Source organism: Aplidium turbinatum, chromosome 14 (genome assembly GCF_918807975.1).
Source record: "Aplidium turbinatum chromosome 14, kaAplTurb1.1, whole genome shotgun sequence".
In the NCBI taxonomy this organism is placed as follows: Eukaryota; Metazoa; Chordata; class Ascidiacea; order Aplousobranchia; family Polyclinidae; genus Aplidium; species Aplidium turbinatum.
This window is the reverse complement of record NC_137485.1, coordinates 18,579,874-18,651,363: the sequence shown is the minus strand read 5'-3', so window position 1 is coordinate 18,651,363 and position 71,490 is coordinate 18,579,874. Positions and strand designations below refer to the sequence as shown.

At 38.6% G+C, this 71,490-nt stretch overlaps 4 protein-coding genes across 6 annotated transcripts; all 4 read right to left on the bottom strand.

Moving 5' to 3' along the window:
• Positions 1–281: 281 nt before the first annotated feature.
• Positions 282–13,258, bottom strand: LOC145783100 (uncharacterized). Its single transcript, XM_082594874.1, has 11 exons — positions 13,028–13,258; positions 9,746–9,887; positions 8,648–8,746; positions 7,318–7,483; positions 6,602–6,735; positions 5,758–5,900; positions 4,988–5,140; positions 4,283–4,376; positions 3,540–3,712; positions 2,878–3,043; positions 282–1,196 (listed from the first exon to the last, which is right to left on the bottom strand). The coding sequence occupies exons 1-11, from the start codon at positions 13,219–13,221 to the stop codon at positions 993–995; spliced, it is 1,668 nt and encodes a 555-aa protein (XP_082451000.1). The 5' UTR covers positions 13,222–13,258; the 3' UTR covers positions 282–992.
• Positions 13,259–21,672: 8,414 nt separating this feature from the next.
• LOC145782957 (uncharacterized) lies at positions 21,673–24,285 on the bottom strand. The gene is made up of 3 exons (XM_082594717.1): positions 24,190–24,285; positions 22,198–22,440; positions 21,673–21,843 (listed from the first exon to the last, which is right to left on the bottom strand). The coding sequence occupies exons 1-3, from the start codon at positions 24,283–24,285 to the stop codon at positions 21,673–21,675; spliced, it is 510 nt and encodes a 169-aa protein (XP_082450843.1).
• A 1,588-nt stretch (positions 24,286–25,873) lies between these two features.
• Positions 25,874–40,245, bottom strand: LOC145783417 (uncharacterized). 2 transcript variants are annotated; one of them, XM_082595290.1, is made up of 9 exons: positions 40,144–40,245; positions 39,500–39,917; positions 37,344–37,513; positions 34,956–35,121; positions 31,793–31,916; positions 31,395–31,466; positions 28,304–28,925; positions 27,732–27,877; positions 25,874–26,496 (listed from the first exon to the last, which is right to left on the bottom strand). In XM_082595290.1, the coding sequence occupies exons 2-9, from the start codon at positions 39,907–39,909 to the stop codon at positions 26,038–26,040; spliced, it is 2,169 nt and encodes a 722-aa protein (XP_082451416.1). In that variant the 5' UTR covers positions 39,910–39,917; positions 40,144–40,245; the 3' UTR covers positions 25,874–26,037. The 2 variants fall into 2 exon arrangements, with proteins under 2 accessions (XP_082451416.1, XP_082451417.1); XM_082595291.1 differs by lacking the exon at positions 40,144–40,245 and having other exon boundaries at positions 37,392–37,513; positions 39,500–40,038.
• A 6,271-nt stretch (positions 40,246–46,516) lies between these two features.
• Positions 46,517–64,986, bottom strand: LOC145783268 (exocyst complex component 3-like). Of its 2 annotated transcripts, XM_082595091.1 has the most exons (20): positions 64,852–64,986; positions 61,149–61,318; positions 59,474–59,603; positions 58,615–58,746; positions 58,165–58,274; positions 57,577–57,690; positions 56,084–56,273; positions 55,483–55,558; positions 54,987–55,080; positions 54,376–54,541; positions 53,708–53,795; positions 52,305–52,429; positions 51,835–51,965; positions 51,472–51,547; positions 50,733–50,917; positions 50,098–50,203; positions 49,515–49,598; positions 49,198–49,290; positions 47,915–48,024; positions 47,381–47,518 (listed from the first exon to the last, which is right to left on the bottom strand). In XM_082595091.1, exons 1-19 carry the CDS (start codon positions 64,984–64,986, stop codon positions 47,923–47,925), a joined length of 2,307 nt encoding a protein of 768 aa, XP_082451217.1. In that variant the 3' UTR covers positions 47,381–47,518; positions 47,915–47,922. The 2 variants fall into 2 exon arrangements, with proteins under 2 accessions (XP_082451216.1, XP_082451217.1); XM_082595090.1 differs by lacking the exon at positions 47,915–48,024 and having other exon boundaries at positions 46,517–47,518.
• Positions 64,987–71,490: the final 6,504 nt, after the last annotated feature.

The following is a 71,490-nucleotide window of genomic DNA, read 5'->3' as shown; positions in this document are numbered from 1 at the left end:
ACAATGCCCTAACTAAGCATTGTTGCGGCATAAGTACACAGGCTACGTGATTACAAGTGAGCGTTACGGATAAATATGGAAAAGTAAAAATTGCGAAAGTTTTACATAACATTTAGTAATCTTAATTCGGTTATGTAAAACCAAATGGCAGCATAAAATAATGGGATGTTCGTTTTGGCCCGCCAACTACAAGTTGCAAAAATGCTGCGGGCCGGATAATTTTGCTTGGCGGGCCGGATCCGGCCCGCGGGCCGTAGGTTGCCGACCCCTGCACTAAGGGTTAGTTGCACCAACGAAAGATTATTTACCGATTGAAGCAACCTGCTAATGACCAACTCTTTGTGGACTAATTTTTATTTTTGCTGGCCCAAACCATAATCTGTAGAGTTAAATCACTGATAACTGAGGAACTTAATACAAATAGATTTTCGATAATGTTAGCTTAGTGGGTGGCTTAAACAAACCGCTATTGGTGCAACCAACCCTGAGGGTGTCCGATCCGCGAGGGTCTCAAAAGAAATTAAAGCATCAAACTTCAGCGGGGTGTTGATCGCTGGTCTTAACATAATAGCTGAGAGGATAAATTGACATTTCGAAAGTCGGCTAGGGGATAAAAGGATGGTTCAGAACCCTTGACATTCACAAAAGTGTTAATAGGAAACAAAACAATACCTTTACATATGAATCCCTGGATTTCCAGTTTACACTCTACTTATTGCTTCCCAATCAAAAAGCTTGTTGCTGTGCTAGTGAAACGTATTTTCTAAATCAACGGTGCAAATTGGTAACATTTTACTTACGATAAGTGACGGTAATTCTTAAGCATTAACAGGATAGTCAGCCCTGCAAAGCAAACTTTGAAAATTTGTACAGTGTAGCCTACTTTCGAAAAACACATTACCCTGTGTTTTTGCAACAAAAAACATGTACAACAGTACAGTACTGCGTAGGTTACAAAGAGATAGAGTGCGTGTTGTGGAATATAGTAACAGCTAGACAACATTAACAGTGGGTCTACTATCCTCATGGTCAGGGATCGCCATCAGAGGTTCCTTCAAATGAAAAAACTCCTTTAAATTAGTTTTCCAACCTTGATCGAAAGGATTGAAAAACTGTCCATTACCGTCTTGAAGATATTCATAACGATGAGAATTTAGTCTTTCGTTTGTAGTTACGTTGTTGACGGCTTGGTAGACCTGCGCACCAGTTTGAAGTATGTGAGTATAATTAAACAGAATTGATTTCTTCAAAAAGCAGTTTTTTGCGCTACACCCTTATTTGCTCCCGGTCGGCTGTTCAAAAGATCAGAGCATACTCTGAGGGATGTGTATTCACCCCACTGCCTGTGATTAACCGTATTGATAGTAGATTTAACCCTAGCTGAGAAAAGTATTCATCTTCGGTAGAAAATTCTTGCTTTGGAGTTGGAACGAATGTATTTTAAGTAAAATCAAATCACAAAGCAACGACTATAGCACGGCTGGCCAACCAGTTAGCGGCCAAAAGTCTCATTTTTCTACTTTGTAAACTGCAAAGAGCCACACTCGCATCATGCACATGGGCACACTTTAATATCACCCTGTCTCTTCTGCATTCAAACATTACCTTTGCTCAGCTGGATTTATTGTAAATATTACACATAAACATGAAAATGACAGAAATTTACACGTCATTTATTGCTTTGCATGTTACAGTAGTTAGTGAGGCTTTAGGCAATCCCTGTCTTGAACAATCTTCTTCAAATTTGGTTTGTGTTTCGTTGCTGCCAATTGAAGCAACTCGTTGACATGGGTGTCTTGATGCTTTGGTGTTATGCGTTTTAAGGTAGAAAGCATAGACGTCACAAACGTAGGCTATATTGACACAAACACTAACTTAAGCGCAACCCGGTTGACGTAGAGGTATTTTTCTATTGGCACATTTGTTCATAACTCCATGGTCTCTTCCCTTAACAAGTTTCCGGTGATCTTCCTTACAAAGATCAATCATGTCCAACTCAGTCGTAGCCTCATCTGAGACCCGCAAGGGTTTCAAACAGTCCGTAACAAAACCAAGCGGGTCGACGAGAAACAAAACTTGTGACCTTTTCTGTTGTAGATCATAGAACAGGAGCACAAACCGTTCTTGAGAGGTTTCAAGGGATGTTGTATATCCAACGCATTGCTTATTTAGAGCGATGTTAGTGACTTTCTCGCTGGCTTTTAGCAAAGTGATAAACTGTGATAGCTTAAATCTTCATTTTGTATATGCGCCTTGATCAACTTTTGTTTACTGACAAACGCAAACATGCTTTGCGCTAAGTTAGGTAGCATTTTAGTTTATCCTGAAAATTCAAATCGACCTAGTCTTAGTTCGACCAAAATGGCTAGAGATCCATAATCCACTAAACCCGAGTGCTCGGAATAGTTCTTGTTCTTTTCTATGATGAACAGTTTCACGACATCTCTGAGCTCAAAGAAGCGAGAAAGTAACCTAACCGAGGTCATCCTTAAAGCACCCGGCAGCTCTTGTTCCAACTCAATGATGAGATTCTTAAATTTCTGCTGATTGATCGCATGAGTCCAGCACAGGCTTCATGACCAAATTCGATACTTCAGATCAAAGTTAGACCATAGACCTACTTCTTGTGGATTTTTAGAAAGTCAACTCATACGGTACATAAGAGCAAGTTATATTGTACACACAAGAGTAGCATACAACAAGCGGCAGGTTGGCCAAACCTGGACTAAACAATTATTCAGACAGCAAATTTCGTCATTTTACATTAATTTAACGTCTGCAGACGTTGAATCAATGTAAAAATGACGGATTTAGCTATCAGTGTTCTATTTAGCGATTAGCAATTAGCCATCACCCACGGTTAGTATGAAGACTTACCGTGAAGCCTGTTAATCCGAGAGCTACAATGGTAAAGATTCCCATCAAGAGAAGACCGATCGACAAAACTAGATCAAATCCATGCTTCTTGTACATGTGCCATACAAAGAAGTCGCCGAATAATAAAGTGAAAGTCATCCCAAATAGAAAAATCAAAAAGTAATGTCTGCAAACAGAGAAGAGTGGACGTGTACGCTTTTTTACGCAAACTTCTGTACCTTAGAAAACCCACCGGATATCAACACATTCATCAGGACATATGAACCAAGTTATTTTACAAAATCTGTACTCCAGTTTCAGTCACACTTTGCTACACTTTACAGTTGTACGATATTAGTTGCTGTTTAGTTTTCAATTTACCTCACTGAAGTTTTCTCCAAATAATAATTTTCATAACTTTTGATTTGTTAAATAACTATGATAGAGCAAGATGACACGCGGTCCAAGATGACAGATTTTGTAGCCGTACCAGATAAAGATCTGAAATTTGCTTTTAACAAAACAGTTATCTTTTGCAGTTAAAACGAAATAGCTGAACCTCTTCCTAGCTGTTACAAGACAGAAACAATTATCCATGCAAAATATAATAGGAATATTTGGTGTAATTATTTATTTAAGGCCGTCGATGCCTGGTTCAGGCAAGGCAATTGAAGAAGATGTACCTGTTCCTATACCCAACAACGTTGTATATGTAGGGGCAATAATGGTCGAAATGTTTGACACAACGATTGGTAACTCTGCAATGTTTGGCCCGCAACGGTCTGACGAGTCGGCAAGTGTGGCATAGACGTGACAACGGATTCGATCCTTGCTTCCATTCATCGAAGAACGCGACCTGGAGATAATCAGTGTTGCCATGTTTTTTTCGATTATTTTAAACACTTTTGCACCGACACGACTCAACTCATAGTGGCAATTAGTGAAGTCGACATGAATTCTGAAGGCGCTTTACTGAACACATTTGCGACATAAAAACAGGTAAAGTGACATAAAGGTAGTCACAGCGACAACGGAAAATAAATTCAGTCGAGCCAGCCATAACAAAGATTAAATTTGTAGGGGAGAGTGGAACTCCTGGCCACTAGTCAGCAAAAATTATAAAAATTAATATTTTGCTGACGGGATGCTTAGAGCTGAAAATCAAAGAATCGACTTTATATGTCTGTTGGCAGTTTCTGTATATGTAGACCGTTTCTGTATATGTCGTGCCATCAAGTCTGTCGGCACGACATATACAGAAACACAGGTCGAAAATAGTCTAAGTACAAGAGCTAGTCTTCCATTGTACAGTTGTACACTGCTGATGACGCTGGCATATCAGCATCCAGCATTATACGTTGTTTTGTAATACGTATTGTACTTTTAGATTTTCAACACTAAATGATGTATGTGTCTACCACTCTACCTGCTTCAAAGCTTGATCGTAGCCATCGACGTTCTTAGGTAAAAATCCTGGATCTAAATTGTGCGCTTTCGAGAGACAATACCACATGATGACGCTGAAGATGTGACGCACAAAGTTAGAAGTTGAGTGTGCAACATAAGGACTCAACATTTTTGTAAAAAAATAATAATAACCAAGACGAGTGAGTATTGTGGCCCAGACATTCATAGATGTGGGTTGTTTTAAATTTTGTTGGAATAAATATACTTGGAATGCAAAAGTTACTAAACACACGTGTTATTATTGACATCACAGCCATGTTTTATAGAGCTAACAAAGCAAGACGTCTTGCCAAGAGTTGTTGCCATTTCTTAACATTCAATAATCTGGGAAACATCCAACGCAAAATCAAATCTACTTAATTAGTCGATTCTAAGTAATCCGCCTTTTTGAAATTAATCGTATGCAAATCTAGTTACCAAATGTCAATACATTTAGTTTAAACAAGCAGTTTAAATTTTTATGACTTCAATTAATGAAAGCTTAAGAGAACATCCAGGGCTACGTGGATTAGTTACATCATTCACAATGATTGGCTACCAGTGATGACATACAATCTTGCGATGTAGGCCACACGTAAACTCACGCTTAAACACTCTAATAAAATCTAAGCTCACAACGATTTGTAACCAAAACATTTTTCATGTTCATTATCATGGCACTTACGTGTTCAGTAGAAATAAGACGTGTGAAAAAAAGTATTCTGTTGTGTAAGGAAGAACTTTAAAGAGGTATGCAGGGTAACCATAGCAACACGTGGTTAAAACAAGAAAAAGAAACGCTCCCTTAGTTTTTCCGGGGGGTCCAAACACTAAGGACCTGTAAAAGAAACGCGTCAGCTATAATGTTAGCAAAAGTCCTATTTCTTGTGGATCAACTGCTTTACAAACAATCATAGATTGTTTTGAAACTGTTGTTTTATTTTCAAACCATTCATTTTCCAACTGCAGGGTGTTGGTGAAAGTAATACTCATGTGTAATTTGAGCTATCGTTAGGCTTTGCAGTGAATTCGCGACTTGAGTTATTTGCAAGCCATTATGCCAAAAAAAACATATATACTAACTTAACAATTATTAATAATTTCGAATTAAGATATTTAAAACGTGTGGAAGAAAAAAAAACTTTTATCCACAACACTTTTTACAGTCTTGTACTTTCCGATATATTTTCACTGTACCGGTAAGTGCATTGCAGCAAAAACGATGAAAAAAATCAACCACGTTAGTCTTAATACTGATCCTTCTCCAATTACATTTTAAAGTACCAAGTAATAGGAGCTAGCTTGGGTTGAAAACCTGTCTCACACCAGATGAAAAATACTTGACATTTATAATTAAATCCACAGAAACAGTAAAAGCTAACTCACACTATCTCTAACGCATTAATATAAATAAATATATCAAATACACAGTGTGCCACACAGCACTTCCCTTACTGTATGTTGAAGGCTGGAAGGTAGCTGTTTTTTTGGGACTTCAAACTTTCGAAGTATCTAACAATGTCAGCATACTTCCTTCCCTTGGCAAGTTTCATCGGCGTGTTCCCATTATGGTCTTCCAAGTCTACATCTGCACCGTCCTGCGATTGAAGTATTAGTGAAGATAATTTAAAAATCCAAATCGAACAAATTTCTTAACTATTTCAGGTCTCGAGAATAAGTTACGTAAGATATCTCATGCAACTACAAATTCTGAGCATTTTTTGATCAAACAAAATGAGCAATGCTATGTCAGTTTTTTACAATTTTTGTCACTGCACAAGCATCGGAAAGACAACATAATTCTGGTACAAAATTGCTTGTACAATGTACATACCACCATAAACAGAGCATGTTCGTTTTTGGTTGGAACCACGTAACAAATCTATGCATTATGGGTATTCATTTAATCTCCCGACTCCGCAGCTGCCTAAATAGAGCCCGCTGCGGAGTCGGGAGAAATAAAAGCAATCTTTTCCGATGGAAGATGACTCCTGACCCAATGTGTGATTGCGGCCTAGACAATCAGACGATGAAGCACATCCTCACCAACTGCCCCCTTAGCCCTTCATGTGATGACAACGACCTCAAAAACATCACAAACAATGCTCTTATCTGGCTCCGACACTGGCGTGACAAGCTATGAATGAATGAATTTAATAAGAAAAAAACCTGTAAAGATTTCGGCAACGTTTAACTTCTAAACCACATCGGCTGGACAATTTAGCCTGCGAAAGAAAACATGTGATCGCAATCTATGTGGCATTAATATGCACTAAATTGTAAAGGAATACAAACTTACCTGTTCACATAATAGCTTCACCGTCATCAAGTCTCCACTTAACGAAGCAAGATGAAGAGGACATTGGCCAAAATTATCTTTCTGTTTCGGGTTGAATCCGGAATAAACCAGTAATCTTGTCAATTCACAGTGTCCTGGAATCATGATTGACATGAGAAACGCACAATCACTATACCAAATACACGTCATTCCTTTATCACCAAATTGGAAGTCGGCTGCGCAACGATGGTAATGGGAGGCATGGAGGTGGTTTTCTTCGTGAGTAGACCACCCAATTCCAATTGAGCAGGTGAAAAGCTCCCAATCGATGATAGAAATGGAGTCTATTTTAGTATTGAATATGTGCCTTCTTTAATTCTGTTCATGGAGTTCACGAAAATTGCTTTTGTTCTTATTTGCTTGCTCAGCTTTTCAGCAGACAGCTTTTTGAATTTTCTGATTATTGCCTTATGAAGCAAGTACTTGTTGCTTGAATCTTTAATCTCACATAGTAAAAAGCAAACTGCTCCCACTCACAAAATTACAGTACTTAGGTTAGTAGTAATTAGTGATGAGCCGAAATACAATGCCGTCTCATATTGTGGCAGAGATCTCAAGAGTTTCAACAAACTTCAAGTTACATCTACGGGTACTTCAACGCAGTACATGAACAATTGAACATGACAAATACACTGTCACAACGCAAAGTAAAAATACAGTACTGATAATTTTATAACCTTTGAATGCTCCCCAATGCAATGCATTGTCTCCTTCCTTGTCTGTGATTTGTAGCCGAGCACCTTTCCCCATCAAAAACCCTGCCAGCATGGTGCGACCATACTGAGCAGCAATTATAAGTGGCGTGCACTCTTTGTTGTCCACACTGTCGATTGACACCCCGGCCTGAAATTGCAACAGCCATCATTACTACCACAGACTAGATATAATATTAACTCCTAAGAAATTTGCCTGTTTGTATCATATATCTATATATACATCTATATATATCTATTTTAATCGCTGCGTATCTCTTGCTGCGTATCTCTTGATGCTTATACAGTAGTTAGTTAGCTAGTTAATTTCAAAGTGGAAATTTACTGCATTTTTTATAACTATTTTCAGATTCCTGATGAGAGCTTAAGTTAAGCCGAAAACGTTTGACTGTTAAAATATTTGTAAATATGTAAAATATATATACTGTTATAATGCTCAAACCTGTTGTATTGTTGTGTCTTACCTGTCTTTGGTACAAGAAAGGAAACTCTCTCCCGAAACTATGTATATCTTTAAGGATTATAGTATAAATATATACCTCATTTTCACTTACATGATCAACTTGATCTTGGCTTGAGATGGGTTTATGACGTAGCAATTTTGTTACATGATTGATGAAGAGATATCTCCCAGGCCGAAACAAACTTTTTGGAAGCTTAACATGTGCGGCTTTGCTTATGTTCATAGGGTGGTGTCATGCTTGCGTCAATGCAACAAAACTTTGTAATGATGTCATTTTTTTTTTCATAGTACAGTATAATTTCTGTCATGACTTGAACAATGATTCAAGTGAGTTGTGATGCCATATGTGTGATAATATTACAGGTCTCAAAAAAACTTCGAACTCGGCAAGCGGAAAACGTGAGATCAATTTTGCAATAGAAAAAACGGTATAAACTTTTTATAAAAACACATTTGTAAACAGGTATTAAGTCTACTTTTTTGGCTTTATTTTTATAGCACTTCATATTTTCATAGCATTTCATATTTTTTACATCTATATAATATTTAACAGAAGAGATATTTTAGAATGACCAGGGATGTTTACAATTTACATTCCAGGTAAAAGTGCACATGGTATGCAGATTGCCATGCACAAACAAGAATACTTCAATATTTTTAACAATTTTTAAGCCGTATACCGGTAGCTAACCTTAGCTTAACTGCACGCTCATTTCACCATGAAGTAGTAACTTATATTCTACAACAGCCTGACAAGTGACTTTTTGTTTTAGAAATTCCTTTTGTACATCCTTGCCATTGATTGATGCTCATGACATTCTTCACTCTTACCTGTAACAATATATCTACTGTAGATATGTGTCCATTCACACAGGCCCAGTGAATTGGTTGTGCACCCAACTGATTTTTTGCAGGCATGTCAAGAGGAGCCTTTGAAAAAAGAAAAAGATGACTAAAACACTGCATTTTATACATAGGGTGTCTGTAAAGTTTCTTGTAATTAGTTTTCTTATAACTACTTAAATTGCAGGCCTCTAAGCTTGCTAGGAAAAAAATTGCAAAATGGCTGAGCATTGTCTGATAAAAAGTCAAAGACTAGCTCTACACAACTACACTACGTGAGAAGCATTGCATTAAATACAACTGCAAATTTTTTTCACGGCTTTGTTGGCTTTGTTCTTACTTGAGTAAATGCAAAACCATGATATTGAGCAGTCTTAAAGCTTTTTGGAATACTATATAATACAATAGTTGATGTATTTTTATTTTTGGCTGCCAAGAAGCTCTGGAGGACCATGCTCGGTTGCCGGAAAAATAAAGGAAGTTAAAGGCCTGAATTGTAGAGACTTTATGAATACTTAGGGACACCCAGTATATGCTATGTCCTGATTTTAGTAAGTGCTAATTCAAAACTACCAATTTGGCAAAAGCAATACAAAACATCTTCTATTATATGTGTGCTTTTATATAACAATTTCTCTTGCTGGAAGAATAACAACAGTAAAAAGAAGATACTACAATACACCAGTAACTGTGACACACTGTTTCATGGCAACCTGGCCAGAAAATCAGAAATCTGTGACCTACTTCTCCGATTAAAAGTAAGCCTTGATTAAACTAGCTTTAATGAGAACAAAATAATAGATTGTGTATGTTTCAAAAGGACACTATTAGGTTTTTATCATTAACAAGGGGATTCTTGATAAAACTTATTTCAGACTTTGGAATCACCAATTGAAATTTTTTTTTGTCTGCATGCAATTATTATAAGCATGATCACACATTAAATAACGATTTAATAAGATGCTAACATGGCGTAACATGCTTACAAAAAACATCAAGGCCAACATATTTCTCAATTGCAAAATTCAGCAAAAAGTTTTGAAAATGCATCTGATTCTGAATACATAATAGAATAAAGTTATAAACCTTAATTTGTGAGAAATATCTGATAGCATGTGTATGTCCACCAAGTGCAGCCCAATGGATTGGAGTGTGTCCATCAGCATCATATGAGCTTAGTATTCCGATGCCTTCTGTTTCAACAAGCTCTTGAACAGGGATAAGTAACCTTTCAAAGAATTATGCATTTAAGGCTACAGTTTTACAGTACTAAATTACGTTTGAGAACTAAAGCACTTTGTAAAAGAAGTAGCCTACCTGGCATCAGCACAAGGGTGAGTACGGTACAGTAGTCACTATAAAGCAGCAAGCATTGTTTTTCTCTAACCACACTGGTGTAGACTCCACACTCACCACAAAGGCTTTTTCAAGTAACAACTATTTCCTTACAATGATTGAACAGCAGAAACTCCAATCCGTGTGCTATTTTGGCTTTTTTTAATATTTTTCTCGATTTTTTTAGGGTATGAAATGAGGGTACAAATTGTTCAGGGCATAGGTGCCGGGTTTTGAAAATTGCCGGGGGGGGGGGCAAACTTTCTAGCCGACTGATTGCTTACATTCAAAATGCTGATGTTTGTTTGTCAGCATTGATGTTTGTTTGCGTCTATCTGCCATTGTATATCGCCAAGCTTTATAATGTAGGCTCAGGCCTCGAAATTCACGGTGACATGTCCGCCTTCACAGCATGTGATGTCCGCGGGAAGTACCATCTAGATCGGTCATATTTGTCCGCTGAGAAACAACACAGGAAACAACACCGCTGAGAAACAACAACTAGCGATACAAATCGTCATTGCATAGCACGAACAATTATTGCAATAATATATTTTCCAGCGCATTTTAGCGCGCATCTAGAAAATGTGAATACTGTATCCCTTAGCTTCCATTCAAGGAGGAAAACTTTCGATTTTTACGTTGCTTCAAGGATTGATGACATTGAATCAGCGTAATAAAGGTGAATTCTTCGCTAAGAATCGATACGAGTACAGGTACTTTTACACTAATCACGCGCAATTTAGTTCAAGTTTTACGTCACAATGTCTGGCTTTGATCTCCAAGTAATAATGATACGGCAAGGCAGGCTTGCCAGATTGGCCCTTTTGGGGCCAAATTTGTGAAATTTGGCCCTTTTTAGAGGTAGTTGGCCCCCCAAAAAATTGTTTGGCCCCTTGGCCCTTTGTTTTCAATATTTGGCTCTTTTTGGAAGCAGTTGGCACATACTATCAAACTAGCTAATTAAATAAATGTCTTTCGAAAATTGAGACTGAAAAGTGTTATTACGATTTTTTAGACAATGTTTATGCCAATGCCAAAGATTCGAGTGGAAACACTGTAGAAGATGAAGATTTGGAATTGTTCTTGTAGATTGTGTTGTTGTAATGTTGTAACGTTACTGAAGTTGTTAACGTTATTATGTTTTATTAGCAACGTTATTAACATTATTGAACAATTTGGCTCTTTTTTACCCAGTTTGGTCCTTTTTTCGACATTGTTTGGCTCTTTTTCTCAAAAGCTGTCTGACAACCCTGCGGCAAGGTTGGTTACTAAATTAGATTATGCGAGTAGGCTATTGAACTTTCTTTCTTAGGCTATTGAAGTGTCTTTTCTTTCTTACTGTAATACCAAAACTTAACAAATTTTGTTGCGTCTTGCTTTAAGTTTTAGTATTACAGAAAAAAAGAAAAGACCCAAGGAAAATTCTCTTTCGCTCACATGACACGCAAAAATAAACTTAAAGAAAAAAGCCTGCAAAACTTTGCACAGCAAAAAATAGTAGCGTTGATGTAGAAATTTTCCGACTCCTTCCCAGAGTATTGTGACGCAATAAGCCACATGACCTCGTTCGGGAGAAGTTAATCAGTTATGTGACGTATTGACTAGCTGCACGGCGCTTTGACTCTTCAAGCGCAAGTCGTTGGTCTGATGAAAGCCTTTCAGAGTGACTTTACTGATTTTTTAAGAAGCCTACTTAGGCTACTAAAACCGTAGTTATAGTTCTGAAATAGCGAAGAATTATTATCAAGATAAAGTGATTAAGCATGACGATCGACGGCTAAAACTGGTGTGTCCGCCGTGAGACTTGATTTGTCCGCCGAGATAGCTGCTCAGACCGGACACGTTTGTCCGCCGTCAACAAAAACGAATTTCGAGGCCTGTAGGCTACTTCAAATTATATGCTAGTCACTTTGAACTTTAGCTCTTAATACGCGTAGATACTAAACTGAGCAAACTGCACCTCGTTATTGACACTCCCAAGAAAAAACAAAGCGGAAAAAATCAAGAAAAACGTTTTTCAATCATTGTTACAATACTTCAACGGCACCATGCTGGCGTTTATCAGCTATCGTACTTCTGTTTCTTTTGTTATCTTAGGAGCAGCGCTCTTGTTGCAACAAGTAGATCTTTTAATTGAGATCGATCCGCAATAAAGGTCAAACTAACGCAAATTTGAACTTAGAAACATTTGCTTTAGGATTTTTTTAAAAATAATTTGCGGGGGGCAGCCACCCCGAGCTAAATTCACAGGGGGGGCGCTGCCCCTCCGGAGTCGGCGCCTATGGTTCAGGGTACGAATTAGGTTGCATCCCATTAATCCCCTGTACTCGGCCTTGTGCTGAAACCAGATAAGATCGCTTCTACACAATATACAATAGGGTGGCTCGTTTTTGAACTTATTTTTTTAATTCTCTCGGGGTAGTGGGGAAATGGTGCCAATGAGTGAGAAAACGCTCATGACAAAATTTGAGATACGTGAAAAATTGTCTTCAGCCTCCTCATGGGGCCCAAAAATCGAAAAATGGGGTCAAAAACGCATTTTTTTTTTAAAAGTATTTTTAGTTTGGGTAGATACAATATTGTTTAGATATATCTAATTAGCCTAAGAAAAAAAATTGGTGTCATTTGAACTATTCCTTCAGCTTCCTCACAGCTTCTGAAAATTTCCATTTTGCTGAAAATTTCGCTTTTTTGTGGGTGGTTACATGATACTTAATTGCGTTAGACATTTTGCCAGCTATAAAACGTCATTGTATTTCTCTTTATAGACCTGCCCTGAGCTGTTGCGTCATTTTTTAATGAAATTGGGTTAATTTGGTAGGAAAAAGTGACGTCTTTTATTTGAATTTACGTCACTGACGAAGTTTGTAGTTATGTACATCTTTAGCAACAGGTCTATTGCAGTTACATTTTGCTACACTTAATTACCAAGACAACTAATATAATGCATGCACAATAAATAGCTTCAATTTTCTTAAAATAGCCCCTGCCTTACAAGAAACTAAAAGCACAATAGTTGACATCGCCTACCCCAGTTTTGTAACATGAAAAATGTCTTTCATCCGTTCCATTTGCTTTTTCAAATCTTCTTCTTGTTTCTGAGTCAAATCTTTCATTTTTCCTTCAGCTCCTTGGATGTTTTGATATGGTAAATTGTGTTCTGAAGCCAACTTTTTCTCCATTGAAGAAGCATCAAAAGTATTGTCATCTAAAGAGTTTTCCATAACCAACAGCTACCACCAAATAAGGCCTGCTTAATTGATAAACCTTTCTTTGGCATTTAATGAAATGATCTGGTGAAAACATAGAAAACATGTTATATACAATAGATAGTCTCTATGAGGTTCCCTTACATATTGGTAGAGGTGGGCATCTGCTACTTTAAAAGCAGTGTGCTACTCGCTGCTCAGGCTAAAAGAGTATGAGCTACCACTACTTATTTAAATGGACTTTATATGCATGTATTTTGCTATTTCTAGTTTATAGATTTCATGTACTGGTATATATACCGTAATATATTTAACAGCTGCAGTTCTTCTTCTTCTTCGTTTGAACCTTCTTCGCCACTCCAAGGGTCGAGGGGCTCTGCCTTTTGCCACCCTTGGGCAGTGGCGGCGACGTGGTCTAGATGTTTGGGCAGGTGTCGAGCAGCCATTCAATTGATTTGTCATCCAGTTCACGCAGACCACGCACACCATTTGGCGCATGGTAGATGGCGCAATTACAAATGGTGTGGTCTACGGTTTGTTCCTCCTTGCCACACCCACAAATCGCGGATGGAGCCATCCCCCATTTGTGCATGTTGGAGCGGAATAGTCTGACGCCAGTACGCAGGCAGTTGAGCCGCACCCAGGCCTTCCTTGGCAAATGCATTCCGGTTGGGTGGTTGCTGGTGTCGGAGATGAAACTTTGGAGTCTTGAGGAGTTCTTCTTCCACTCCGAGCTCTATTGGTGGTCCGCCCAGGTAGCCGCACTGATGGATTGGTCTTCAGCGATTTTCATCAGGAGTTGTGCGGCATGTACAAATGGGTGTCTCGATTTCAGTCGCTGAGGTTTCTCGTTCACAGACTCATAGAGACTTGAGTAGAGCAAGTGGTTGGGGTTCGTAGCGCGACGAGAAAGAGACAGGATGGCTTCTTCGTGACAAAGCTCAGCTGGTTGGATGCCTGCAAGGACAGGGAGATTTTCCGATGGTGTAGGTCGCAGGCATCCTGTCACGATACGCAAGGCGTCGTTTATGGCAGTGTCGATTTGATGGCAGTGGGCACTGCGGCTCCAGACAGATACACAGTATTCTGCTGGAGCGTGAACTAGCGCGATGGTGGCAATGCGCAGGGTATCGACTCAGGCTCCCCAGCCTGAGCCGGCCAGGCGCCTTAGCAAAGCTGTGCGTGTTGAGATCTTTTTGCGTAGTGACTCCACATGTTGACGATAAGTGAGCGACCTGTCCAGGACTACCCCTAGATATTTAGGGTTTGGGCAGAAGGGCAGAGTTTTTCCATCGGTGTTGATCTTGAGCTCACGCTTCGCTTCCCGGTTGTTTAAGTGGAAGGCTGTCGTCACTGTTTTGGTTTCGCTGAGCTTCAGTCTCCATCTCTGGAGGTATGCCGAAAGTGTCGACATGTCCTGGTTTAGAGTCTCTTCTAATGTATCCCATTGATTCGACAAGTGTAAAATGGCCAAATCATCGGCGTAGGCGTACTTTGCGGATACCGTGATTGGCAAGTCGTGGATGTAGATGTTAAACAGAAGGGGGGCCAGGACAGATCCCTGAGGGACACCATTCTTAAGGCGTCGTAACCTGCTTGGTTTACCATTTCCGGTGGTGAGGGTAAAGCTTCTGTTGTAAACGAGCTCCATGATCATGCGGACCATGTGCCTGTCCGGGAGCAGACGGAAGAGTTTGCAGGTGAGGCCTTGGTGTCATACGGTGTCGTATGCGGCTGTGAGGTCCAAGAAACACAGCACCAGCCTTCTTCTTTGCCTCAAAGCAGTTTTCGATGTCTTGAGTCATGAGAGTGACTTGGTCAACAGTAGATCTTCCACGTCGAAACCAGCTTGTTCCCGGGGCAAGAGTGGGTCTATAATTGGTTCGACTCTAGTGTAGATAAGACGTTCGAAGATATTAAAAGGGATACAGAGAAGAGATATAGGTTGATAGCTCTTCGGATCCTCTTGTGGCTTACGAGGCTTAGGGATCGCGACTACTTTGGCTCGTCTCCAAATTTTGGGGATTTTGAGTTGGCATAAGCAGGAAGACAGGAATTTGCGCAGCCAAGACTTCATGGCGATGCCAGCATGGAGTACAAGTTCAGGGCAGATGTTATCAGGACCAGGGGCCTTACGGGTCTTAGTTGATTGTAGGGCAGCGGTGAACTCATCGGACGTAAATTCACCAGAAATGCTTTCCTCGTCTGGTGTTGGGATTTTCCAGAGATCAGACGTTTCCCTCTTTACAAGTTTGGAGAACTTGCGGTCGCCTATTTTGTACGTCCCGTTTTTCACTAGTTCTGATCGAAAAAGTTGCAAGTTGCAGTTGAAAAAGTTGCAATATGTGAGTTGCGTAGTTAGGCTACTGGATGTCATAACTTTAACAACTCTTTTATGTAATTTATTTAAATGATCTAGTGTATTGTCACAACTTTCACCCCAGTCAGATATGCACTATTGAATATGAGAATAAATAAAACTGTATCATAATATACAATTTTCAGTGCGTTAGTGTCCACATAATTTCTCAGCTTCAGAATGGAGTCCTGACTAGTGTTGGTGTCGCTCTTGTCATACCAATTTCAAACTTGATGTTTCTGCAATTATCGATTTCTTGGCGCAATACTTGATTTCTGCCTTGATTTTTTCACCTATTGTTGCTATAGAACTCTTTAAAAAAGAGTTATGATATTTTTTTCAAACTTTAACTTGAAAAGTAGCGAATAGCGGGAGTGCAACTAAAAAAATGTAGCGCCTCTCCGCTGCATTACAAAAAAGTAGTGCTGCTGACACCAGACCACAACTACGGTACTCAGCTAGCTAACCGAATCCACACACTTACTCCAAGGCACTATAGGCAGACCAAAAAAACGTATGTCTGGATTCGGAATTCTAGCAACCAGAGTTGCCAGATATTTTCAAATATTCTTGTCTGTGAAGTGAAAGTAAGTCCCTAGCTAGTAGTCCTCACACTTGTTGCCTTTTTTTTTTTCAATGATGTTGGGTTGAGTTTCTCAGCGAAGGCAAGTCGACCCTTGTGTTTTGTCAGAATCAACTTAGGTTTGTTTTACCGAAATAGAGCAAAATCCCAAAAATGGCTTTAGCTGTTTCGTGCCACAAACATATTGCTATTAATCGTGTGTTTATTATTGGTTTAGTTGGAATGAAGTAATGTGAAAAATAGTTTTTTTTTACGGTTAACCAGTGCGGATTTTCTTTTTAAGTTAAAATGGTTAGTTGGTTTTTGAATCTTTATCCTTGGACTGACAAAGCCTTTTATAGGTTATTTCCGGCAGCTTCGTATACTTATAACAGAGATTTTGACCCACTTACTCAGGGCCGGTCACCGAGATTGACAAAGTGAAGTTTCCTAGACCAGAGGTCCGCAAATAGTGGGTGGCGAGACCATCCAATGTGGGTCGCAAAACAGTTTAAACTTACTATAAATAGAACTTGTTTGGCAAAACTAAATACAATCATATACTCTTTGATGTGCTGAGTTTCATACAATTTTGTACAAGGAAATTTATACTTTTGCAGGGGTTCTAGTTTTTTATTTATTTAAATGTTTAATAACCCCTGATGACAGCAGAACCGCAGCTGGCGTAACTATGCTGGCTTCGATGACACAGAAGTAACGAAATAAGTCTCAAGGAATTTCTTTATTTGTGAGCCCGAATTGTAGAATTTAGAACACCAATTTTTGAAATGGTGTTTGTAATATATTGGAAATGTGCCTTAAAACTTTTAATCTTTTGAGAACTTGCCTTTTAAGTTTGTACCTCGTGTTTCACATTTTGCCTTGCGCGTTTTCCATGACCTCTTGATTGGCCGCTGTTAAATACGCTTTCCTGGCAGCGTTGCGGCAGATTCTCCAATTCGAGTTCAACTAGTTGTCAAAGTCAATCGTTAGTGCCGCAGCTATGTGGGCGTGTACATTGCCAATTTATGTTTGAGATTCAAATAAAGATATCTGTTTGTACATGAGAGTTCGTCCGAAGCAAGTTAGACGTCAGAAGCCCGAGAAACATTACATGGTGTCAGAAGTGGATTCGAAGTTGTCGAAGTCCACGAAACATTACATGGTGTCAGATGGATTCGACGCACGCAACAAAGACAGCAATGAACTTCCAACAAGGAAATGTTGCGAAGAATTTTAAAAAGTGGAGGAGGATGGTCGAGTTAAAGTTCGAATTTGCGAATTTTTGTGATAGTTGGAAAACTAATCACCGAACGTTTAGCAGTCCATTACACCCGAAGTTAAATGTCGAGAAATGCAGCAACTTGCAGCTGATGAAAATGCTGCCGCTGATGAAAAAGTTGCTGCTGATGAAAAAGTTGTTGCTGATGGAAACGATGCGCTGCTGATGAAAAGTTAAAGGAAAGTTGATTTACTTTTGTGCTGTTTGTTTTGAAAGCTTTTAATTTGCTATTTTTGTTTTGCAATATGTTATAATGTATTGTTTTGATTGCAGAAAACAATGTAATCCCCTTATCTTGGTGAAATCATTGTTTCAAAGGCAACTTCATTCTTAGTTAAATTCCACTGTAAAAGCAGAAACAACTGCAGAAGTGCTTTGTTTGAGTTAAATGAAATGCTAACAACGAGAGTATACGTGCTATAAGTTAACACTTGCTGTTCACCTAAGCTTCTGAAAAATAATTTGTGTAGTAAATGTGATACCGTTATTTCATGTGTATTTGGCAGTGTACCACTCTTCATAAGTTTAATCTGTTTGTGTATTGTTAAATAGTTTTCTTTTTCTTCAGACAAAGGGAGATGTAATATATTGGAAATGTGCCTTAAAACTTTTAATCTTTTGAGAACTTGCCTTTTAAGTTTGTACCTCGTGTTTCACATTTTGCCTTGCGCGTTTTCCATGACCTCTTGATTGGCCGCTGTTAAATACGCTTTCCTGGCAGCGTTGCGGCAGATTCTCCAACTCGAGTTCAACTAGTTGTCAAAAGTCAATCGTTAGTGCCGCAGCTATGTGGGCGTGTAGCCTACATTGCCAATTTATGTTTGAGATTCAAATAAAGATATCTGTTTGTACATGAGAGTTCGTCCGAAGCAAGTTAGACGTCAGAAGCCCGAGAAACATTACAGTGTTTTTTAAAATGAATAGATTTTGAATTTGGAATAAAATAATGTGTGTACAAAACTTGTTTGTGTGAAAGTATTTAAAGGAATTTCAGATTAAAAGAAAAAGGCAAGTAATTCTGTAGCCTACAATAATTTAAAATTTGCAAATTTTAACAATATGTTTACGATTGTAGAATAAAAAAGGTGAACTCATGGTAAGATTTGGTCACAGAGGTGAATTGCGGAGATATTGAATAGTTGTTACTTCACAGCAATTTGAAACTGACGCTATTTCTTTAAAAGTAATTGTTGATAAAATCACCGATTTCATGTCATAATGTAGCCTAAAGTTTTGCTAAAATGGAGAAAACTGAAAGCCGTCAATCGCTATTCAACAGAATCACTGGTGAAAGCTGTGATAGGCTATGTTATTGGGTAGAAAACAATTTAGGCCAGTGCTCTTCAACCGGGTATACTGTATACCCAAGTGTATACCAGATCAAAACTAGGGTATACAGCTGGAGAAGGGTATACGGAGGGTATACAGCTTAGATCTGTGATAGTGTAAGTCATAACAGAGACAGCAAGTGGCATATTTGTAAACTTTTAACCGGACCTACTGGTGTGCGGTTATTACTCGCCAACCTGCTTTGTGCTTTTGAAACAGATACGCTCATTTTGGATGCGTGTACCGGAGACCCAAGGGCTTCCAAGTTTCGTGACATATTCTAGATTGCAAAATTGGCATACTTGGCGTCGATTTTTGATCGTTTGAACCAAGTGAACATCAGTCTTCAAAGGAGAGGGGTGATATACTTTGGTCAACTAGCAAGATCAATGCGCTGAAGATGAAAATTCCACTCTGGAAAGAGAATGCTTTGTCGAGGAACTTCAATGACTTTCCTGTATTAAGTCAATAGATGAAAGAGTCTAGCTGGGAGTTTGAGGACGTTTCTACTGAAAATAACTTGTCTGCCCTTATTGTTGGTCACCTGAAATTACTTGCCGACAATTTGACTACGTATTTTCCTGAAAATAACGACCAATGTCTGGAAGCAAACTCGTGGGTTATCCAACCATTTAATGAAGAACCAACTGAGGATGAGGAATTATTGGAACTACGGGCTGATTTAAATCAAAAATAGGCCTACTCATTCCGAGAAGTGGATTACACACAATGTTGGGTCACTCTTCTTGAATTCCCCGAATACAAAAATCTCGCGCAAAAAGCCATTGATGTCTTGGTGCAGATGCCTACCACTTATTTGTGTGAAGAAGGATTTTCCAGTCTTGTTGAGATCAAGCCAAACAAACGAAACTCGATACTTGACATTGATTCTTTAATGCGGGGAGGAATAGAGAAAGAGCTAACATCACATTATGTCCAACTTGCCAAAACAATGCAACAACAAGCTAGCCATTAAATCAACTTCAAATTTGACGTTTTTTGCACTTTTGCATGCCTAGTTTCTTGTGCCCAGTCCAAGACTACTATAATCACTGTAACAAACAATTAATTAATTATTAGTTTTTTTTTACTTGCTGTGCATGTAACATGTACCATGTTTTTAACTAACAAATTTATATTTTAACATTTAACCGAAACTTATCAGAATTGCAACATGCATTTCAACGCTGCAATTTTGATAAGTTTCGGTTATATGTTAAAATAAAAATTTGTTAGTTAAAAACATGGTACATGTTACACACTTCCCTCCTTACGGCAAAATAACAGATGAATCATATCACAATAAGCGGTTATACAAGATGCAAATTAAACAGGTGTGTGGTTATAAGACACTTTACAACAAAAATAACAATTGTAGGCTAACAATTAGTAGGGGAAGACGCATGACCCCCTTCCTTTCGTGGGATGAGGAGATTAAACGCACACATAAGCAAGTAGATGACACATACTGAACTTATTGAATTATACTGTAACAGGGGTAACACTCGTTTATCATGAGAGATAAGGCGATGTCGTATGTTCCCTGGAAGCCCTTTAGCTTAGGACGATATGGGGGACATAGGATAGTTAAAAACCCTACATGCACAATTAAACATTGCTATTTGTGAGGTATACGAAGTTATTAAAAATTGAAAAAAGGTGTACCACGGACAAAAAGGTTGAACAGCACTGATTTAGGCTATCAATTATTTTTGTTCACAACAAACTGAGTTTTTAAGGAACGTAAATATTGTAGGAAAAAAAACATTTTGCACAAGGTTGAAAACAATGGATATCCATCACGGGTCCCTGCACTTTCAATGATAGCTCAGTTGATAGCCCGTATGATTGTCCACTCGGATAGCTCATAGTTATAGCTAGCGCGTGACTTCTGGAACGAAGAACCTTGAAGATCACTTTCGACTCTCGAGGTGTGCGCTAGAGAAACGCACAATAAGGACTGTTCTCCACTCAGCGGCATCTAATGGATGGAACAATTTCCCAGCAACAAGACTTCAACAATCAGAAACTTTACTCTGTCGATCTCGATGACCGGGCCTGCGTCAGTGATTCAAAGCATCTAGCCTACCAGTATACGAAACTGCCGGGAATAAGCTCAAAAGAAGCTTTCCTAGTCCGATGAAAAAGATTCAATCAATCAATGGTATAGACTACAGCATTTCCCGCTTAGTATGCCCACGGGCCATGGTTAATAAGTCTACCCGCTTATTAAGCCCAATTTAGTCCATTCTGAAATTACTGAAGGTATAGGAGCAGGCCCGGATTTAGGGGGGGCAGAGGGGGCAGTTGCCCTGGGCCCCCCGACTTTTGAAGGGCCCCCTATGTGGTTAAAATGTGATTTTGTGTTATTTTTTTTTCCTTTTGGCCTTTAAAGTTTCTGCAAAATGCTGTGCAGTACTGGACTGATGCTACTGTAGACGTAGAAATGGTTTTTCTCGCCGTAGGCTTGAAAAAAATTTTTGCATGGGGGCCCCCCGATCTAAAAGTGCCCCGGGCCCCCATCAGCTAAATCCGGCCCTGTATAGGAGTGGCGGAGCTAAATAAGCTCAAAATTGTCTGGTCCGGATGTGGGCGTAATAAGCGAGGATGATCGTGTTAAGATTGAACTAGGCCTACATAATATTTTGCCAAAATTACATGTGTCTGAAACGAAGTTACTGAACCAAACAAGTCCATTAGCCTATATTCTTCCTCTTCTTATGGCTCAATTCCGACTTCACGTGGGGTCGCCGGTGCAGTCCTCCACATCTCTCTGTCAGCAGAATCTTCCTCCTTCACTCTCACTATTTCCATATCTTTTGCCACACAATCTCTTCATTTTCTTTTCGGCCTCCCTCTCTTTATTTTATTAACTTTCAATTGTCTTATTCTTCTTCCGACACAATCTTCGTTTCTCCCTACAACGTGACCCAATCATTTAAGAGGTGTCTCTCTCAGCTTGTCTTCTAGCTTTCCAACCGGCATTTGTTCTCTGATGATTTCATTCCTTAATCTGTCCTTCTTTGTCAACCCAAGAGACCATGACAACGTTTTCATTTGTGCCACTTGCATTTTCCCTTCCTGTGTTTTCGTCAGGGCTACCACCTGCATCCCATACAACATTGCTGGTCTTACCATCGTTTTATAAAGTTTTCCCTTCAGCTTTTCTGGTAGTCTAAGCTACCTTTCTATCACACACATGCCCGGATTTAGGGGGGGGCAAAGGGTGCAGGTGCCCGGGCCCCCGATTTTTAAAGGGCTCCCCTACGTGGAAAAAATGTGATTTTATGTTTTTTTTGTTTTCTTTAAGCCTTTGAAGTTTTCTGCAAAACGCTGTGCAGTGCTGGATTAATGGTAGCCTACTGTAGACGTAGAGGTGGTAAATTTTTCTGCGCGGAGGGCCCCCCGATCTAAAAGTGCCCCGGGCTCCCCATCAGCTAAATCCGGCCCTGGTCACACATGACTCTTCCACGCTCTCCATCCTGCCTGGCATCGTTTCGCCATCTCTCTGTCACTCGTTCCGTTCTCATGAACTGTCGAACTAAGATATTTGAATTCTGCGCCTTGTTTCATCGTTTTTCCTTGCAGTTGTGTTTCTGTCTTTTTCTTCTGTTTAAGATATTCTGTCTTTTGCCTGCTTATTTTCATTTCATATCTTTCATCGCTGCTCTCCAAGTCTCCAGTCTCTGTTCCGCTTCCTCTCTAGTCTTTGCACACAACACGTCGTCGTTTGCAAACAACATATAGCCTACCATGGTGCTTCTCTGGATGTTTCCTGTTCCATAATAACAGAAAAGAGCAACGGGTCAAGTGCAGATCCTTGATGCAACTCGACCGTTCCCTCAAATTTCTGCATGACTCCTGCCCCACACTTCCCTCGTATCCTACTTCCTTGATACGTTCTTGGATCAGACAAACATACTTCTCCCTTCTTTCATTCGAAGACAATTCCAAATCTACTGTCTTCGCACCCGATTATATGCCTTATAGCAGGGGTGGCCAATTTCTCATCGCTTGCGATCGACTGGAAAATTTCTTAATTACTAACGATCGACCGGTCGGTGATGAAGTCACTAAGCAACATTTTTGTTGTAACACTTTTACTGTAAATGGATTTACATTTATCACACATTTACCATTGTCAGCACTGATCAGTATATTCAAGTTTTCAGTTAATTTACCCCATCATCTGAAATCAAGATACCCCATCCTGCCAGGCGCTCAACGTCTGCTGAAAGAAGCTGACAAACAAAGCATCTCAGTGGCTAATTGGGCAGACCTTAAATAAAAATCTCAATGGAAGCCAAGTACCACCAGATTCCATTCGTTCATCTCCGAAGCCGACACCCGTTCCATCGGCCTGACGCTACCGAGTTTGGCGTGGTTAGGCCTCAAAAATCTTCGCATGGGCGTCGGGCTTTTTCGCTCAACCATGCACCAATGGGAAATGGCCTCTTATTGTGAATATGGTGCTGAGGAACAGACCACATCATCAACGATTGTACCATCTTCAAGCCACCTAATGGAGGGAAAGGTGTGCGTGTCTTGGATGATAAAATCAAAGACTGGCTGCTTTTAGTAGCCTTCCAGTGTAGTCCGAAAACACAGTGAAACGTTGAAGATAAAAGGATAAATTCTCGGTGCCAGAAGTTCATACGAAAAAGAAGAATAAGTCAGTTTAGTAGTATAGCCTACTGTAGATTAGACTGCAATAACCGGACATAACAACCGAGGTAAGCTAAATAACTAGCCTCTTCTAACGCAAACAACAATCAAACTGGAAAGTTACTGCTATTTTTTCGCCAAGACACCTATTTTTCAGACTACTTCGATTTTTAACCTTGGATGTTCCTACTTGTTACACAACAATAAAATTATGGTTCCATAGGCGTGAAAGATAGGTACGGTAGGCTATTCTGTTTATATATATACCGGTAGTGTAACCAAGTGTATTGTCTGAGTTGATCTACAAATTTTCTCTCAGGATTTTGATTGAAAAATGCGCTTTTTAGGAATTTTGTCAAAACAAAATTGGTTGGCCACCCCTGCCTTATAGCCAGGGTTGCCATCGACATGGACCCAAAAATAAGAACAACCGAAAAAGTAGATTAGCATTTAAAAAACGTTTTGGACATACTTTGTATTTATACGAGCCGTGTCATATCGCATTCCACATTTTTTACCAGAAACAATCTGCTCCAGCAACTCTTTGATATTAGAAATTGCTTCATGGATCTCACGGCAGCTCAGGTGTAGGTTTATCTTTACTTGTAGCTGGGATTTGACTGTCATTTCACTAAGTCTGTTCCTTTCCTTGGTTCACTGCGCCGAAACAAGAGAGAATACACTTTCCACAAACGTATTGCTGACCGAAAGGGAGAAAATGGTGCTAACCAGTTTGTAGAGCAGCGGAAAAGAGTTGTTTCCGGTAAAGATGTTCATTCACTTGACCTCAGGTTCATCCTTGCTGAACACTTCATCTGGAATCTTCTTAAGCAGAGCGTTAACAGCCGAGACCTTATCGAACAGCTCATCTTTCATTGCCATTAGTGCATCAACCCCTTGACTTCCTCGTACTCGATTGCTTGATCTTTCAGCAGGGTCCACTTGATGTGTGTTGGATGCTCAAATCGATGCCATTTATTGATATATTCCAAGGTAATGGTGTAGAACTCCTGGAAGTTCGCTTTGAGAACCTTAGCATGCTCTTCATCGACTGTTCTTAGTAGTTCATCTGTTGTTGCTCCGAAAAACCCTGAACACTGGCGTTGCAATATTTTGATATTGAAAGATTCAATTATCTCTGCCAGTTCTGGAAACAATGCAGTTGACTTTTGCAGGAGTAACAGTGGTTTATTGAAGAGCAAGAGAGCGCTGTGGAGGAATGATACGATGATCAAAGACTCTTCTGATTTAAAGAAATCCTCTAATATTCTTGGTGGATGATTTAGTGAATGAAAATGCGCTTTGAGTGGTTCCCAGAGATCGATCATTCGCTCAAGTACAGCATCAAGTGTGGTCTATCGAGTCGGCGTGTGTGTTGGTAGAGTCGAGTAGTTGCTATCAAGCTCCTCACAGAAATGCTTGAGCCTCATCGTTCTACCAGTTTGGCTTTTGAAGTATCTACCAATCTTCAGTACGATTGTTTCTATGTCAAGTGTCAGGCGCTCTGGTCTCGTCTCTGCTGCAGTATGCAAAATATGAGCAGCGCAGCCGACTGGGATCAGATGCAATGTTTGCTCTTTGAGACGCGAGAAGATGTTGCTTTTTCCACTATATGTTGTGATCCTCCGAAATTCACTGGTGCATTATAGGCACAAAAGGATGACAGCTGTTTCATGTCTTGGCCATTCTCTTGAATAGAGGAGAGAATAAAGTTCGTGATCTGTGCCGAGGTCTCGCCTGGCATCGCTCGCAGGTCAAGAAGACACACTCGCACTCCAACTTTGGCATTGAAGAATCTGATGACTAGAGGAATCTAATTAAACTAATTTTAGAATATTATGCAACACCGGATACCAGAGGAAAACGATCGAAGTTCTGTAATTGTTGAAAATAAGACAAAATAAGGACGAAAGTCGAAAATAAGGACATTTAAGTTTTCTAAGACCTGGCCCTTCAAAATAAGAACAAATCTTAGAAATAAGGACGGTATGGCAACCCTGCTTATAGCATTTCCAGTAGCCTTTCTGTCATGAGTGTGCGCCACCAACGTTTACAGTTAAGTTAAAGATTTTAGCACCCTTGATTTATTTTGTGTAGTGGTGTCACGTTAACTCACGATTTTATTTTGGAGTGGATTCAGAGTCTAAACTGAAGAAATACTGGATTAAAGTCTGGCTTCAGAGTAGACTAGGAGTGGAGTGTTAAATCACACTATGCTCGACACTGCTGTGTAACCTACAGGTCGCTATATCCACAGACTAGTGAAAGTAGGCTATTATGTAAGCCTATGTGCTTCAAGCCAACTGAAAAAATTGAATAGGCTACCTAGTCAAGAGTAGCCTACTCAACTAAAGCCTAGAGGCCAACATCGAGAAGCTATACAATAAATAGTTATATGAAATAATACAAAGTAGTGCACTGTTACGTGAATTAATTTAGTCCAAAATCCGAAAACCTTTTTATTGGTGGATGTCTGGCACTAGGTAGGCTACTTCAGAAACGAAAGGTTTATTCATTTAAACTTAAAACGTTTCAAAAAAAGCAGTCTATTTGTGCAACAAATAGTTCACACACTAGTTTTATAAGGAAAAGTGTAAAACACACTTCATCGATAACGAATCTGCACAGCTTTGGTCACATCCAGTGAAAAACATTGCTTTTTTTCTTTTTTTCCTTTTGGCTCATAAGGCACTCGCCACAAAATGGCGACCTGTAAACTCGATGCCCATAATGCTCAAAACATGGCAAATTGTTTGCAGGGGGGCACACTGATTCAACGACGGGTAAGGGATAGACATAGCAATAAGCAGGAACAACTGTAGTCATAACGCTTTTTTTCACATCTCTTGTCCATGTAGGTTCCGAGTAACTCTCTAAGCTGGCACTGGCCTTGTCATTATACTGTATCAATGAGTTCGGAATCCAATAGGGAGGGACAAATTCTCGTAGATCCAAAGGAAAGGCGATGTTCTCTGGTTGGTAGAACATGCCTTCATGACAGAAACCATACGATGGACGCAAATCTGAGCGAGCGTTATTTGGCACAAGAAATGCTCGATTTTCCACTAATCTTTGTCTGGAAGTTGGCTTTGTCTGCAAAGATAAGAATTCGGATATTTTTAGGCAGTTAGGCTAGACCGGTTTTGTTTCTATGGAACAGCTATAAAACATAAAGTGGATGAAGTGTCAGATTGGCTAAAGTGGACTGAAAAACAAAGCCGATGGCGCAAAATTTGAATCCTGATAATTTATACCCAACTACATGAACCTTTTAATTTAAGAAAGTGAGAAAATATGGTGACACTCATATCTAAACGTCTTGTGAGTGACTGGAATCTTTCACCACAAAAACAGAAACATAAGCAACTAAGCTACACACGAAAGTAAATGATATTCTATAACAAGAACTTAGTATACACTATACAGCCTATATCAGCGTGAAACTTTTTCACAAAATAGCGTAGCCTACTCAATGCATGTTCCTTCATATTTGCAGTATTTGTTATTTCTGAGTGCCTGCCAAACTTCTGAAAACAAGATAGGCCTATCTTTTTTTCGAGTGAGGCTTCTCAGTAAAAAAATAAAATAAGAAAAATGAAGAATTGTGTTTTATTTTCAATCGTCTTCCTTCAATTTTTTTGCCATGTTTCACCGAAAGATATTTCACTCCGAACACCAATGCCAATAATCGAATTCCAATAGTTGAGCATAAGTTGACGCATAACCAAGAAGTTAATCTCTACCGTCAAGCTATCTTTCCCACCACAAACGTGTCCTATCAATGAACTGAAGTCCTGTCTAGCATCATCACTGGGTGACTCTCCCACTACAAAAAAATGAGGCGCTCCGTTGAAGTGGCGGCTTCCATTACCAGAGAGAACTCTTTCCCGGTTGTTATACAAAGCACGGGATTATCCTGGATCAGATTAAAACATCCCAGATAGGAAGACTCGCCTTCATGAAACTGAACATCCATAAGCTCTATCAAGAAAATGAAATATCTTCCGACAGGTGTCAAACCCACAACAATGCTAGATATGAACGACTCGGTTACATGTCTTGTAATGCAAAGGAATTTATTCTCACACGAATTAGTTCAATCAAATAGGTACTATTTGAATAAGCTTAACTGAAGATGATCTAGCTACTAGCTGATCGAAATCGACTTTTAGCTATTTATGATTGAACTGACTAGTGTGAGAATAAATTCCTTTGCATCCATTTCCATAAGCTCTATATTGATAAATCCTCAACCGTTTGGCATGACTTTAAAAATAGCTTGGCATTTCACTTTCAAGTGTAGAATCACAGTAGATCATATATTTTACCTTCGATAATGGACATGCAGTTTTCAAGCTAAATACCGATTGAACTTTCGGTAGATGTGGCGAAACATGTGAGGCGACTGGAACGTTGGGGTGCGCACCTTCATTTATCCTTCCAGAATTTGCAGCAGTGTGATGAGATTTAACGTCTACATAAAAAATACTTTGTTATAAATCTATATTTTTTGCGTTTCTTTAGTGACTACAAGCTAGGTTTGCCACAAGAGGGTGAAAACGATAAATAGTCGGAAATAAAGCTGCAGGCAACACAAGCACGCAAGAAATTTCATAATAAAGCTATATTGCTAATAAGCCTAAAAGATAGGCTACCAAACAAGGCATATCCAGCAGTTTTGACTGCAATATGATTGCTTGCTCTTTGATATACAAGTGAAGACCTGATCGAGTTTGAGAAATACGAAAGCCGCAATTTGAGTTTATCGCTTTAAACAATTTTTGAAAGTTATCTAAAGAAGTTTAATTTACATTACGACAAGCACTCAGCATTTTCATAAAAATAAGGTCACTTCAACTGAGCATAAAAATGACTGATTTATGAAAACATAATATCTTACCCATTTTAGCCGGAAAACGTTTCTTTTTACGTTTAACCATAGAAGAGAAAGCTATGTTGGTGTCCACCACCTCCTGCTTGATAGTGATAGGTTCTTTAGTCAAACTGGTCCAATTTGACACTTCTTTGACCAGCGGTCTTTGAATATCTGCCGAAGAATGCTTGGAAGATTCTATTTTAACTTTGGGAGAAAATACTGCACCACTGGAACACGAGTTATGCGCGCCAGATATCGATCTTGAGATTTCCATCGCTGATGAGCAAGATAAAGCTGTCTGAAATCCTTTTTGAGCAGTCTCAACAAAACGGCGTTCCTTGGTGACATCTTCGTCACTTGTGTCCAGTCCTAAGCTCACAGTTGCATCCAACTGCGGGGGTCCGTATCTTTCTGAAGTAGAATTATCTTTTCCTTTAGGAGTATTGATAAGAGTTTGGTCTTCGTTGTCGTCGTATGTTAATGGTCGACGACTACGACACTCGTGTCGCTGGAGATAAACCGCCATCTTTGTGTCCTTTGTTCCATCTCCTGCAGCTATTTTTGCTGAGACAAGACCAAGGTATGCAAACATGCAATGCTTGGTGAACTCAGGACAAGAAACATCAGTTGCATCTGGAGTAGCATCCTAAAAAAAATGTGTTAAAATCAGTGCTAAAAGTATTTTTATGCCATTGCAATCACAACATTTTGATAAACCACTTACAGTATCGAAATCAAACATGACCTTTTGTTGTTGAAATTGATGAAACGTAATGCGCATAAACAAAAAGATAGTGCGATTGTTAAGACTTAAACTAGGCTTTCGTCGTTCAGTTACGTCGTTTTCGTTTACACCAGGGGCGTGCAACTGTTTATCGCAATGGGCCACATCGTACAATTATAATGATGCTGAGGGCCAGTCTATCAAATAACACATGAATTTATATGAACAATTTATTTAATGGAAAAGTACGCACAATCAAGCTACACATTGAGTTTCAGATATCTTGAAGCTCAGTTTTGTAACAAGCTCAATGTCTTTCTTGTAACCGTGAAATATCTCTTGCTGTTTGCTCAAAGACTTTTTCAACTGCTGCATTTTGTCAACCCGTAATTGACCCACAATGCTATCATAATTAGCAGAGTGTTTTGCACAGTAGTGTCGCTTGATATTGTACTCTTTCATTACTGTGTTTTGACAAATCAGGCAAACAACATCTTGATTAATAATAATAATGTTAGTTTTTATATAGCGCTGTATTCATCGCAGAATGCGTTGCTCTACAGCGCTTTACAAAGCAGACAGTGTCAATGCAGCCGTCTAGAGGCGCAACTGAGTACATTATTAGGTAGGCACTTTTACATCACCCACTCGTCGAAGAGTGCCTGCTTTTCAATGTGAAATTGCTTTGTGTTTTAGTCACAATTTCGACTTGTTAAAGTGGCTACCATTAAGATCCTTCTTGCACTCAGTTCAGTTGCAGAAGAAAAAATAGTATTAGCAGAGGGTGGAAATCGAACCCACGAAATCGAAATTACTACTCCTCTGCCCTAACCATTAGGCAACGCTGGTTTCAGTTAAATTTCTTTGTATCAAAATTTTTCGATCAGAATATCACGTGTCGAGTCACATGACTGAAATCAGCTGAATCGCGAATGAACATGTTACGCATGATTGCGTACCTTTTCGACGAGTGGGTAATGTTAAAGTGCCTACCACATTATTACCCGAATCCACTCTATTGCTCAGTGCCAAGCAGAAATTAGATTCAGTACCATTTTTAAAAAGTCTTTGGTATGACCCGACAAGGTATCGAACCCATGCCTACCGCTTCAGAGGCGGGCGCACTAACAACTGAGCCACCGAGCCTGATTGTGTTAAACAACGAAGTAATTTATACACCACTCATTGTTGAACTTCCGCCTTTCATAATCAACCTTTCTTTTCTTACTTGTAGACATTTTTACTATGCTAAGCTTTTTGTAGAATAAATATTAATATATTCACCACACTGCACCCATAAAGTAAGATTTATGTTACTGAATTATTGCCAGAAGAACAAGGCGGTTTTCTACAACGCTTACTAATGACGCAACAATAATGCTAATGATGTAATAATGTTAAAAGTCAATAATGCTAATGATGACGTTACAAATAACAACATCCTCCGATCTAACAGTGAAAAGTATTTAAAAATAATGGGCTACTTGATGAAGAATGTGCGGGCCACGTAAATGGGTACCGCGGGCCGTGCTCTGGCCCGCGGGCCGTATGTTGCACGCCTCTGGTTTACACAGAGTGAGTTAAACAAGAAACTATTTAAACATAAGTAGGCTACGACGAAAACACACTTAGCCTAAGTAAGCTACAGTATACATACTGTTTGTTCTACTTAGATTTAACTGATAACAATTCGGGTCTCTAAACTTCCGGCGACCATGATGGCCGCCGAGAAATTGTTAAATGGCCTCCGAAACTACCGCGCCGTAGGCCATGTTCGGTCACCGACTACTTCCACAAACCAACATTTCTCCACTCCGTTGGTATTTGAAACTTTTTTCTCCATTCGCATTTGTTCGTGAAACGTTTTTCTCTTCACTCACATTCACAACCTTTTCATAAACAAGGCAAAGTCTTTCACAAGCCGACGAGAAATAATGCTGATAAAACTTTCGCAAAAAGGCTAAGCGTCGAACTAAAAAAACTCGAAGGTTATAGCTCTAGGCTACAGTCTACATCTAGGCTTACTCGTGAAACAAACAAGTACCTACTTGGGAAGCAATAGGCTACACTTAAATGTAAATGTGTTTCAGGGCCTTGTTTGCGTTGTTACCTGAGTCGACGTCCACGTCCGAATGAACGCAAAAGCACGATTTATTTAACCGATTTTAAAAACACGGATTTTTCTTTGGGCTGCCGAGCGCGAGAATTTGAATGCCAGAAAAGAGCTCTGGTAGAAAAATGTTTTGTTAATAACTTAGCTTTTTTAATCTCTCTTTGGAGCATGAATTGAACAATAGAAAGCTGAAATTCACAAAACCATGGCTATGTGTGAATAATAATTTTTGACTGATCGTGAAAGTAATATTTATTTCAAAGTGTGCATGTCCTCACCTCTGTCACATTTAAGTCGCAACCGACCAAGTACTTCAGAAGCTTTTGCGTACTCTTTCTAGAGAACGGAGCCTATAAAAAAAACAGATAAAATTGTGTCGTTGCAAACAAAAAGATTTCACAGCCGCTACACGTCCAAACGATAGTTTTGTATGGTAACCGACTCGGCTCAAATCCAAAAAGATACATTTTTTGGGAATGTAGGTTACAATTATTATTTAACTGCAACAAACTGCACATTAAAATGCGATTGTCGGTGGTGTCTTTTCTTTCTACCACCCCATGGACATATTCGCTGGTTCTGTTAACAAACTGTGCAGCGAAATCCATTGAAGATTAACTCAACAAGTGACAGAGTTTCCAAAGATATTTCCAACTTCCACAAAAAGTGTGATTACTTTTTTTGCACCACTGTGAACCGCGTCCGGGGTCAAAGGCTTGACGACAGAATGAACATTATCCAAGTACTCAAGATGAGCTTTCCATTCCTGCTTCTCTTCGCTTGTTGCGGGAAAATCGCTTCTGTATAAAAAAAATATAGGCTACTTCGTTAACCAACAATAACCACTAGCCTACCTAGCAGGGCCGTAACTACCACTGGTTCAATCGGTGCAAGCCACCGGGGCCCCAGAGCAAGGGACCCCGCATTGCCACATTTTATGTTAAAAACTAACGTAAACTTATTATTAGGCTATTTTGTCATAAATCTCCACGCAGCCTGTAGGCCTAATCTTTCTTAAGGAGGACTTTTGTTGAGGTTTTTGTCGTAGGCTCGTAGACCACTTAAAGCTCTACTGTGGTCATTTAAGGGAAGGCGGGGCAAAACGAACATGCTAACTTGAAAGTGCTCTATTTCAGCAAACAAATCAGATATCATTCATGAGCCTATTGCGCTTTTGGAATTGACATGTCACGTAAGTCGTAACAACACCTGCCTAGAGTCAGGGCCTCCGAGAGAAATAAGGACAGGTCGGGAAACAATACGAAAAATGGGCCCTAACAAAATATTTTTTAGCAAAAAAAAAATTATTATGCGTTGCATGTTCGTATCAATAAACTTGGCCTTCTTTTATTGGCGTGAAATTGATTTCCTTTCAACATTCGATCTCAACAACGTATCGATGTGGATAAAAACAAACTTCTCTCGATATTAAAAATCTTCACAATTTCTCGAATATAACCTATTTGCAGCAGAAATACCATTGTTGCTAACTATTTTGTCTAGGAAAAATTGTAAAAAACACAATAGCCTAGGCCAGTGTTTCTTAACCTTTGACACTGCCGGACAATAAAAATTTAAAAATCTTTTTGCCAACCGGTAATCACAGTATCGAAGGCACGTTTATTTTAGAAGAGGAGCGGTAAGAAATAAAAAAAAAACTTATTCAAAACTATACTCAAATATTCAGTGTGGCCTAGGCAAATATTTTAGTGTGTGCTAGGACAAAATTTATTTTAAAGTTGCCTGTAAAAAATATAGGTCGTATAAATATCTACTGCTCAGATTGAAATGAATGATACAAAAGTTCTGGTTTGTACGCAATAGCGGATCCAGAAAAAAAACATGAAGGGCACCACAATTTAAATGACACAAAAATTCTTAACGAAATAAACAATGTAGATTTTCGAAATCCAAATTTTACGCTTGTTTAGGTCGCTTTTTGTGTAGGCTATATGTACTGCAGGCTACACCAATATTCTGTCTTTTCGCATAAGATTCGCACTTCGTAGCCTATTTGACTTAATGCATCCAATTAAAATCTAGATTTCTGTAAAAGCTATGTCACAAAGTCTGGTTTACACTTGAAATTAAATTTCAAATCAATTTTTTATGGGACATGGTTTTAGTAGTACACCATTGACGAAAGTTGTGACTAGTCTTATATAATTATTCTGGGAAGTTTTGTTATCCCTCCGCGGTGTCACCACCTTACCACGTGGGTCTAGTTACTAGTAGGTTGGCCTGCACATGGCGCATTTTACTTCATACTTCTGTAAACACTGGAATAGGTTAATTAAATTGTTGACTACTGCACTTCGGTGAGCATTGTGTTCTACTTTGAATTTTGTATTACTTTTTCAGTTTTTGAGAGGCACAAAAGTTCACACCATTTATATCTAGCTACAACACCAGGCGATTCCTACGCCGCTGGTTAGGTAAATAAAATGATTGAGCAAGCAAAGCAAGCGAAATTTCTTTTTTGAAATAGAAAAAATTACATTGTTTTGTCTCAGTTTTGGATGGGGCTCGTGATCAAGTGCCCTCCCTAGATCCGTTACTGTTTGTACGATCAGTTGAACAACACGACTGCAAGAAATAAGTCTAGCTTTACAGGCGAACATTACAGTAAAAATGGCATAAAATTGTGCATAAAACAACGAAGCGAAAAGCGGATGGCAGACCGGCGGTTGAGAACCACTGGCCTAGGCTATAGGCAACGAAAATAGCTCAACAAAGCATGTATATGCAATTCAATCTTTTTTAGACCTTTTGCAAGGCAAAGTTACGGATCATAGTATCAAATAATCAAGGGTTTGCAACGCCTGAGTTGATGCACAAAATGCATAAGCTGTTCGATCGGTTTTGAGTCATGGTGAAGGGCAAATAATTTTTTACGAGTTTTAATGTGCTAAAACCACGTTCTTCACTAAATGTTTGCAACAACTAGGTTATTTAGCCTACAATAAGGTAAGTTAAAATGTATCATATTAATGTATGTACAGTCTACTGTAGGCTATATTAGGAGAAAATGAAAGAGAACTTGCTTCATTTATTTATATTGTTATAAAGTTGGTACATTTTTATTTTAGCAGTTGTAAAATTGGGCCTCCTCAAAAGTAAAAACACAAAAAACTACTCGTTTTTCCTTTACAATGTTTTGCTAGGGGGGAAACTGGCCCGACTTCCCCCCCCCTCTCGGAGCCACTGCCTAGAGTATGAACCTGTGATCTATTGCTCACCAATGTTCAAAACTAAGAGAAGCAAAAATTTTCAAAAAATTCTTAAATATTTAAGTAGACACGTTTTTATAACAGAGCTGAAAAAACTGTTTTCAACACTTTTGCCGCCGAGTGTGGAAAGAAAATTCCCAAATTTTTTCTGTGGAATATTCATTCAAATAGTTTCAAAAAATAGAGAAAAAATGTGCGCGCAATGTGTGTGCGAAAAAAAAAATGCAGCGCAATTACCTCAGCAAACGTAGGGATTTACGAAGGGTTGTTTCGGTTGTTCAAGGCTAGTTTGAATAAAGTTGAAATACATGTTGAAATAACAAAATAAATATTTTGTATATTCAGTAATTTTAGATGTTATAATTATCGATACGAGTAGCCTGTTAGATATGGCTTTAAGAATTCCATTTTTAAATAACGAAGTATGTAGGCCTGAATACTAACTTCTCGTACAAATTGCGGTTTCGATACCGACACCGCACCGTAGGCTACATATCAACTATTGTATACAAGAAAACTTTCAAACAATAAAAAAAGCGTAGGATTACAATTGAACGGCCCTGAGGGAATGCAGCAATCTTATTATAAAAATGTAAGCTGGGCACTCACTTCTTGGGCCTTGGCTTGAGGTAGCGGTGCTTGCAGTCTGGTACGGCTTTACGCTTCCTGCTATCCCACTTGACACAGAAGAAGTCAGGTTTCTTGCGAATTCTCGGCAGACGTGGAGAAGCACATTGATCGAGGTTAGCTGGCTTTGTGGAATCCGCCCGATTTACTGAAATAATTTTAAATCTAGTTTCTAAAAAGGATCAGTTTGCAGTAATTTTAAAGTGGAGAGTCGCACTTCACTCAAAACCTGCAAAATGTGACAAATCAGGGAACATTTCCAAGTAGCCAAAATCAAGGTATGTACCTTGATTTTTTTCTGTAAACAAGAATGCCAAAAAAGAGGATATTTGAGCATTTTTGGGTGTCCTTGGAGAACGATTGTTTTTTCTTAAAAAAAAAAAGAGGACAAATCTTCTTCAAAGAGGTCATATTTTAGTCCTACCGGAGATAAATAGGGCTACCTTCAAAAGTACCAGGTGTTGCATACAAGTACGGTACCGTGGCCGATAGCAAATGCACAACTAAAACCACCCTTTTAAAGTATTGCTCATCAAACAGTTGTAACTACATATACCTATGCTCAGTGATGTATGCGTATACAATAAATATTGACGCCGTCAGCGTAAACGCAAACGTTCGAAAAACCATACGCCGTATGCGTCAACGTAACTTGTAGCCTAAAAAAGTTGGCGGCGTCAGCGTCTGCGCATAGGCTACATTAGCGTAAACTAATTTTGTTTGCTCGGTGCCAAACATTCACACGATATAAACCACTCGAAACAAACAAGTTTTATTTTGAATTTCCACGAAGAAACACAAGCATCTGAAAATGTTCATCTGACATTTTGCTGCGTTTTGATTTCAATATGTCTTTGCCCATTAAAAACATTCTTTCAACTGCAGCGCTGGAAGGTATTGGCGTGTTGTAGCGAAAAAAAGACATTAAAAAGTATACGTTGACGCTATACGCTAAAAATCCGCGAAAACTTTACGGCGTAGCCTCAAGCGACAACTATCCAGAAAAATGTGGCCGTAAGCGTTAGCGTAAACAAAAAGTCTACGCCGCAAGTCTACCAGAGGTGGGCAAAGTTACTTTTAAAAGTAACTGAGTTACAGTTACTTGGCCAAAATAGTAACTGAGTTACCGTTACAGATACCGATTTCAAAAATGTAACTAGTTACAGTTACTAGTTACTTTCAGTTACTCATAAATCTCAACATAAACGCTGTAATCCAAGTTTAAACAAACAATTATTTGCGGGAGGCGCATCCATTCTCCTCAACATTTATTAGATGTAGGCCTATCACGCACCCTGTAGTGCAAATTCTTTTCTAGTTACGCAGTTGCCTTTTCCTAATGTAATTTTGTTTTCCGTCTGTCTGTTTTCCACACTATTGCTTATAATCGTTGCGTGTTTCTTGATGCTTATATAGTCAGTTAGTTAGTTACTTTCAAAAAGTTTAAATTTATTGCAATTTATAGCCTACATATTTTCAGATTCCTGATGAGGGCTTAAGTTAAGCCGAAAACGTTTGACTGATTTGTAAATATGTAAAATATATTGTTATAATGCTCAACCCTGTGGTATTGTTGTGTTTTGCCTGTCTTTGGTACAAAAAAGCAAACTCTCTCCCGAAACTATATTCTCTTTAAATGCTCGAAACAAAGGGAATAATTTGTTTTCCCTGCTATGACTCGAAGTTACTTAGACATCGACTTCCGATTTTGAATCGAGAAAACAATGATGTAATAAGGTTGCGAACAGTGAACGTAACACCGAGACTCCGGGTCCTAAATACTCCAAAACTACAGCTCCTGTACACCTCTGGCAGCTATACGTCAAGCATGAACTGAGCTATCAAGCGTTGCCAAACACTTTTTCTAAACATTGCATAGAAAGTCACATATTGATCAATCACCAAAAGCAATTAATTTAGCCAAATCAGTTCTCAAAAAGCGCCAAAAAAGAGCCATATCGCCAAACCATAAATATGAAGCCAAACGTCTTAAAAAATCGCTAGATTTCTGGATTTTGGCGATGAATTCGCCAATATGGCAATCCTGCTCCGTAAGATCACAAAACAAGAGCGCCGCGCATGGGCAGTGCTGCTCCGATACAGCTGCGAGAAGAATGCATTATTGCGCAACGCGCAGCAAACACGCATAAAGCATGACACAAACATGTGCAGAGAAATGGACGGCAATTAGAAACAGACATTTCAATACAAAAGTAACTTGTAACAGTAACTGTTGAAAAAGTGCTAAAATAGGAACTAGTTACCGCGTTTCGTTACTTTTGGAAAATAGTAACGAAGTTACCGTTACAGTTACTCAAAAAGTAACTAGTTACTGCCCACCTCTGATCTCTGCCTATGCTATACACCTACCGTACACATTAACTTCACGACTTCTTTTTAAGTGCTTCGTGGCTTTACCTCGAACACAGCGGGACCAAACAGCTCTGCCTTCTACATGAAACCTCTGGAATAAGCTGCTTGAGACCAGGCGATACGTGATGCATTGTGGTAGATATTTGATGGTGCAAAAGTATGGAAATCTGAGAAACAATTGCTTATTAGCGTTTCAAAGAAGACGTCCTTTAAACAAGACAGAAAGTTGCAGCTTGAAAGTGAAAGTTTGAAATTAATGTAATTTTTACATCGTTATAATGGTGTTCAACATTAAAGCAAGAGCTATTCTGCACAAAAATTATCTACATTTGTTAAGTAATCAAAATTTTTGTCTGCAATACATTTTTTCAAAATATGCTTTCTTGTTCTGTTAATTTTGTGAAAGTCACCGTTTCAAGTATAATTACAACATAAGTAAAATTATTATTTTTTTTTAATTAAAAAGAACAAAGTTCAGAAAAATCTGGCAATACCGAAGTCGGACGATTGTAAACCGAGGAGCAGGAGTTGTATATTGTTCTCCCGACTCATCAGCCGTATTAGAAATAAACAGAGGTGGGCAGTAACTAGTTACAAAAGTAACTAGTTACTGTAACTAGTTACTTTTTGAGTAACTGTAACGGTAACTTCGTTACTATTTTCCAAAAGTAACGAAACGCGGTAACTAGTTCCTATTTTAGCACTTTTTCAACAGTTACAGTTACAAGTTACTTTTGTATTGAAATTTATGTTTCTAATTGCCGTCCATTACTCTGCACATGTTTGTGTCATGCTTTATGCGTGTTTGCTGCGCGTTGCTCAATAATGCATTCTTCTCGCAGCTGTATCGGAGCAGCACTGTTCATGCGCGGCGCTCTTGTTTTGTGATCTTATGGAGCAGAATTGCCATATTGGCAAATTCATCGCCAAAATCCAGAAATCTGGCGATTTTTTAAGACGTTTGGCTTCATATTTATGGTTTGGCGATTTGGCTTTTTTTAGCGCTTTTTGAGAACTGATTTGGTTAAATTAATTGCTTTTGGTGATTGATCAGTATGTGACTTTCTATGCAATGTTTAGCAAAAGTGTTTGGCGACACTTGATAGCTCAGTTCATGCTTGTCGTATAGCTGCCAGAGGTGTACAGGAGTCGTATTTTTGGAGTAGCCTATTTAGGACCCGGAGTCTCGGTGTTACGTTCACTGTTCGCAACCTTATCACATCATTGTTTTCTCGATTCAAAATTGGAAGTCGATGTCTAAGTAACTTCGAGTCATAGCAGAGAAAACAAATTATTTCCTTTGTTTCGAGCATTTAAAGAGAATATAGTTTCGGGAGAGAGTTTTCTTTTTTGTACCAATATATTTAAACTTTTTGAAAGCAACTATAACTAACTGACTATAAGCATCAAGAAACACGCAACGATTATAAGCAATAGTGTGGAAAACAGACAGACGGAAAACAAACTACATTAGGAAAAGGCAACTGCGTAACTAGAAAAGAATTTGCACCACAGGGTGCGTGATACATCTAATAAATGTTGAGGAGAATGGATGCGCCTCCTGCAAATAATTGTTTGTTTAAATTTGGATTACAGCGTTTATGTTGAGATTTATGAGTAACTAAAAGTAACTAGTAACTGTAACTAGTAACTGTAACTAGTTACATTTTTGAAATCGGTAACTGTAACGGTAACTCAGTTACTATTTTGGCCAAGTAACTGTAACTGTAACTCAGTTACTTTTGAAAGTAACTTTGCCCACCTCTGGAAATAAACCACAAACTGGACCACACATTTATCTAGCCTAGTAGATACTCCGGCAGGCGTGTCATAAACTTCTAAAATTATCACATTACCAACTAGCAAACTTCGTCTCTAGCGAATGTTATCCACACCTACTCTTAGACTAGTGAAGGCTTTTGTCTGTAGTCCCCTCCCTTAACATGCAGATTGCACACCTTAAGTTATTGCAAAGTAGGGTATAGGCATTTTGATTTATTTTTTATCAAATACAGTTGTGTTAAATGCAGTCTGCATACCACAGCCAAACAATAAAATCCTGGTTAACAAATTGCATGGAATCATGCTGATATACATTGTCAACAAAGGTTTGTTACGTGTAAAACAACAATCAGTTAAAAATTATGACTTACTTTTCTCTCAGCCAATCCGCAATTTCACAAACTCTCAAAAACTTCACGTTGTGTTTTTCATACATGTCGGCAAACGCCATTTGAATCAATGCTTCATAACTTATTTCCGGCCTGGTGTGTGACCTACAACTGTCATCATATCTTCCCAATGGGAACACGGTCTTACGGACGACACGAACCTTCGTATTAAATCGAAGATCCTTTCTAGATCTTTTAGTGACTGCCTTTGTATAACTGGCATCCGCTGGACGAGTCTGTTTACACTTTAAGCCGTCTTCAGACATTCCAACAAGAATGCGATCTTTGGAAGATGATACAACGTCCTGATTTGGCTTCTTCTTCATGATTAACGTTAAACTTCCAGATGTGCCACTTTTGGTAAAAACTTCAAATTCATCACGACTTTGCATGTTTTCACCTAGTTTTTCCAAAGATTTACGTATTACAACAAAGTTATCAAAGTATTTGAATATGCATTGCAATTTTATACCTTCTCGGTAGAAAATATAACCTAAAAGCTGAAGACCATAATTTTAAGGCTGCCAGTAAGTCGGACTTTTGTAGTCCACATAAATGGAAAATGCGACACCTAATTTTAGCAACATAACCAACAGACATTCGTTTTTAGCCGATGCATTGCTCACCTTTCAAGTCACCTGGGCAAATAGAAAAGACATAGAAATTGCTATAACTTCAAACTTTGCTAAACAACAGGCTACAAACTTTACAAGACTGGTACTTTGAAATAAATTTTTGAATAAAATTCTGTAAAATTTAACAATGCATAACTGTGCTATTATTCTGGAATACATTATGTCGTAAGAAACACAATATTAATAAAAAAAAATTGGTGTATTGTATTTCATTATGACGTTTTGCATACATTTTTTTATCTACCACTCTTCAGTTCACGCAAGTACTAAAACACCGCAATGCGATGGTGATCAACATTTCTCACTTTTCACTCTGCTTTTAATCAAAGATTTGTGCTAGCTAAATTCCAAACAAATCAATGTTTTAACATAGTTTCAACATCTATCAAACAACAGTTTGTTGTTGCCCTTCAGGTAGATCTACTTTGTGCGACAGCCTACCGGCTTTTGCTTTCCATTTATAAAATCCTAATACTGTGTAAAGTGTTAGGACATACTTTTTTTCTTTTTTTTTTACCAGCTCAGTGGCCGAGTGGTTTCGCCTTCGGCTCTGGTGCTGGTAGATCTGAGATCGATTCCAGGTCGGGTCAAACCGAAGACTTTAAAAACGGTACCGATTGTGTTCTATCCTGCATAGCGCAGTGAGAATGAGTTGGGTAATAATGTGATAACATCGTAAACCTGATACAACTACTTGTCGGTTTGTTGTCATCAGTCGAATCCAGGGCTCACCACGTGGAGGTTGACAACTTGAGCCCCAATACAAGACCCCAACGCCTGTCATCAAGGCGCCCATTCCATCGATATGCTAACAGCTTGTGGATAAGAACTTCAGCTGCATGGAGACATGGGCCCAGGAATGGATAGAGCTGCCACATATCCTTCCCCAGTTTTTAGTTATACCAGCACTCTCCATCCCTCCTGGAGCAGACCTCTCAAAAAAGGCATGGGTCACATTGAACAGGATCAGATGTGACGTTGGCTGCACTGGAGCTAATCTATTTAGGTGGGGGTTGCATAATACGCCGATATGTGTCTGCGGAGCGGTAGAACAAACAATGCAACACATACTCCACGAATGTCCCATCTTACGGCCCCCAAGTGGAATCATTGGTATTCGAAAACTGGACCCAACTACCGTATCATGGCTGCACGATGAGGCATTGCCAATCTAAGCTACTACAAGTCAAACGAGAGAAGAAGAAGAAGACCTGATACAAATTAAAAATGAGCCCTGTCGCTAAAAGACCTTAGCTGTTGTAGAGCGACAATAAATAAAACCATAACATTATTATTACATGCTTTTTTAACCAGCTCAGTAGCCGAGTGGCTTCGCCTGCGGCTCTGGTGCTGGTAGATCGGAGATCGATTCCAGGTCGGGTCAAACCGAAGACTATAAATACGATACCGATTGTGTTCTTTCTTGCATAACGCAGTGAGAATGAGTCGGGTATTAATGTGATGACATCGTAAACCTGATATTAAATTGAAAATGAGCCCTGTCCCTAAAAGACCTTAGCTGTTGTAGAGCGACAATAAATAAAACCATAACATTATTATTATTGACATACTTTTTACTCTGAATGAAACGAAAATTTGGAGATGGTAACGATTTTGTTTTGTTTATTTTGTATTTACCTCACCATTTATTAGACACCAAAATCAGCCTTTTTTTAGATTGCATCAACGTCTGCAGGTGTTGAATCAATGTAAAAAGGACGAAGTTTTGTTATTTGGGTGAGTTTAGAAGTAGGCTATTTCCAGAGATGTACGTATACGCTGTATACATGCGGCGTACACTTTTTGTTTACGCTAACGCTTGTGGCCACATTTTTTTGGATAGTTTGCGCTTGAGGCTACGCCATAAAGTTTTCGAGGTTTTTTAGCGCATAGCGTCAACGCATACTTTTTAATGTCGTTTTTTCGCTACAACACGCCAATACCTTCCAGCGCTGCAGTTGAAAGAATGTTTTCAATGGGCAAAGACATATTGGAACCAAAACACAGCAAAATGTCAGATGAACACTTTCAGATGCTTGAGTTTCTTCGTGGAAATTCAAAATAAAACTTGTTTGTTTCGAGTGGTTTATACCGTGTGAACGTTTGGCACCGAGCAAACAAAATTAGTTTACGCTAGTGTACGCGCTGACGCTGCCAACTTTTTTTACAAGTTTCGTTGACGCATACGGCGTATGGTTTTTCTAACGTTTGTGTTAACGCTGACGGCGTCAACATTTTTTGTATGCGCGTACATCACTGCTACAGACTACAGTGTAGAGCACCTCTGCTTCTTTTGCTCCGAACATGCCAAAATTTTTCGATTCAATATATTTTTTTATATTTTAGATTTTATAGATTTATATTTTAGATTTTTAGATTTTATATATTTTACGTGTAAGGATAGTTTTATTGAGATTTTAAATGGTCATTGGATGTCTAATGCCATATTTCAAACTGATTGTCCTGCTTTGGTATTATGCACGTTTTAACGTCCGCGTTTTGTCGCTTCTACCTTTTTCTAGACCTCTGCTATGTTTGTCATATATTGTTTTTTTCGTTGTGATGGTCAGAAATGAAAACAAACTGAACTGAACTGAAAAAGGCCATTTTTATTTTGACCTAAAAAAAATTTTTTTGACTTTATTTTTAACAAATTTTAACCTAACGAAATTGCTTATTTGTGGAGGGCACAGTTCTTCCTTGAATTGATACCAGTTATCCAAACATAATATTTTGTCGATTTCAGACCCAAACGTAATATTTTGTTGAAAAGTCAAGGTGTTTTTTGGACAAATCTGTTTAACTTTTGCTGAAGACTATTTAGCCTGCTTAGGCATTTTTGTATTACAGAATGTCAGTAGGCCTATAGGCTATTCCTAAAATCCAAACTGAGGATTTTCAAAAAGACCACGTTTGTGAAAAGGGAGTGTTTTATAAGAATTATTTAAATACGTAACAATGAATAAACAAGGACAACTTGCGATAAAAGTTATTACTGATCTAAGTGGGCATTGTGACTAGAGTTGTAAATCCAAAAAAAACGAACCGTTTTTAAAAAAAAAAACGTGTTTTTTTAAAAAAAAAACTTGGGCAAAAAAAAACACGCGTTTTTTTGTTTTTATTCATATTTTTCTGGAAAAGTTACAAACTTTTTACAATTTGCAGCTTAGTTTCATTCTAGTGCTCTTGAAAAACGTTAAACTAATAAAAATGGTTTTATTGGTGTGCTGAAATTCTTAAGTGTTTGTGCTTAGCAGCAGCATATGTTTTTCTGCATAGCCCTACGTTGTTTCACTTTCTTCTTCATTCTCAGGCATGTGTTGTGGCAGTAGACCTGACAAACATTGAATTAATGCAATTTGATACATGACATAATGTGGATGAGTTAATTTCTTTTTCCTTTTATGGAAGTGCCCTTTATGGAAGCTAGCCTACTTGTTATTCTTGTAGGGCAAAGTGGGGCGTGTTGTCACAGGGGCGTGTTGTCACAGCACGATTTCCATGTGATAACCCAAGCGTATAACCACGAGTTTTCAATGGAAGGCATAGTTTTCAGTTCTCTTTCTTACAAGCAGTGAAGATTAATAAATTTGTCACCACAGCAGAAATTATGAGGAGTGCCATTGAATTTTGGGCAAAATCAGGTTTATAACTAAACTAAAAAATGGTCTGGCAAACTAAGGTATGATCATAACTGATCAGGAAAGATACCATTCGTTAGCTTTAAGCCTGCTCTTTTCATCATACCAAACAGATAAGACATGTAAGTAGAGATATACACATGGTTGTTGAAACCACCTGATTTCATACCACGGGCCGTGTTGTCACAGCTGTGACTAAGACCACACCCACCGGTGGGGGGTCTGAGGGGCCTCCCCCAGAAAATTTTTACTTTGAATTTGGTGCATTCTGAGAGCATTTTCAACAAAAATGTGGGTATGAATATTCTTGTAAAATAGTGCTCTCCGGTGGCATAGCAAAAAGATAAGATCATGCTTTCTTCGGCATTTTTCGGAAATAAAGCTAAGTCTTTATATGTTTTCTTCTGATATTTGAATGTTTGGTATTGGTAAAACTCGCTCTTTTAATGCAGTTTCGTTCAAAATTAGGCAAACTTTGTTTTAGAGACATAAAGAGACTAAAAGCATCATTCTCAATATCGTGACGTCACACGCGTGCCAAAGGGGGGGGGGTTGAAACCCCCAAAAACCCCCCCTTGGCTATGCTACTGGATGGCAGTATTCAGAACACACATTACCTTGTTTGTGGTAATTTACTAATGCTTCAAGCTATTGCCAAAAGCTTGTTGAAACATGTTATTTAACTGATGGCTTGGCAACGATGTATATGCTTTATAAATGTTGAAACAGAAGTATTCCTTTCGTGGATTGTAAGGTCTTAGACACTTTGTCATTGATGCAGATCATCTGTGACATAATGCAAGAGATCTTATCACTGATATTTTTAGCTGTCAGAAGTAAGTGCATTTGTCAGAAAAAGTTTAGGTTAATGTTTCTTTCAAATACCGACCACCCATGTTGACTATGGTTAGTAACTACCAACCCTGAATGAAGAAATTTTTCCTTTAAAGTGGAGTTTTTCAGCAATGCTCAGTGTTCACAGAGTGAATAAATGCTTCTTATTACTTTTCCTGACAAGTATAAAGTTTTACCCATATTCCCGCAATGCAGGAGAAAGATACAAAACAAACATCAAAGATGAAAACTTATTTTATTTGGGAACAAGAACAAATTTAATGAAACTAACAAAAATCTGATGTAGTAAGAGTCTATTTGTCTGCTACGAAGTAGTTATGCAAGATCAGGGTCCTCAGAGGAATAATCTGTTGTGTTATTGCAATGAGATTACTTAATTGCTACATATTGTGACATTTAATGTCAAAATAGGTAAAAAACACAAAAAAAGACGAATAAAAAACAAAAAAAACGATAAAAAACAAAAAAACGAGCTCGTTTTTTTTAAAACAAAAAAAAACGTTTTTTTACATCTCTAATTGACATATTTCTTGCTTTTATGAGTCAATATGGTTTAATTGTGTCGCAGTTCCTGATTTACTTTATTCTTTGATTCGTGGACAGACGAGGTCCTTAAAAAATTTTGACTTTTGCTACTTAGCCTACCACTGAAAAGTAATTCAATCAACAACAATTTGAGTTATAAAACGGAAAAAATTATAGGCCTGTTATTGTTCACTTTATAAAGTAAAATATTGAGCCAATGGGGGAGCAGACATTGAACCTCGCCGAGGATGCAAAATCACTTTTTTAGATTTTTTTGGATACAGTTCAGTAACGTTAGTTTTACGTCGTGGCTATTGCCTTAGTGTTAGTGCATTGCACCAAGTCACTTGCGCTTGATTACGTCGTGCCGCCCGATGCCTGTGAGTAGTTCGTAATTATTGCAGCAGGACATTGTACCCACCACACAGTGATTTGTCACTTGTAGGCTACGTATAGTTCTACTCGTGTGACCTCTTTTCAATCCCTTTACGTTTGTGGTTTCTGTAGCTATTCTGCAGTAGCCTACCTGCAAGCGCAACACTTTTATGACACTGCGCACAGTGCCGGATTAAGAGTCTGCTGGCCTGTAGGCACATTTTATAAGCGGCCCGAAAATCAGGGTTGCCAACTAAAGAAATTAGAACTATCAGTGTTGCCAAATCATTGTCACAAAGATCGTTGTTGCAACTATAACACAGGATACCGTACAAAAACTTGGTCATATGGGTAACCAAATAACAACTTTGGGCGTTTTTGCGATTGAAAACGCGTTAACAAGTTTTTGGAGGTCAATCTTACGGAGTAGATCGCTTTCAATACACAAAAGTGCGAGTGTACCAAGACGTTGTTGACACATTGTTGATCGTTTAACGTCTTTAATTCGTTTCAGTTGTGAACGATTTTTGCAACCTTTAATTCATCTGGAAAAACAGAGCTACTAAGATAAACACTTATTAGTTTAGAAAATAATTATTTTGGAAACATGACTAAATTTCAACTGATTTTAAAGTGGCCTGGATTTTTGACTGGCCTGTAGGCACGTGCCTACTTTGCCTAATGGTTAATCCGGCACTGACTGCGCATTATTTTGGATCAAGGGGAATTTAAAGGAAAATCTCAATGAAAAATTTAGTGACGCCGTTTTATTTTTGAAAAGAGAATTTAAACAGCTGTTTGCGCATGCGCGTACAGAAAATCAACGTTTGCAACTTACCAGGCGCGAGCGGAATTTATCCGTCATAAATTCATAATAAAAAAGACAAACTTTATCTAAGCTCAAAAAGTAAGGCCTAAGCGTAAAAAATAAAATAGTTTAGCTAGAAACAACCTTTGTGCAAAACTAGCAATGTGAAAATAAGTCACTGTATTTGTTAATCACATAGCGCAATAACACGGAGCGATAGTAATCAATATTAAAATATATAAACAGGTGTCTAATATATGCAAACGTTTCTGTCAAATCTTAGCACAGTAAATCAATAGTAAGAGCTGCATGCTTCCATGTGAAGTTGACACCAGCATGATAAAGACTAAAGTGTCAATCGAGCAGCAATAGACAGTCGTTTTATTGCACTGCATAGAAAAGAACTTCAACGAGTGATGGAATATTTGACAAATGTGAAAAATAACAAAATTTAGAAAAAATATACATTTCGATGGATACGTGGGCTTAAGTTTGGAGCAATCATTAAATCAAGAACGATGAGGAAGACAATAGAAAACAAAATGCGTTGAATTCATGCGATGTTAATAGTGTATATTGAAAGTACTCATGTAGGGGATAGCAAGGTGTTTAGCTGATAAATCAAAGCATAGGCCTACACACAAATTTGTGGGCACACCGCACATTTTGTTGTTTGAAATTTAACATACACATTACACACTATGCTGGAAGACATAAAGTGTGATAAAGCTTTAAAGTCTTAAATCTTTCAATAATGGGCTCTGAAAAGCTATAATGCTATTTAAAAAAACGTGATTGGATAAAGTTGACCCAAAGTAAAGGAGTTATAAACTAAAACCCTTCGAATTTTGAGACTTTGGAATAATAATGGAAACAGATGATGGCATTGATTTGAACAAATATCAAGAATTGATTTATAATCACAAATTACTTCCAAGTCTAAATATAAAGCAACAGCTCACTAGGCTATAGGATGTTGAATCTCTTTCATCATGATCTAATTGGTGAATCTGCTCAGAAGGGAGGAAGAATTAGGCAAATTGATGGCCGTGTTGGATGGAGGAGCTTGGACCACAGCCTCTGCAGCCAGGGAGTAGAGAGTGGTTCGTTTGTAGGAGCCCGCCGAAGAACCTGGAAGAGCTTGAAGAGAATCCATTATCACCTGGAAGATGTTGCATATTATTGTGATTCCTGGAGAAGGTTGATGATAATACCGACAAACGACTCACATGGACTTTACAGATAAAGGAGAATCATTTTGGGAAGATAGTTTTAAATTAAAAATGCAGCAACATTGCACTGCGTGCAGTATCTTAAGAGGGTTTAACACCCTTCCTCAACGTTAACGTCTAGGTAAAGTATAGCAAAGAATACAGTAAAGAAATAGAACAATGCATGTGTACAACATCAAAGGACGCTTCAGTATGCGGCCTGAAGTGAGGTAAACCGAAAAAACTAGTAACATAAAAAAAATCATGCAATCACTTAAAAGACACAAAACGCAACGATGTAAAAAATACACCCAAAAAAAGAAATCAGATGACGTTTTGATTCCTACTTCAATAACTAGTGAAAGAATCCTCCGGGAGCCAGAGAGCCAACATCGGCAAAGAGTCGAACTTCAGGCGGCTCCGTGCATTCCGCAGCATGGGAGTCCCTCTCAGCCAACTGGTGACGATGATTTTTATGAAGAAATGAAATGAGAAAACAAAAACATCATGCATGCAACGTAAATCAACGAAAACAGAATGAAAATGATGTGAAATCTTCAAATGAAACTACTGCACAGTAGATGCAATTGACGTCAATAATGACGTAACTAGTGATGTGATTTCCGAGGCGATAACATAGCGTTCTCTTGTGGAATGGAAAATGGTGTGTCTCGTTGCTTTTATTAGCCTTTTTCACTCCCAGCGCTGTTAGTTCACAGAATTATTACTTTTTTTCTAACACTGCATTGTTGTTCAGTTATCTTGCCTGGTCTTTATCTGTGCAGTTTACACTATGCGTGCAATGCGTGTTTCATGTTTGTATTGTACTTTTCTGTGCATTACAATTTTTGTATATGCATTGTGCTTGCACATCCGACATTTGTGAACAATTCACTGATTTTACGGCATCAGTACGTTAAACTACAATATTTGGTCACCCTGGTCAGGTCTATTTAATATTTAAAGCTTCTTGTTTGGTCTTTTCTAAACTTTACTGTATTTTGGTTCATTTTTTACTTGAGTATACAGTATAATCGTCGATTATAAAGGCTTGCGCGTAAACGACTCCTTCAGACTGAATATTTCGGTCCGTACATTAAAAAAAACAAAACAAAAAAAAACAACAAACTTATCTTTTCATGCTACTTAATGCTACTTAACTTGGTCTTCAAATTATGGGGTGAGTTTTATGAAAAAATCAATAAAAATTTCTGATTTGTTGGAGGTAACACAACGATCAGGCAAGGATTTTTATCAATAATTACAAACTCGTTGCAAGTGACCTTTTTGCAATCAAAAATGATCGACAATGAAGATGGCGCAAACAGGTATTCCACGTGTTGCCAGATAGTAAAGTTGCCATTTTTGCAAAGGGTATTTTTACTGGCTGGGTTTATAAACATGTGATGCAGCACCAAAAATAAAAAAAAACAATGAAAATAACAAAACAGATGGAACACTTCCCACACGCACATGGAGATGGCGATTCGTTTTGAAAATTGTTAATGTTTGAGGCTTCAAGTCTTCAAATTTTAAAGCTAGTTTGAAAATTTGCCCTTCTCCAAGTAGATGTGGCAGCAAAATCGAAAGAAAAATTCAAGCTAAGTTAAAAAATCCACAAGTTTGTCACCTCCTTTGCCTCCGACGAAGAAAAGTCGCCTCTGATGGCTAGGAGGGCCTGCATTTGCTCCACAGTAGCATCCGGGTACTTACTGACCAAACCCTGGAATTTGTGACATCATAAAACCGGTCAATTCAACAAACTATTGACAGATAAAGAAAACAAAGTGAGGTATGTTTTATAAATGAACTAAACGACACTGAAACAAATAACGATCGTTAGTTGTCAGTCCCATGCATTATCATGCTAATTTCACATTTACTGCAAAAAAAAAGCAATAAAATGTGAGTTTATACTTTGAGTAAAAAAAGTTAATTATTCCTTACAGATAGCTCAAGAGACATCATGCTTTTGTCTTGTAACTTGATCACTTCCGCAATTGGTATGAGGACCTCACAAGGAGAACGAATCTGGATGAAGACAATGCATCAGTTGCTGACTGATGTTAAACTACAAGATCATGCTCAAGATTTCATTGGTGATTGCTATAGCTTTCAAAGTAATAGTGTTATGGGCAGACAAGTTTGCTTTTTCACAAATCCACCGAGTGATAAATTGTAGCTTACTCGCAACTACCATCGACTTACTCCATGCGGTCAAACAGCTGCACAAACAACTGCAACCATCTGCTGAGCTGGAAGTATGTCCCTCAATATACCAGATGAAAATACCTATGTTAAAGTTGAATGATTTTTAAAATATTTGGAAACGAATAATGGTCCATCATTAATGCCAATGGATACAGCGGACTACTGTATTCCACGCTAACGCAGATAGATATACGATTGATAAAACTTCACCCTTCAGCGAAAACTTTGCATCGTCAACCGATGTGAATTGAACTGCTTGAGTAAGTGATCGCAAAAGTGTGGGAATTAAGCTGTTCTCTGATTCAAGAAATCAACTTACATTGGAAGGAGAGAGTTTGTTGAAAAGCGAAGACAGCATCTGTTCTTCTTGTAGCAGCTTCTCGCCGGCTTTAGTGCGATCGGCGGCGTTGTTCAGCTTGATTCGTCTGTGCGAAGAGAAATCATGTTTAAGCAGCTCAGCTCAAAAATAATTCTATCACGAACCATGGGAGTAGGCCATGAAGTGTTACGAAAGCCTATCAGACCAATTACTTCGTAAGTGATAAATAATTAAATGCAAGAATACAAAACCTGTGCAATGTAGACTACATGCTACGCTAGCGAAAGTTGTACTACGTGCATTGTGAAATAAAATTACGCGGTGTAGTAAAACTGCACTGGATGACACACCAAGCTCGGGTAGCAGTGACTGCCACATCATTCAACACTCAGTCGGATATCTGGAATATTTGATACATGTATAGAATTCTTGAAAAAAAGAAGAAGATTTTTTCCAATGCGTAGGGTGTCAGATGAAGCAAAACTACAAAATACCCAACAAATTTGTAATAATTAAGCAATTGGAACCATGCCTTGGATTATATAGGTAATGTTTTGACTCTGAACCTTTTATTCTTACTAGTCTTTGATATCTCTAGGGAGTCAAGTGATCCCAAGCAAAAATAATCAAATCACCTTCCCAATATTGCGCGCAGATATTTAATGACCACCCTTCTCTCGGCTTCTCTCATGATCCAAGCAAAGTATCTCGGCTTCAAATGAACATAATCGTTGTAGTAATCTTCGACGGTAACACAAATCGTGTCCACTGAGGTGCTGTCGTTCATCCACGAGCGTTGGAAGAGACTGTCGCAGTGAGACTGAAAGATGAAATTTGGAAGTTTACCACACTTTCGCCATTGTTACCACCCACACTTGCGCCGCCTTATTACCCATTACCACACTTGCGCCTTTGCTTTCTTGCTCAAAGCATTGCACCGAAATGGAGTGAAGATTGAGTTTGTTTGCACAAGTGTGGAAATGCGTTTTATACGACGTACATATCGTATACATAATTAGTAATTACATATGCACAGATATAAAAATACCAACGCATGCAGATATGTAATATATCCTATAAAACGAATTAGACATTACTATTCTTTCTAAATTAAAAAAAAATGCTTTATCCAATACAAGCTGTAATCCTGTATCTATCGGTTTATGTAATATATCGGTCTGTGCTCTCTAGTCGCAAATCATACGCATACTATCCTCTTTGACGAGTGATACAGTAGGTCTATCATCGTTGTAATAAACAATGCTCTTTAAGCAGTGTCATTTCGAAGAATGCAGTTCAAGTTGCCTGGTTTCAACGTTACGAGGCTCTATTGCAGAGGGCGCAACAACAGTAAACTACACCGCTCAAACAGACCTTCAGATCCATAAACACTTCATCGAGCAAAAAGCTGCATGCTGATTGGGCGACAGCGTCCATTTCATGACGAAATCTGAAAAAATAAAAACCAAACTATAATGTCGTAAAACTGTTAGACAGTTGGAAAAGCATACAAGACGACATACACGCAAAGTAAAGCCAACATTGTTAACAATATACTTGTTCAGTGGTCCTAGCCTGTGGCAGTGCAATTTATTCTAGTCGATGAGCTGGCATGAAGCGACCGTTGAACGTGAAATGACAGAATATTTTTTTCGAAATGAAACTACGTTTGGCATGCGCATTGTTTTCGCTGTGATGGTCAGAAATCAAAACAGACTTCACATGAAGTGTTCTCACTGCAACAAAGGATCGTTTCCTTCAACTTCTGAAAAAGGATTGCTTTCGTCATTCGTGTCCCGATCCATTCGAAGCAGTTCAAGTTCAGGGTCGTCTAGTCTCGTCATCTTTCCACCTTTTTGCATATCGAGCTGGGCAACAAAGAACAAACAACATCAAATGCGCAGAGGAACAAAAACAAACAAACTTGACTTCAAAGCAGCCTGGTTTTGATGAAGTCTTGCAAACAAAAATTCTCTGCAAAAAGAAATTAATTCTTTTCTCGGAGACTTGGTTTCTCGGCTGAATTAAGCTACACAGTGACAATTTTATTTCATCTAACATCTTGCAACCGGTGACGCTTTCATCATCGAGTTGAAGCGAGTTGTTTCATGACTGGTTTGACGACGCTGACTTGTGTTTCATGTTATGTGTTAAGAAACGTCAATAACACCATATCATGCCATCAATACAGCAATGCGAAAGCTTACTTGTAAATTGAGTGCAAACTCTGTAAACGCTTCACAATTGTTGACCACAGCCACCATGTATAGGGGGTAATAAGGTGGCAGTCCTCTGTCAGCAAAGTGTTCTTCCTTGTAAGCGGCGATAGCCTCTGAGAGGAGAAACAACACGGCAAGTTGAGATTGAATAAAGTTGTTGCTCAAAATGCCAGAAACATTACAATTGTGCTGCAGGCTAACACCAAGCACGTTATATTCCTTCTTTCAGGCGACTAAACTAAACAGTAACTGCTCGACACTTGCCATAACATCCAACCCGAGGCACCGTCATTGTCTCAAGGGTGGTAAAGGTAGAACCCCTCGACCTTTGGGCTAGCGAAGATCAAACTAAGAGGCGACAACTACCGTGTTGGAATCTGTACGATCAAACGATTTAAAATCGCTACGCCTTCGACTACGTTTTCCCACTGATAAGGCCAATGAGACAGAAAATTGGGATGTTTTTCCAGTGTTCAAAACTGCTAATATTCAATGCGAATAAACAAGGCTTGGTATGTTTCTGGTAATATATGCATTCCATAACAAACATAAGGTTTCTCTATTAAAAATATCATGTTTTGAAAATGCTATTGCTTGCGAGGACATGTTTGGAGAGGCAGCTGCATCAATAAGCACAGTAGTTGAAGGTACGGTGGAAGGAAGGAGAAAAACCTGCAACAGTGGGCTTACTCGTTGAGTATCAAAAACACAAATGAGTTAAACCGTTCACCAGCCTCACGCATGTGTGAAGTGAAGTTATACGACGTTCAGGCTTAATTATTGTTCAACATAATATAACTTGATTCTATTACTGAAACTGAGGCGTAAAAAAACGGAGCACGTCTTTTAGGTGCAGACAGTTGGGTCACTTGGGTGCCTACCAAATAGATGAGCACACTGTAGCGTCAGGATATTTAGGTGCGGAGCACGGTCATTTAGGTGCTGTTTCCAGTAAAGTCTATTTCATTAGGTGCTTGGCGGTAATACTGCAGACAGTGGCGTACGCAGGATTTTCTCAAGGGGGACGGAGGGCATTCGAAATGCTTTTTGAATCGAAACAAAAAAGAATTAAAAAACGCCCATTTGCTAATTATAACCAGCTATATTGTATAAAATTAGCCTACCATACTCACTACTCAGCTTGCACTGACGATATTTTGGAACAGCTAGGTTACTCATTTGGATATATATATTGCATTATTTATTATGAGTGTAATTTGACACACAAAATAGTACCTAAATGACCGGGCGCCACAGTGCGCCGCACCTAAATACCCTGACGCCACAGTGTGCGTACCCATTTGGCAGGCACCTAACAGTCTGCACCTAAAAACGTGGACTCTACAAAAAGACTTGTTATCTTACTTGTTTTCTCTTTTTCTCGTGCGTACCTGAGTAAGATTGAACAAATTTGTTCATTTCTTCGATACAAACATCGAAGACACGCTTCTTCAACTGATCAGAAATCGTCTGGGCAACCTGGACAGTGGAATACTGGATAAAAATGAGATTTGAAAAATTGGAAAGGTTAGCCTACTAAGCCTGGGAAAATAAGATACTGTTCTCATGATACTAAGTCCTCGGCATAAACGAGAGTAGGGTGGTCATTGGGTAGAAGACTAGATGTGAGGGGTGTTCAAACTGTTCATCCAGCTTAAGCCGGGTGTCACACCAGACTCACATGTTCCAAGTTATATTATCAGTCACAAAAAAAGAAAGTTAACGCATTTCTCGATATAAAATTCGAACTGCAGAAGACTGAATGTGCGTCGGTGTTGAGCAGAAGCGTGAAGCAAACGATCCAACATGACCAGACATGCCATGGGATAAACACCATCAAATGGATTGCATCACGCTTTGTTTGTAAGCGACAAAACATTGTCAAAATAGCACGTCTTGGGTAGAATACTATAAAATTTTAACAAAGTTACGACGGTAAATCCATGTACTGCACATCGTGAGCTCGCAGGAACCGTGACGGTGCAGATCTCACAATTGTTGATGCATAAAAAACAAGTTTTCGATAATACACTCAACGGATCATCTTGTTGGGTTTAACCTGAATTGTCTGCTGGATCATCTGGAACAGGATGACAGGTAGTGATGTCCTGTAGTATCCATCAGCATCTGTTTCCGGCTCTACATCTCTCTTCCAATCAGCAGCATCTTTGTGGAGAGATTTTTGTGTCCACGAAAGCATGTTTTGTTTGGTCGTCACGAAGTAACTGAATATGCATAACATTTTGGATTTGTACTATGGCGGGAAAAATTCGCTAACGTTTGAATGCGAGAATTAAAGTTGTTTTCATTTTACTTTTCGATCACCCACGAAAGCAAATCTAATTCAAAGAATGAAACAATGAAGCAAATCAAGTTTCTATTATACTTTACTGCACTGAAGAGAACTTTAATTTAAAAACAGTTGCTCTCTGCCTGCAGTATATAAGCCTTTTTTGTCATAGTATAAAAAAGAGTAGTAAAGTCATGTAATTTTCACCGCGTGTGGAGCTACATGTGCTTGAGGGGTTGCTGAGCTCAGTGAGCTGTTTATGATTTTCACTCGATAAAATACAGTTTGAAATAAACAGTAAAACGTTCTAGTGGCAAAGCAATGTTTTCTGTTGTTAATTGAGTGTTTAATCTTTGGTGCGAAAATAGAATGTAATTGACCTTTGCATGAGATTCTCACTGACGCTATCATCCAGCAGTGGAGTCAATTTGCTCGTGTCCTGACCTAATTCCAAGTGACCCATAAAATCGCGACCTACCAAGAAAATAAATGTTAAAACTGTCGCTTCGTTTCCCTGATACGTCACAGTTTCAAACGTTTTAAAAATTTGCCATGATAACAACATAGAGATTAGTTCAAATTCCCGCCTTAAAAATCGATTACTACCGGAACCAACCTATTGGAGGTTCACGTGATTTACCTTGCCTGACATGGCAGTTTTAAAGGTCTTAGATCAGCTTCTGCTTAACCGATCCGAAAGCTGAGTGAACTATCAAACTCCGAAGATTAATGGCGTCAGTGATTACATTCTTTGTGGAAAGAGCGGAAAACAAGCATGCTTGATTGCTTAGCCTTGTGCAATTCCAAAACATAACTACACGCCATGAACAACGAAGAAGCAACATGAATGTAGCCAACAAGTCGGTCAGTACTCACCCGTGTACTCATTCAACCATGTTAACAATGAAATGATTTCGTTCCCTTGTAGCTCATCTTGTATTAAACTTTGAATCTAAACAATCGCGAGATTTGAAATCACGCTGATATTACTTTGTTAGATATTGAACAAATCTTTTTTTTAATTTTTACTTCTAGAGTGCACTTAGGGTAGCACGACCTAAGTGCAAAAATCAAGTCACAACACATAATATTTGTTAAAGTTGAGTTAGTTTGAAAATTACAGATAAACAGACTGAAGGAAGATGCCATGGACAGAAGAGGATGAAGTATAGGAGTAAAGGCAATCGCTGCAAGAAAAAAAATCGGCCATCCCCACTTGTGGGGACAAAACCGAATTTGGATGATTATGATGAAATTAATCAAAATGCATCAATTCTAATGTATAGAGCTCTTACCTCTGATGAAGAGTTTGTTAAGACGTTATAGTTAACCATAGAGAAATAATATTCTTACATTATATTAATAGATCTTACATTATAGTAAGATGGCATAAAGATTTTACAAACTATCTGAATGATATGAAAAAATGTTTCCTTGACTGTTTTTCTCACGATATTGCATTAAGGGGGCCACTCACATGGGTAGACAGAGCAAGGTGGTACCAATGGATGTACTGCTCAAAGATGTTGTATGCTGGAGGGAAACAGGGAACACACAGAAACTTGATTACTCTCAAGTCTTCCAAGCAATTCTTCCGCAATATCTCAAGATGGCGGACCAGCCACATTTTATCTGAGTCCCGGGTGTCGTAGACATCACTCTCAACTCTGCAAGAAAACCAATTACTTTACATTGATGGTTGACTTGCATTACGCAGGGTTGAGAAAAACCCGGGTTTTTTTAAAAAAGCCCAACCCGCCCGGGTTTTTTTTTAAAAACCCGGGTTTTTTTGGGTTTTATTGGGTTTTTTTAAAAAAAGATGCAAAAAAAGGTAGATTCATGCTTATTTCACCTCAAAACTACTTTTTACGAATGAAGTGCCTTTCACTCACAGTACATGCTTGCCATAACTCAATAAAATAATGCACTAGGGCTGTTGTTGCTTGAATGTTGCATCATCCATTAATTTTAAGATCAAGTTGGATGTTGCATCATCCACTGATTTCTATACAAAGTTGATGCTACCGTGGTAGAAATCACATTTGCTTTAGATTTGAAGGCAAGGAGCATTTATGCCATCATGTTTAAATATTTTTTATCATTTATATATATATATATAGTAATGGATGAGCAATTGAGCGATTGCGTGGCCAATTAGGCAAATGCTCTGAAACAGCCATGCGTTAGAATCCAGAATCTGTAATTGGTAAATAGCCTCCTAAATTGCATTTCACATCATATATACAGACTACAGTAGAGTAGTACTTTCACCAGTTTAACTATAAGGCCTTCTTGCATAAATGAGTTTTAGTGTAGTATATACACAAAGTGGCATTACTTGATTTTTGTGTGCTGTACAATATCCACTGCGTTTTCAGTCTATTCTTGGAAATTTACTTCACAATCACATCCTTAAGTCCCAATTTAAAGTTTGTTTTAAGTGCCTTGTAGTGTTTTTGTTCATTTTTTTAATTTTCTAATAAAAACTGGACAAATATGATGCTCTGGGTTTTTTTATGGTTTTTTTGGGGTTTTTTTAAGTGGGTTTTTTTGGGTCGGGTAAAATACCGACAACCCTGGCATTACGTGAGTGATGCATTCAGATGTATTACGCGTCTTGGGGTACTGAACCAAAGCTACAAAAACACAATTTTGTATTTTGCAACCAAGCGAATTTACCAACAACAACGTTATAGAACTATTCAAATATGAAAGTAATGTTTAAACTCATGTACCTCCATCCTCAATTATAAGCATGCATTGCTTTCAACGATAAGCGTTACTTAGTGGCATGCAAGACATCGCAATTGACTACGCTCAAATACGACCAAAATAATTTCTGATTTTTTTAATACTAATTTTAAAAAGAAACGAAACTTGATAAAGCAATGAACACAGACCCAAAGTGTGCGTGTTGAACCAATGAAACTAAGTGCGTCAGTTAATTTCTATAAATAAATATGCCCGCACCTGTCAGTAACTGCTTGCTTTAGTGTTTCCATCGCCTTCCCTCGCCAACGCTTTGGCCGCAGCGGTGGAAGAAAACCACTTTGTTTTTCTTGTTCTGTCATCTTCATATCAGTTCTATTTAAAGTAAAAAAGATTTCATTGAATAATAATGGGTATTGTGTAATGTGTATGCTTAACTGGAATGTTGCAGCTTCTACTGTAAAGTAACTGGTATCTTCATATTAAGACAGTTTATTGGAAACTTAGCTTTGACAGTGGAGATACTTAGGGAAGCTTTGTACCGCCGAAGCCGGCTCACTAAGGTTGACAGGGTAAGGTTTCTGCTTGAGGTGCTGCCAGCAAACTGTTCCACCCACAAGGTGCATGTCAGTGAAGTCTTTGAAGTGTGCTTGTCAACTGCACACACCGTGAGTTGAACCATCTTCAGTCGGTTATGCTAGATTTGTTTACAAAGCTTGCTGCTGTAAGCTATCAGTGGGGACAAAGCAACTGATCGTCAAAGCAGTTTTTAAATTATATACAAAATATTATACTTTCTTCTGGTGTTCCTGCGTTGCCTCTCTTATGACAAACGGAAGTCCGACCTACCTATGCTCCCTTTCCACAATTCTGAGAGCAGTCACAACACTTGCGGAGTCTTTTCTGACCAAAGCGACACTCTTGCTCAGAAGACGCCAGATTGCTTCACCGAGTTCTTTCTGCAAATGTTCACAAACTCATTTTCAAAACATTTTTTATTTTTACTGGAATTTCAGTACACAATTACGCTCATGAAAACAACTTAAAAAAAAAAAATTGATTCCGTTTATGTAATTTTAGAATTAAATTGAAAAGCTGTGGAATTAACTTTCCTTTTGTGATAAAGTTAAGAGAAACATATCAAAGTCAAATGTATATCATGAAACAGAGTATCTTCAATCCGCAAATTTAGTAGTTAATTAAAAGAAGAATAGTAGTTTTTTATAAAAAGTGCAATACACAATTACACATAATAGAATGCAATAGAAATATAAATGAAGAAAGTCGACAAAAACTTACAGAAAGACTTTCAGCTTCCACAAAGTAAAGCTGCAGTTGTTTAATATCAGCTTCACTATGATTTGCAAGCCGGTATTGTTCGTGTAACAACCCATCTCGTGAGGTCTCCAAATCAGTTAGAGATTTATGTGCCTAACAAAATGCAAAAACATGTGGTCGTAAATGTGTTAAAATGGCAAGTGTGTTAAACATTTCTACAAAATAGATACATTCAAGACGTTCCAAGAAAAAGTTTTACTTGAATGTTTGCTATTGATTCTTCCCAAAATTACTTCAATTTTGAAAAAAATATGTTTTCTGTTGTTGCCCATGTTTGCCTTAACCCAACTTCCCAGGCACAAATCTCAATATGAGACACAGTTTTTGTATTTCTGCTATATCTTCAAAATCAAATTATATCATCTCCATTGCAAGTTTAAAGCGTTTGTGTGATAAAACGCCAAACTTTGTTTCAGGAGACCTGTGCAAACAGCTGAAAGTGGAGCACATTAACATTTTGGCATAGGCCAGATTTTGCAGCGATGTGTGAATTACTTGAGCAGCTATAAAGGCCTTATTATTGGTTGTTGCACAACCAGTAAAAACCACATTTACAAAACTATTCATTACATAAACTAGATATAAATAAATTTATACAGACTAGCGTGTCGAATATATATATGTATAATTTGTATATGTAACCACAACAATCTTGCTTTTGATAATACAGTGCTCCAAAATCAATATAATTCTCACAGCACATTGCACTTAGTGTTCTACATGATATAACTCTTCAACTCTTTTGCAACAGTCTGGCCAAAAAAGACTATGGTACTGGTATAAACTAATGTGCAAAAATGAGCTCTTGAATCACAGTTACCTCCAACAATTGCCCATTATTAATCAAATCTCGTGCTTTTGCAACTTCTTCAGGGACACCAAATATATGCTTCAGATTCTCCATTGCAGTTGCTAGTTGTCTATGTTGAGCACTAATATCTTTGATATCTCTACAAAGTAAAAACAAGACATTTTTCAAGGCAATAAACAAAAATATGTTTGCATTAGCTTCATGGTAAGTGAAGGTCTGCATCCTAATATAATATAACATTAATTTAATATTTTATAAAATGAAGATATTTGTCATTTTGAAGCAGCTCTACACCATCCTTCGTACAGGCAACTATCCATAACTTGGGGTGGTGGAAGGACGGACCCTAGGCTACAGAGGCTAAAAGGAGAGTGAAGAAGTTGTGCACTCGCTGTGACTCTTAATTGAATTATTTAATTTAAACAGTATAACAAGCTACCCTAATTTAAGTTGGTTGCAAATTACAGCAATAATTTTCAAACAAAACACACATAAACACAGTATATCATATATGTTAATGTTAAAGTTACCAATTCACAGTAAGAATACAGATTTGTTAAAATGAATCTTTAGACTTGATAACCAATAACAAACAACTTTAACAAACATTTCTCACACTGTACTCATAATGAAAGCAATGTTGTTTTTCTAGACTTTGATACTAAACTTTTGGACTATAAAAATGCATCACAAACATAACATGGAAATAAGATTTCTTGAAGTTTCGCTAAAAATATGTACTACAGGCCTCGAAATTCGTTTTTGTTGACGGCGGACAAACGTTTTCGGTCTGAGCAGCTATCTCGGCGGACAAATTAAGTATCACGGCGGACACACCAGTTTTAGCGTCGATTGTCATGCTTAATCACTTTATCTTGATAATTCTTCACCATTTGAGAACTATAGCTAAGGTTTAGAAGGCTTTTTAAAAATTTCATTGAAGTCACTCTGAAAGGCTTTCATCAGACCAACGACGTGCGCTTGAAGAGTCAAAGCGCCGTGTAGCTGCTACGCCGCATACCTGATTAACTTCCACCGAACGTGGCTTCGTGCGTCATAATGCTCTGGGCACGAGTCGGAAAACTTCTACACTTACGTTACTGTTTTCTTCTGTGCAAAGTTTCACTAGGCTTTTTTCTTTAGATTTATTTTTGCGTATCATGTGAGCGAAAGGGAAGTTTTCCTGGGCCTTTTCTTCCTTACTGTAATACCAAAACTAAACAAATTTTGTAACCAACCTTGACTTATCAATATTACTCGAAGATCAAAGCCAGACACTGTGACGCAAGACTTGAACTAAGTTGCACGCGATTAAGTACAGATACTCCCATCAATTCTTGGCAAAGAATTCACCTTTGTGACGCTGATTCAGTGTCATCAATCGTTGAAGCAACGTACAAATCAAATGTTTTCCTGCTTGAATGGAAGCTAAGGATTAAGGAACACAGTATTCACATTTTTTAGATGCGAGTTGGAATGCGCGAGAAATTATATTCTCGCTACAATTGTTCGTGCTATGCAACAATTTGTATTGCTAGTTCCTGTGTTATTTCTCGGCGGACAAATATGACCGATCTAGAGGGTACTTCCTGCGGACATCACATGCTGTGACGGCGAACACGTCCGCCGTAAATTTCGAGGCCTGTACTAGAAAATTTTTTATCTTGAGCAGCATTATGAATACCTCATTTTGTCACTCAAATTTCCACAACTCATGTACATCTGGTCCACTCCAACCATACGTTCCTTTACATCTTTCACTTCATTTAAAGCTTCTGTTAACTGGCTCAAACCAGTTTTAACACCATCCAGCTGAGATTGGACAGCGGCTTTCAAACGAGCTTCTACAGATGCCTACATATAATAAAAAACGCACCATTTCACATATTACAGCATCAGTATTTAAAAATTGGAGTGAAACTTTTACATTAGCAAAAAATGCCAAAAGCAAGTAGCCTACTTCACTAAACAACATCTTATATTACACAAACATGTTCAAAGTATTGGTAGCCTACATAAACTATCAAAAAAAAAAACACTTTAACTTTGAGTTGTTTTTGTTGAATAAGTAATATTACAGAGTTGAAACCTTTTAGTTTGGTGGTGGTTGTTTTACGCACAACCTTTTGTATAGTCTTAACTCTTCCACGACCACGAGCGTGAATATGTCTCAAGATTTTTGCAATGATGACCAAGGGCGTGCCCATTAGGGTGGAGTGAAAAAAGCTTTTTGTTTAAATCGAAAAAAACGGGGTTCTTAAATCCCGACAAATGACCTAAAACTTCATTAAAAATTGACTTTAGGGGGTTGTCCCCATTTTCCAGCCGGCAACCCCCCAATTTATGCGGGCGAGGGGGTAAAATTGTCTATCTCGGTAACCACTGGTCGTAGAGTCATGATATATAGCTCAAAAGCTGCCAAAACATCATGTTTCTATCTGTCCTAAGAAGAAAGTTTGCTCTATTTACAATACAAAACGAGTTATAGCCAAAAAAACAAAATATACACACATTTTTGTTAAAATTCAGCATTTTTTCTGACAAATTGTGATCTGTCATAAGTTTTTTGAAAAAAAAATCTGATATGTTGCACAAGATATAATAACACACTGATAATACCGAAGATTGGGCCCATAATCTAAAAATATTCACAACACAGTCCTTTTAACATCAGTTCAAAACATCATAATGAAGCACTCACATTAAGCATAATGTTAATTGCAGCAGTGCAAAAATATCACAGGTGTTTGGTGATGAACTTGAAAGAACTCATATTCATTTTGCAAAAACAAGTTGCTTTGCCTGGTGTGACATGTTAGCGACATGGCCGAGCGGAACTGCTCGTGGTTTTCAATACTGCAGCGGCAAAGCACGAGTTTGATTACGGCTGAAGGCAGATCGTGTTTGACATATATTTGGGGGGCTGGAGACTCGAAGAGTGGTAAATTCATTTCCCAGTCGCCCCCAAACTTAACGTTTCTTCATAATTTCGTTGATTTGTAATTCCTCAGTTGAAATATTTCAAGTGTGAGCTTTGCTAATCCTAAAAGGCTCTGTTTTTAAAATGACAATTCAGGCTTTCTGATGGCACGATAATCACAAAAAAAAATTGAATAGGAATGTCAATTGGATTAAAACGGCTTATTTAAAATGCATTTTTGTGTCAAATTTTTTCATCAGTTTACGAGACTTAACTTTTTGGCGAATGAGTCCATCTCGTCTTTCAAATCCTGAAACTTGTGCTGATGCTTCTGTTACGAGCTTCACATGTCGTTCCACTGTTTGATTGTGGCATGGATAAAACAAAATCAGAGGCTTCTCGCGGCATTCTTCCAACTCTGCATCGGTTAAGTGCTCAATTGCTGGAGAAAGTTGTTGATAAGGTTCAATATCAACTAACTCGTGGTATGCCTTTGCTTCCAAGTTCAACTTTGGAACATAGAACAAACGAATTGGACTGCAGTTCAATGGGTTGGAACTACTATGACTTTCAATGTCCATAAGTGAATTTGTTTCAGCGGCATGTTTGCGAATTGCAAGCACCTTGGTCACACCCTTATTTCGTATGTCTTCATTATCATCCCCCAGCATTGCAATCAGAATATTTTCGGGCTGTGCGAAATAACCGTTTGTTGTCACCACATTCAAAGCAATTTCCCGAACGTTTTGGTCAGAAAAATTCAAAACTCGTTGAATCAAGTTGAAAAAGTTTATGGATCCATTTGTTATATGGTTGTTTAGCTTGATTTCAAACCAAGTCGGAAAATATACTTCAAGGCAAAAACGAACCAGAATCTCCAGGTTTAAAGGCGGTTCATCCACTGTCACATAATAACGTAAAATTCTGCATCCCAAAGTTAGCCATCTTGAATGCACAACTGGTCCAACCTCCAAATAAGCCAGATCATCATCAACGTTTCCTTCAGTAATTGCCCAGCAAATTTTATAAGCATAGAACTGGTCCGTACTTAAGTCATTCACAACTTCGGATGGGAGCTTTGAAAAGGCCAAAAGTGGTGGCGAGAGCTCTTTGAATTGAGTAATTGGCCAACAGGATACAGTTCCATGTAGTTTTTTCCAATTGGACCTGCAAATGTGTCTGGGCCACTTGTAGCACCATCGAGACCTGCAAACACATGTCCCAAAGGCAATTCATTAGCTGTAGCCTATGTAGCAGACATACTATCCATTGAAGTGGCTTATTCAGCAACTCTTCCAGGCCTCGAATGCATCCGTTGTGTTTTCCTGTCATTGATACAGTGCCATCAGTACCAACAACTGCCAGTTTATTTTGCAATTCTGTACCTTGTAATGAATTGAATAGATGGTGAGCTATGGTTCTGCCCTTGCCATCTTCAGGTGAAAAGTGGGTGAGGTAATAACTCCCCGGCTCGCCAACTACAGTATAGTGTTCTTCCAATTGAACAGATCTGTAGTGCTTTTCGTTTGGACCTTGCACAACCGTTTGAGTTGTATCTTTACGTCCATCAAAGTATAGACCATTCACTATACTGAAATTTTGTTGCTCTTCTTGCCGTAGTTCCTCCCTGCATCTTTCACATTCGGTATTATCAGTGTGTTACTATATCTTGTGCAACATATCAGATTTTTTTTTCAAAAAACTGATGACAGATCACAATTTGTCAGAAAAAATGCTGAATTTTAACAAAAATGTGTGTATATTTTGTTTTTTTGGCTATAACTCGTTTTGTATTGTAAATAGAGCAAACTTTCTTCCTAGAACAGATAGAAACATGATGTTTTGGCAGCTTTTGAGCTATATATCATGACTCTACGACCAGTGGTTACAGAGATAGACAATTTTACCCCCTCGCCCGCATAAATTGGGGGGTTGCCGGCTGGAAAATGGGGGCAACCCCCTAAAGTCAATTTTTAATGAAGTTTTAGGTCATTTGTCGGGATTTAAGAACCCCGTTTTTTTCGATTTAAACAAAAAACTTTTTTCACTCCACCCTAGTGCCCATACATTGAAGGTGAAACAGTCTTCCAAGCAAAAACCTTTCAGCCACCATTTACATTTTTGGCTGTTTTACCTTGAACGTATTTAAGCGTCAGTGATGTAGGAACGTAGGGTGACCCTTTTTTGGGTGTTCAATTTTTTCAACCAGCTTTAAACACACACTAGGTTAACAGTTTGCTTAATAGTTGTTCAGACTTTATCAAAATAAGCTGATGTGATATGATCTAGTCACTGTTCAAATCAAGGATTTGTTTGAAATGTTATAAAAACATGTAGGCTAAACACCTAAAAATATGGTCATTGTACACCAAAGAAAAATGATTCAAAACTTTTAGGATTACATAAACTATATAATAAATATTATATATAGCAAATAGATTAAGGGTTAAATGTAGTAATGCTGTACCTTTTTTCGAGCGACTCGTCGTCTACATTGGTCAACTTTATCCAGTTGATCAGGCCTTTGCAGCATTGCAGCAACCTGTTTTATAGCTTTATCATTAGCTTCTGTTTCAGCTCGACTAAGCAATTTACTTTCCATAATTGTTGATGTGATGACAATGGTAGGCCTAGCCTCAAGTTGAAGTGTTTCTAAAGCCGAAATAAAATCTCTGAGCACATTCCGTTCCTGTCAAAAACCCATCATGTCACTTCAAATTAACTATATCATACAAAATAGAGTGGTACAATACTTAAAATCACTGGACACGAAACCAACGAACAAATAACCAACCAACACAACTGTTAAAATTTTCCCAAACCAGAGTACCAAACTACTATTTCTAGCTATGGTTAGGCCTACTTTTAGTGTTTTTACTTCGTCCTTTATGTTACAGTAGCCTACCGTAGCAGTTACCAGTTGTTGTTTTTGGATAGGTGTTTTATTCCTGTTAGTTTTGTTTGTTTCTCATATTACTTTGGTAGGGCATGATATTTTTTGATGTTTGAATAACACTACAGGAATTCACTTGACTGTCGCAGCAGTAAACAACTTTTTGTTTACATTTTTACGGAACTTATGCTTATCTTGTTCAGTTCAGTTCAGTTGTTTTTTATTTCTGACCATCATATCAAAACAATACACGTCAACATAGCAAAGGTCGAGAAAAGGGTAGAAGCGACAAAACGCGAACGTTTTGCAACGTAATGCCGAACTTGTTTGCAACGTAATGCCGAAGCAGCTGACTCGATGACTAATATACTCTTTCGCTGCTTCCTGTCTGTTGTTGAATATATTTGTATCGTATACCGGTACTATTTTTCGCCACAGACAAAATATACCGTAAAGTTTCTCTCTCCACAAAGAGTCTAGTTCCAGTCCGTGGGAAAACAGCAGAGCTGGCAACCCTGGTCATCCAGTTGGAAAGGTAAATTCTAACATGATCATAGAATCGACAAGGAAGAAATTTTGATTTCCCGTTTTCGAAACCCAGACTTTTTTCTTACATTTCTAGCAGAGATTACTTCTATCATTTTCATTACTTATTTATAAGTCAACTATGCTTGTAATGTTCTTGTTTTTACTAGTTGGAAATTCGTAAAAGCTTTAACATGAGCGTAGATTTAAGAAAGAAAACCATAAGCGGTGAGAAAAACAGTTATGTACGGTAGTTTACGAAAACGAGAAAATGAAAAAATGTTAATCTTCAATCATTCATTTTATTTTTCGTCATTAACGCGTCCTGGACAAAAAAATACTACTAATTACAATAGTCGATATAGGCCCACCAGCAGGTTATTGAACTGGAATGGTGGCAAAACCTTGAAAGGTTTAAAACGTGCTTGAATAGTAGATCATGTAGTAGGCTATATGTTCAGGGATTGTATATGTCTGTAATTATCACGGCCACAAAACCTACGACGATTGAGGTTCGAGTTCCAGTTTAAGTTATTGATTTTTGTCCTGATGGGAGATGGAATGGATGATGATTTGGGCTAATAAAGCTATAGCCTAAATATATGTTGTTTATTTTTTTTTTGTAACAGTTTCCTTTTTTTATTTTCCCTTTATATCTTCAATTCAATTCAATTCAATTTATTTTTCTTTGTCAGAATGCAAAAGAAATGATATTGTAAAAAAGAAATACAGTAACAAAACTAACAAAAGGAAAAGGTGGCAAAACCTTAATGGTTTAAGACGTGCATGAATCTAATAATATTGCGGTATGCGGAATGGATCTAATATTGCGGTATGCATCAATAAATATAGTTAAGCACGGCCACCAAACCTGATACTTTAAAATAAGTTGATGAATTAGTTAAGAATCAGTCGCCTCCTCGTTCCTGGAACAACTGGAGCGCCAATTCTTAAAGCAATGAGAACACGACTGAACCCAACATCACAAAAACAAACTAATATACACAGTTACACACACATATTGAAATTACGTAACGGACTATCAAAACAAGGACTTCGGTCACAAGCACGTTTTAACGTTCGCGTTTTGTCGCTTCTACCCTTTTCTTGACATTTGCTATGTTGACGTGTATTGTTTTTGATATGATGGTCAGAAATAAAAAAAACAACTGAACTCAACTGATCTGGTAGATAAAATGATGATGTCCTGATGGTGTTGTTCCCGACAATGGTTCACCTAATCAAACGTCATATAAAAACCGTTCAGGTCTACTGAATCTTAGCGTATTACGTCATGGAATTTTTCCTAAAAATGAGCCAAAATTGCACCATCGTTCGTAAGACTTGTGTCAAACCTGTTTAAACATGAAACATGGCATCACCACCTTTGAACACCTGTTTGAATTGCGTGACAATGTCTTTCACTATTACGTCACAGTACTGCGTACGTGAGTTTGAGATATTGATATCTATTCTGGTCATTCGTGAAATGGTTGCTTGAGAGTTAGTCGCACATTTAACTGTTTGCTTAGTGCTTGCTAGCTGGACAAAAATTCCGTCTTTATCTAAGTACGGTAGTTTGTTCTGTAGTGACAGGTTTTAGTGGCGTACCATGTTGCGTCCCATTTTCGATAGCCGCGGGCTAATTTTACAGAAATACAAATTTGAATAGACGTTTCAAAGGAGTGTTTCTTTCGGTCATTACATTCAGACGAACGGATTCGGGAATCTTATGTTACAATTTTCCCACGAAGAGATTATGGTTTACCGCTGTGACCATAAAAAATAAAGACGGTGTTGTCAGTTGGAACTTAGAAGCACATAAAAAATAAAGACGTGGCTTGTTAGCTGGTAGGCCAAGAAGCACTTAGAAGCACAGAAAAAATAAAGACGAAGTTGTTGGTTGGTAGACTACAGAAGCAAAGAAATAATAAAAGAAGATCTTGTTGGTTGGAAGTCTACAGAAGCAAAAGAAAATTAAAGACATTTCTTCTCAGTTGGTACTGAAGAACTTCAAGCTAAAAATTAAAGGCGTTTCTTTGTTGGTTCTGAAGAAAAAACAACATTGACATTCATTTGAAGAAAAAAGATTAAAGACAATCGATCTGTGCTTGAAGATTTAAGTGAACGAATCCAAGCAAGTTTTGTGGAACTTTTGGACTTCATTCATATACCCGTACAACTACGGTATTGTGCATTTAAATTCTTTTTTGTATTTTTACGGTCTTTGCAGTTAAGTTTTTTATAACTACTGCAATAATTTTGTGTGTTGTGTAACTTAATTTTTTAATTGGTACATTTAGCCTCAACATTTAATATGTCTACACTCGGTGGCGACAGGGACTCGGCCGCCGTCGATTCGACTGAGTTTAAGCCTGATGATGTTCTTTGCGGTCGGGCAGGCCATTCTGGGGAGGGACCCAGTAACGATGAGGCTAAGTCAGTTCGAGAGGCCCGGCATCTTAGAAGGGATATTTTGACTCAAATTGGGGAACTTTCTGTAGCCCTAGGTTCTTTGAGTGATAAGCAGGAACTGTTAATTTTTCGATCTAACTTATCTACTTTGGAGGAGGATTTACGGCATTTCCATGCACTTTTGAGTAAAATTTTTAACTCTGCAATCTTGGCAGAACTTCGTGATAGGGTAGATCCTGAATTTAGCTCGTTAAAAAATAACTTCGAACAAAAAGTAAGTGAGTTCTCAGATAGGTGTTGGATGCTGACATACATCCTGAGGATAGCGCCTCAAATGTAAGCACTAGGATGTCTAAGAGTTCGTCTCGGATAGTTGCACAAATTAACCTACAGCTAAGACGAGAGGAGCTCCAGATCCAAGCTGAGGCCGAAGCAAGAGCTGCTGAGGCCATGGCGAGAGCTGAGGCCATACGAGCTGAAGCTGCCGTCAGAGCTGAGGCCGCACGAGCTGAGGCTGCCGTCAGAGCTGAGGCCGCACGAGCAGAGGCTGCCGCGAGAGCTGAGGCCGACGCAAGAGCTGCTGAAGCCGTACGAGCAGAGGCCGCCGCGAGAGCTGAGGCCGAAGCGAGAGCTGCTGAGGCCGCCGCGAGAGCCGAAGCGAGAGCTGCTGAGTTCGCACTCAAAGACGCTCAGTTGAGGGCTGAACAACGTAAAGAGGTAGTTTTAGCTGAATATCGATCAGAGGTGGGCTCCCGGCGTAGCTCTAAGAAGGGCTCTTCTAGGCATTCCAGAAGTGAACATCAATCGCAGTTTAATTTACATAACCTTTTCCAGACGCCTGTTCAATCCGTGGGTGGACCAGGGCAATCCACACGTTTTTCAGCCGTTTCAGGAGGTCTCGGGGCCGCGGCTAAGGGTCTTTCGAAGGCTGTAGAGCAGGAGTTCCCAACCTGTGGTACGCGTACCACTAGTGGTACGCAAAGGTTTTTCAGGTGGTACGCGAGTAGCTTCCTTTTTTTCACAACTTTATATTTTGTTTATCTGGTTTTGTTTACAAAAAAAAATTCACGAAGCCTATTCTTATTGTTACGTAACTATTCCTGTTGTTTCGTATCATTACGATCTTCAGAATACAGGTCATGTCAATTGTCAACAAGGAGCAGTTGCTTTGAAAAGCCGTACAACGCTGTGGGACAGTGGTCGTTATTTATGTCAAATGATTGCTCTTGATAGATATCATCTACTGCGTTATGCTACAAATAGCGTTGAATAATGCTAGTCGTAAGCTAAAAATATATCGGAATAAAATGTTCAACAACAGTTACAAAGAATATTCTCCAATAAACTTCTGGCTCAGTATGGACTCTTTATATTCAAGGCTAGCTTCCCATGCTGTTCCACAGCTACTGATTTTCCCTTCCACGTTGGAATGCGAGCAGGGTTTTTCAGTTATGATTAACATTAAGTCAAAAAATCGAAATCGACTAGGTGTGCTCGCAAATGACTTTCGATGCGATGTTGGAAAATTTACACCGCGCATTGACCAATTGGTAGACAGTAAACGAAAATCTCATTAAATTTAGTTGTGGTGCTTTGGTGTTATTTTAGTAGTCCAATATTATTATTCTGAATAAAATATGATTTGATCAAATTAGTTGTTTTGCAAGAAGTGGTACGCTTGGCAGTATAAAGCGTCCAAGTGGTACGAGATCGTAAAAAGGTTGGGAACCCCTGCTGTAGAGCCAAGGCCTGCGAATTATAACCGAACACTTCCCCCAGAGCGTACAGGTCACGGGGCCGCCATTAGCAGTAATGCTTTGCCCCCTTCACAGTTTTCTGCGCCGCTAGTTTTTGATCGCCCAGCTACACGTAATTTGGGTGGTTGTGAGAGGCGTATCGCGTCTCCTGATTTTAACGTTTGTGAGGATCGTGATCGGGCTGTGCATGTGACTGAGCCCCATCAGCCCCTTAAGGGATATAGCTTGTCTTCTCCCGCTAAATCGAGTTCTCAACAACAGGATAGCTTTTTTGAATACCAAAATAGTAGGACGTTTTTTGATAAGGCGGCCTTGATTGGTTACGATGGTAATAATATGCCATTTATCTTCTTTAAAAATCGTGTTACGGCCTTAATGGCAGCTTCGCCCTTTAAAGGAACTCGTTTGACTTTGTTACAAGCAGCTTGTGTTAGAACAGCTGCGCAAACGATTGCTAATTTGGTTTCCGACACTCCTAGCTTGTCAGAGAAAGACAGGATAGAAATGTCATTAGCTCGCTTGTCTCAACGTTTTGGAGTTCGTGGAGGTCTTTTCGCCGAACCGGAAATTAGGAAGTACCGCTATGGTAGCAAATTGACTTCGATCTTTTCCAGTGATTTGAAACAGTTTAAAGATGAATTGTCGCAGTGTCTGCTTTACGCGCAAGCTTATGGTCAGCGTGACAAATTGGAAGGACGTTTTGTTTTGGATTCGGCTAAGCGACTCCCGTTTGACGCTAAGCAGCGTTATCTTGACTTTTTAGGTGATCAGTATGGTGGTACTGATGAGCCTACTTTTCAGAGTTTGTTTGATTTTGTAGTACGGGAGGAAACGCGCAAGTCGACTGATTTTAGCATTATGCTAATGGGCGATTCTGGTGAGTCGCAGCATTTTAAAAAGTTTGGCAAAGGAAAATTGCCTTCATGTCCGGTTAGGCAGACGTCGGTAAAACCCCATCATAATGTGATTTCAGGGAGTTCGCAGTACTCGACTGCTGTTGGCGCACCGCGCGGTGGTGTGGCCAGACGTAGTGACATACCGGCATGTTTTTATTGTTCGTCACATGGTCAAGTTGAATATAATTTTTTGTCTAATTGTAAAGTATTTTTGCGCTTGACACCTAAAGATCGGAGAGATGTCATTGTGAAAGCTGGCAAATGCTTGAATTGTTTGCGCCAGCATATGGTTAGGGATTGCGTTCATGCAAACAACTGTCGTAAGTGTGGGCCTAACAACGATAGGAAACACTATTTTCTTCTGCATGATTTTTATGTGACGTCACGTGATTCTCTGGATTCGGTCAGCAAAGAGAATGCTGGTGCCAGAGTTCCTGTGCGTAATGTTAAGATTGGAAATGTTAAAGCAGCCTTTAACCGCGTTACTGCTGCTCGTGTTTTGAATCCAATGACTGGCAAATCGAAGTTGGTGTATTGTCAGCATGATCCTGGTTCGCAGTTGACGTTTGTTTCGAGTGATTTGGTGTGCGAACTTAGCGTTAAACCGTATGATAAAGCGT

Coding starts and splice junctions, on each gene's coding strand:
- LOC145783100 (XM_082594874.1), bottom strand. CDS start 13,221: ATGGAAAACTCTTTAGATGACAATACTTTTGATGCTTCTTCAATGGAG. Junction 7,484..8,647: donor CAGTAGATATATTGTTACAG/GTAAGAGTGAAG, acceptor TTGCAATTTCAG/GCCGGGGTGTCAATCGACAG. Junction 4,377..4,987: donor GTCTTATTTCTACTGAACAC/GTAAGTGCCATG, acceptor TCACATCTTCAG/CGTCATCATGTGGTATTGTC.
- LOC145782957 (XM_082594717.1), bottom strand. CDS start 24,285: ATGGCAATGAAAGATGAGCTGTTCGATAAGGTCTCGGCTGTTAACGCT. Junction 22,441..24,189: donor TCAGCAAGGATGAACCTGAG/GTCAAGTGAATG, acceptor TGCAAAGACTAG/AGAGGAAGCGGAACAGAGAC. Junction 21,844..22,197: donor GGAGAGCGTGGAAGAGTCAT/GTGTGACCAGGG, acceptor TATGGGATGCAG/GTGGTAGCCCTGACGAAAAC.
- LOC145783417 (XM_082595290.1), bottom strand. CDS start 39,909: ATGCAAAGTCGTGATGAATTTGAAGTTTTTACCAAAAGTGGCACATCT. Junction 37,514..39,499: donor GCGGATTGGCTGAGAGAAAA/GTAAGTCATAAT, acceptor ATTGTTTCTCAG/ATTTCCATACTTTTGCACCA. Junction 28,926..31,394: donor GCGACTTAAATGTGACAGAG/GTGAGGACATGC, acceptor CATTTTTTTTAG/GATGCTACTCCAGATGCAAC.
- LOC145783268 (XM_082595090.1), bottom strand. CDS start 64,986: ATGGAAAGTAAATTGCTTAGTCGAGCTGAAACAGAAGCTAATGATAAA. Junction 54,542..54,986: donor AGTGAGAATCTCATGCAAAG/GTCAATTACATT, acceptor ATGCATATTCAG/TTACTTCGTGACGACCAAAC. Junction 50,918..51,471: donor AAGTGTTTATGGATCTGAAG/GTCTGTTTGAGC, acceptor TTCATCTTTCAG/TCTCACTGCGACAGTCTCTT.